The sequence below is a fragment of the Manis pentadactyla genome, chromosome 5, assembly GCF_030020395.1.
Source record: "Manis pentadactyla isolate mManPen7 chromosome 5, mManPen7.hap1, whole genome shotgun sequence".
NCBI classification, from domain to species: Eukaryota; Metazoa; Chordata; class Mammalia; order Pholidota; family Manidae; genus Manis; species Manis pentadactyla.
This window is the reverse complement of record NC_080023.1, coordinates 163,229,426-163,293,670: the sequence shown is the minus strand read 5'-3', so window position 1 is coordinate 163,293,670 and position 64,245 is coordinate 163,229,426. Positions and strand designations below refer to the sequence as shown.

The 64,245-nt window shown below is 46.8% G+C and overlaps 3 protein-coding genes and 1 long non-coding RNA gene across 5 annotated transcripts; 2 read left to right on the top strand and 2 right to left on the bottom strand.

Annotated features, from left to right (window-relative positions):
- Window positions 1-5,026: 5,026 nt before the first annotated feature.
- L3MBTL1 (L3MBTL histone methyl-lysine binding protein 1) lies at window positions 5,027-38,024 on the bottom strand. The gene is made up of 23 exons (XM_057503006.1): window positions 37,429-38,024; window positions 29,986-30,138; window positions 29,597-29,823; window positions 29,043-29,184; window positions 28,605-28,755; window positions 28,335-28,470; window positions 27,592-27,676; window positions 24,176-24,264; window positions 23,577-23,681; window positions 22,588-22,723; window positions 22,118-22,272; window positions 20,890-21,041; window positions 20,387-20,463; window positions 19,698-19,783; window positions 19,413-19,523; window positions 18,835-18,949; window positions 17,903-18,002; window positions 17,524-17,721; window positions 17,384-17,433; window positions 12,713-12,870; window positions 12,236-12,298; window positions 7,810-7,940; window positions 5,027-5,924 (listed from the first exon to the last, which is right to left on the bottom strand). Exons 1-23 carry the CDS (start codon window positions 37,610-37,612, stop codon window positions 5,897-5,899), a joined length of 2,832 nt encoding a protein of 943 aa, XP_057358989.1. The 5' UTR covers window positions 37,613-38,024; the 3' UTR covers window positions 5,027-5,896.
- On the top strand, window positions 29,722-36,694 carry LOC130683898 (uncharacterized). 2 transcript variants are annotated; one of them, XR_008997955.1, is made up of 3 exons: window positions 29,722-29,852; window positions 35,029-35,153; window positions 36,079-36,694. It is a non-coding gene; the product is annotated as an uncharacterized LOC130683898 (long non-coding RNA). The 2 variants fall into 2 exon arrangements; XR_008997957.1 differs by having other exon boundaries at window positions 29,820-29,945.
- Window positions 32,807-35,009, top strand: LOC118920320 (divergent paired-related homeobox-like). Its single transcript, XM_036900963.2, is given in 2 exon segments — window positions 32,807-33,596; window positions 33,718-35,009. Coding segments are annotated over 2 exon segments (666 nt in total). The 5' UTR covers window positions 32,807-33,316; the 3' UTR covers window positions 34,104-35,009.
- Window positions 38,025-48,206: 10,182 nt separating the features above from the next.
- SRSF6 (serine and arginine rich splicing factor 6) lies at window positions 48,207-51,994 on the bottom strand. Its single transcript, XM_036902242.2, has 6 exons — window positions 51,751-51,994; window positions 51,391-51,539; window positions 49,991-50,115; window positions 49,650-49,858; window positions 49,282-49,365; window positions 48,207-49,183 (listed from the first exon to the last, which is right to left on the bottom strand). Exons 1-6 carry the CDS (start codon window positions 51,855-51,857, stop codon window positions 48,820-48,822), a joined length of 1,038 nt encoding a protein of 345 aa, XP_036758137.1. The 5' UTR covers window positions 51,858-51,994; the 3' UTR covers window positions 48,207-48,819.
- Between the last annotated feature and the right edge of the window lie 12,251 nt (window positions 51,995-64,245).

Sequence of the window (64,245 nt, the reverse complement as noted above, 5' to 3'; positions counted from 1 at the left end):
TTTAAAAATTATCAAGTGGCTCCCTTTCCACTACAGAACATGAATATTAAAATCTTGCCCATCTAAACACGCTCTTCTGCTTTTCCTAAAGTTAATTAATAATTACCTCATTTGATGGTTTGAAATATCAGTAAACTCTGATCAAGATGAAAATATCCTCTTACAAAAATCATATATTGGTTTTGGTTTATTTGTTTTCGTCTTTCCTGGAGCCTTTCATCCTTCTGTTCTCACCTGGGCATTTGCTCAGCTGTCAACCTGGCCCTTCCTGTCCCAGCACTCTGGAGATTCCCTTTTTCTCTCTTTTTGTTGAATATCCTGTTTTCTGGATTTAGTGTTTTCCTCTTCCTACAAGAATATTTTTTAAAATTGTGGTTAAATCTATGTAACATAAAATGTGTCAGTTTATCCATTTTTAAGGGGACATTCAGAGGCATTAAGTACATTCACAATTTTGAACAACCATCATCATTGTCTATTTCCAAAACTTTTCATCTTCCCAAAGAGAAACTCCACAGCCATTAAGCAATAACTCCTCATTCTCCCTTCACCCCAGCCACTGGTAACCTCTAATCTACTTTCTTTCTCTGAATTTGCCTATGAGATGTTTCATGTAAGTGGAATCATATAATAGTTGTCCTTTTGTGTCTGGAATATTCTTACTCAGTGTAATGTTTTCAAAGTTCATTCATGTTGTTTATTTCTTTTTATGATTAAATAATATTCTGTTGTATGGAGATTCCACATTCTGTCTCCATGTTCATCTATCCATGGACACCTGAATTGTTTCCACCCTTTGGATATTAGGAACACTGCTGCCATGAACACTGGCATACAAGAATTTGTTTCCAATCTTTCAGGTATTTATGTGGGAGGGAATTGCTGAGTAATATGATAATTCTATATTTAGCTTTTTGAGGAACTGTTCCTCAAACAGTCAAATTGTTTTCCACGGTGGATGCACCATTTTACATTCCAACTAGCAATTTGTCCACATCCTTGACAACAATTATTATTTTCCATTTTTAAAATTATGTCCACTCTATTTGGTATGAAGTGGTGTGTTTCACTGTGGTTTTGATTTGCTTTTCTCTAATGACTAATGATGTCAAACATCTTTTCATGTTTTTATTATCTTCTTTAGAGAGATGTCTAATCAAGTCCTCTGTCTATTTTTTATTTGGGTTGTTTGTCTTTTGTTGTTTAGTTTCAGGGGTTCTTTATATATTCTGCATATTAAATCCTTGCCAGATATGTAATTTGACAGTATTTTCTCCCATTCTGTAGGTTGTCTTCACTTTCTTGATAATGTCCTTTGATGCACAGAAGTTGTTAATTTTGATGAAATTCATCTATTTTTTCTTTTGTTGCTTGTGCTTTTGGTGTCACATCTGGAGTCCAGTTGTCAATTCTAAGCTCATATTTACCTCTATGTTTTCTTCTAGGGGTTTTATGACTTTCGCTCTTATATTAAGGTCATTGATCATTCTGAGTTCATTTTTTAAAATTAAAATATTGATACACAATCTTATGTTGGTTTCAAATATACAATACAGTGGTTCAACAGTTACCCATATTATTAAATCCTCACCCCCTCTAGTGTAGTTACTATCTATCAATCTAGTAAGATGTTACAGAATCATTAACTGCATTCTCCATGCTGTACTACTGTCCCCATGACCAACTTATATTGTGATTGTGAATTACTGTGCCCCCTTATCCCCTTCACCCTCCCCCAACTCCCATGCCAACCCTTCACCCTTGGTAACCACTAGTCCCTTCTCAGTGTCTGAGTCTACTGCTATTTTGTTCCTTCTGTTTTGCTTTATTTTTATACTCCACAAATAAGTGAAATCATGGTATTTGTCTTTCTCCACCTGGCTTATTTCACTGAGCATAATACCCTCTAGATCCACCCATGTTGTTGCAAAATGGCAGGATTTATTTTATTTTTATGGCTGCATAATATTCCATTGTGTATATGTACCACATCATCTTTATCCATTCATTTATCAATGGACACTTAGGTTGCTTCTATTATCTTGGCTATTGCAAATAGTGCAGCAATAAACATAGGGGGGCATATGTCTTTTCAAATCAGGGATTTTGTTTTCTTCAGGTAAATTCCTAGGAGTGGAATTACTGGGTCAAATGATATTTCTATTTTTATTTTTTTGAGGAACCTCCATATTGCTTTCCACAGAGGTTGCACCAATTTACATTCCCACCCACAGTGTAGGAGGATTCCCAATTCTCTGCATCCTTGCCAGCATTTGTTATTTCTTTTCTTTTGGATGGTGGCTATCCTAACTACCGTGAGGTGATAATCTCTTTGTGGTTTTAATTTGCATTTCCCTCATGATTAGTGATGTGGAGCATCTTTTCATGTGTTGAGTTCATTTTGTAAGGTGGGCATCCAGTGTAATTTTTTTTCACATGTGGAAATCCAGCTGTCCCAGCAGCATTTGTGGGAAGAAACTGTTCTTTCCCCATTTTTGGATTTGACCCTTAGCAATAATCAATTGGCCATAAACATATGGGTTTATTTCTGGACTCTCAATTCTACTCAGTTGGTCTTTATGTCTGTCCTTATGCCAGTATCATACTGTTTTGATTACTGTAATTTGTAGTAAGTTATGCCAATATCATACTTTTTTTGATTAAATTTGTAGTAAGTTTTGAGATCAGAAGTCTGAGTCCTCCAACTTTATTATTTTTCAAGAAGTTTTTAGCTTTCTGGGGCCCCATGCAACTCCATATGAGTAAGAATCAGCCTTTCCATCCCTGCAAAAAGAAGACCAATGGAATTTTGGTAGGGTTGGCATTGAATCTGCAAATCACTTGGAGTAGTATCGACATCTTAAAAATATTAAGTCTTCCTACCCATGAATGTGGGTGTCTTTCCATTTACTTAGGTTTTCCTTAATTTCTTTCAGCAATGTTTTGTAGTTTTCAATATGTAAGTCTTTCTCCTTGTTAAAATTTATTCCTAGGTATTTTGTAGATGCTATTGTGAATGGGATTGTTCTCTTAATTTCATTTGTGGATTGTTTATTGAGGTATATAGAAACACAAGTGGTTTTGTGTGTTTATCTTATATCCTGCAACTTTGCTTACTTTATTAGCTCTAGCAACTCCTTTGTGGAGTTATTATATACAAGATCATGTAATCTAAGAAGAGAGGTAGTTTTATTTCTTCTTTCCCAATTTGGGTGTCTTTTATTTCTTTTTCTTAGCTAATTGCTCTGGCTAGAACTTCCAGTACAACACTGAACAGCAGTGGTGAAAGTGGGCTTCCTTGTCCTGTTCCTGATTTTAGGGAGAAAGCTTTCAATATTTTACCATTGAGCATAATGTTAGCTATGGATTGTCTTTGTAGATGCCCTTTATCATGTTGAAGAAGTTCCCTCTATTCTTAGTTTCCTTTTTTATTGTGAAAAGGTGTTGGGTTTTGTCAAATGCTTTTCTGCATGAAGATAATGTGTTTTTTCCCCTCATTCTAGTAATGCAGTATATTATATAGGTTGATTTTCTTATGTTGAACTACCCAAGCATTCCTAGGATCTTCCTCTTTTTGATTTATTCTCATTTTGATAGCACACATCCTCCAGTAGATTCTTAAGGAAAAGTGTACAGGAGGTAAAAGTTTGAAACCTTGTATATTTGACAATGTTCTGCCTTCAAATTTGATTGACAATGTGACTGGGTACAGAATTCTAGGGTGGAAATAATTTCCTTTAGAATTGCGAAGATATTGCTGCATTCTCTTGCTTCCAGCATTGTTATTGAGAAGTTCAATATTCATGTTCATTCAATTCATGTTCCTTAGGATGACACCTGTTTTATTCTCTCTGGAAGCTTTTAGATCTTCTTCATTCTCATTATTCTAACATCTCACAATAATGTGGCTTGGTGTTATTTCTTTTATGTCCAGTGTGCTGGAAATTCAGTGTGACCTTTCAATTTGGAGACTGGTGTCTCTGAAGTCTGTAATTTCCTTTTTTTTTTTAAAGTTTGTTTTTGCTTTATATGTAAAATTTCTCTGTTCTTTCTTATTGGCATTCCTATTAGATGTATATTGGACCTCCAGCTAGTCCTCTTGATTTTCTTATTCTTCCTCATTTTTCATCTTTTTATTCTACTTTCTAGGCAATATCCTCAACTTTATCTTCCAATCCTTGAGTCGATTGTCTGTGCAGTGAAAATTTAAATCTTCAGAAGTCCTTTCTTGTCTTTTAATGTTTCTTTTCCTTTTATAGCAGCCATACCCAGTAGAGGGTTAGCTTCTGACAAGAGGATCAACTCTTCCACTGTGATAGGCAGGAAAGAAGGAAGGACGGATGTAGCAGGAAGATGCTGGCAGATGAAGTGGCAGGAAGATAAGTGTACTCATAACTTCTATTTTCTCTGTGACATACATGGTGAAGAAAGGTAATAGGGTAGGAGGTTTGAGGAGCATGAAATGAGAAGTCAAAGCTAACACCCCAAAAAACCCAGATGCTTCTTGGGCAGCCCTGAGTATTCACGCTGTAGCAAGAGCCCATTAGTCAACCCTGGCACCAATCTGTTCAGCCAGATAAGTACTGGGTCAAGGTGTGGATAAGATGGGATCTTAGCTCCATTGCTGGTATTCTTCTAGGCAAGTGGTCTGAAAGAGCACCAGAGCAAGGGAATTAAGGATTTGACAAGAGGGGGGTTAATGTGATCAAACATGGCATTTCTGCCACTTGCCCTTCTGCTGACTCAGTCTTTGGGAAACTTAAATTCTAGCTGTTCAGCTTGTCATTTCCCCACCTGAAAGTTTGATGTTATTTTAAAAACTGGAGGTTTCTTTGAATTTTCTGCCCTTAGCCATTTATAAACTGTCAAGGATCAGACCCTTTCCACACTGTTCTCTGGGGGTTCCCACTGCTTATATTTCTCAATATAGACAAATCACCCATTTACCTTTATCCTTTGTTTATCTTTAAAATACAAGAAAAACCAGATTTGTTAGGACCCCCATTATAGCAAAGAGAACGCTTTTTTCTCCTCAGCAAAGGCACTACTGATATTTGTGTTTTGGGGATGTTTTATCATGAAAATAGAAATGGACTCTGACTGCATATTATCCAGTAGTTCAAGTTTATTTGTGTTGTTTCAATACACTGACAAGACACACCACATTTTATCTTTTTCTCCCTCAAGAGTCAAGAATCACTTTATCTTAAACCAGAGGATTCTCTTAAAGAACACACACACGTGTGCATGTGCACACACACACACACATACACACACACACAAGGCAAGTACAAAAAAAGGAACTCCACCAAAGTGCATGTGAATGAAAGTGCAAACAGGCTTCATTTTCATACTCTGGGATCATTCTCTCTGCTTCAGAAATTAAACAGAAAGGTCCTCAATGCCCTAGGCCAGGGCTGGGCAAGGGCTGGGTGAGGCTGTGGGGGCCAAAGGGTAAGCGGTGTCTGCTGCTAGAGAGCAGGGCAGAGGGCACATGGCACGGGCACATGGCACAGACACCGGTGCCAACACCCTCCCAGCACTGCGCTCCTAGGCCACGGTGTGAGGATCTCATTTGGGAACAGGATGGGGGTGAAGAGGCAGTGGGGTGAACAAAAAAACAGATCTCCTTCCCCTTTTATGATTTGGTTTCTTTCCAAAGTGTTTGATGTTGGTGCAGAAAGTACTAAGGCCTCAAAGTTCGGAGTCTGGGAGGCGCTTTCCTCCAGGGCCCTCAGTTCATCCTGTCTTTCCGGTAGACGCGCATCAGGAGTGTGGCTGGCAGAACCACACGGCAAAACGGTCCCAGCCCTGCTCCTCAGCAGCGGTGAGCTCAGCACTGCTGTGCGTACTCGCTGCCTTTCCACACCACAAAGCCAGCGAGACTCTCTCAGTTTCACAGAGGGGTGGACAAGACCAAGGACCTGCTGATTTTGCCACAAACCAAGCAACCAAGACAGGGAGGCTAGGCTTGCTCCTCCGTACTCTTGGCTAAGAGGCACCGATGTAACTTCCGTAAACCCAACCCTCTGCCCGAGGCAGGGACTCCCAAGGTTTGCTCAGAGTGCCTCTAAAGGCTGGAAGGGCAGGAACATCTGGAACCCTGTGGGAGTTCAGCTGGGGGTGGGGGAGACTGAACGGCTGCCCTGACAAGGTTGTCTGGGCCCATGTGACAGAGAGTCCCCAACTAGGCCGGGGCAGGACATCAACACAGCTTTGGGTTTCCCGTTTCTATGGGAAAGATAAAGTTTCATATTGCAACAATAGCCCTTGATAGCTTCCCAACACCGGGCCTCACATCTCCACCCTGTCAAACAGTTCTGAGAGTGCTCTACACACGCACATGAGAGAAGTGGGCTAGGGAGGGTGCCCCTACTCTACACTCTGCAGGCCTGTCTCATCATCTGGGGCCACAGGAGCTTGGCAGCTGCCCCTCACCTTCATGTGGGGTCGGCTCCTGCTGGGGCCTCTGTCCCCACCCACCCACCCCAGGCTAGGAGGAAGGTTTGGTAGTGGCTCAGTGGAGACTAGACCCCCACTTGGACAGAAAAGCCAAAGGCCCAGAGCTCCAGCAGACACCTGACTGGCAGTGCAAGACAGATGGAGAGTGGTAAGAAAGGCTTAAGGGACATGGAAAATTCAAAGAATTCACCTTTCCAACTCCTCACTTCAGTTGTCTTTGAAAGACTGCTCAAGAGTAAGACATTTAAGGGACGGTCGAAGGTGGTTTTGTGGGATATGTGTGCTACACAAAGTACTACACTCCCACGGCATGAGGCCTGGCAGGCACGGGGCCCTCACCCTATGCGCAACACTTGGCAGAGGTCCATGGCTGCTGAGAAGGATCCATGTCCAGTTTTGGGAGCCACCATGCCTGCTGGAGCTGCCCCTCTGGCCCAGTACCCGAGATTGTCTGATGCACCCCTTGGACTAGCCTTGGCTACCTAGCTGGCCGGGCTGCCTTCCCCCTACACCCAACACAGGAAAGGTGTCTGGGGAACATACGTGGACTCTTAACCTCTGCTGCAAAGGTAAGACATCTTCCAGCCACCTCATCTGCTGGAAAGAGGACTTGGCACAGGATGCTAAAATGCCAAGTAGGCCAGAACTGGGCATGTTTAGAAGGCATCTTGGCTTAGAACCCCCCACTTCTGGGCAGAAGGAGAGAGGCAGCCAGAGACTCCTAAAGGATCCTATGAAAACAATTTTCTGAGGCTCACCCATCAGAGGGAGAAGAGCTGGTGGAGTCTGGCTGGGCTGGAGGCTCTGCCCAGGAAACCAGGTAGCAAAACCAGCAGACAGAAGGGAGGAAGGGGTCTTTTTGAGTAATGTTTGTGGTTGGATCATTTCTTGGTACCAGGTATGGAAAAAAGGAAAGAAAAGCTCAAAGAGATGCTGAAGAGAAAAGGGCCTCAAGTTGGAGGACTCGTGTTCTACAGACTGCTCCTAACTGCTAAGAAGAACCTTTGGTGATAAAACAAGCAGGCTGGAGATGGGGCTGCCACAGGCAGGGAACTTCCAACCTGCTATATCGGTGATGCTCCCCAACCCAGTCACACCCTCGCCAGCGGCCTGGTGGCAGATCAGCTCCAGGACTTGGGGCATAGGACTCCATCTTCCCCAGGGCTCCTCTGCTCCCATGTACCTTGTAGTAAGCAGCCCCAGAGAAAAGAAGGTCCACCCCAGTAAAGTACGGATTATGGTGGGGGGCACAGGTGGGACATGAGGAACTCAAGTTGAAAAGGAAGCATCAGCTGCAGTGGGAGGCCCAGCTCGGGCTGGAGGAGGGCCGAGCCCTGAGCCACTCACTTTAAGGTGTCATCCGCGTTTTTGAACATGAGAATGGCATTATAGATCTTCAAGGCGGGGCCCAGCTTGACGCTCATGATCTTCACAATGTCTGCCTGTGTCAGCAAAAGGAAGGCCTCGCCGTCAATCATCTGAGGGGCCGGGGGAGTGGGGGGGGGGAGTGGGGAGGGTGGACGGGGTCAGGGGAAGGAGTGAAGGAAGAAGGGGACATGCATGGGGAGTGGGGAAGGAAGGAAGAAAATGGAGTAAAGGGTAAATGGGGGAAGGGAAGGAGGAGGGGGAGGAGAAGAGGAAGGAAGAGGAGAAAGGAGAAGGGAGGGAGAAAGGAAAAAAGGAAGACAGCCATGGGGACAGAGAAGGACAGAGAGACACCCACTGGTTTCCCCATGTTCACACACATACTCTTTTTCTTTCTTCTGACTGCCCTGGATTTCAGAGCGTAATATACAATAACATACTGTCTTCTGAGTCCTCACGACAGTGGCTTCAAACACCCTGCTGTTGCTGTCCCCACAGAAACCTACCGGTCAATCTCAGTGCTGCTAACAGAGAGGGAGGAAGGGGGGAAGGAAGGAGGGAGGGAGGAAGGAAGGACAGTCTGTTGGGCCAATACCCAAACCTCCAGATGAGATCACGGGTATTCTGCTGCCTTTCAAATACCCTACTGTGACCTGTCAGGTGAAAATGGGCCTCCCAGGTCTCACGCTCTGGGTCTGGTGAATACAGGCATGTCCTCCGTCCTATCCATGCAGCCGGCACCTCAGACAGAGATCAAAGCGGGAGCAGTTCTCACAGGGTTTGTCATTCCTCTGTCCCCCCAGTGTTTCCTTGAGGGGAGAAGTGCCCCAGATAGTGACAGCAGTGGCGCGACCTGCTAGCCAAGTGGCCGTTGCAGGAGGCAACACCCTTGGACCTATGGAGCCCTCTTTGCTGATCCCAGGCAAATGTGTTTGTGCAGAAACACCCAGTTCTGGACCCCCTGTGCTGCTTAGGCTCTGGGGTTCCTCTTGGTGGTTCCCCTGACTCCCAGAGCCTAGTCCTGAAAGAGCTGGGGCCACCCCACAGAAGAGGTCTTGGCATTTTAAAGTTCAGAATATAAAGGAAGGAAACCCCAGACATAGTGAAATATGTAGCATGGTTTTATGGGAGCTCACTTATTCTCATTCAGAGCACCCACTGGTATGGTTCCTGTACATTATCCAGAGATTGCTCACCACTTTAACTGACAAAGCCCAGATTCTAGGTTCTCCAAATAAAGACTAGAGTTTGTGGTCTTGCAGTTTGGAACCATGTAAGGGAACAGTGGGATCATTTCAGAACATACAAGACATCATATGCATGCTGGTGTGTATAGGGAGTTTTGAGCCATAAGATCAGCATAAAGGTAATATTTTGACCAGGAAGGTAGAGAAAATAAACAGGAAAATTGAAAAAAATAAGCCAAATGCACGAATCCACTCTAAGCAATAGCTTGAAGTGTGAGGACAGGACCAGGGCATTTCTCAAGGTGAGGTCACCTGGATAAATCCTCAGAAAGCAGCACAGCCAAGCTCAAATCCAATTAGCCCTGTCCAATCTGAGTGAGGAAATGTCTGTGCTATCACAACAGAAAGGCAGGGTCCACAAGGAGCCTGAGAAAAAGGGACTTTCAGGGAGCAGAAATTTGCCAGTGATCAGCTGGCTGCCCCGTCAGCAGAGCCTGCGGCCTGTCCTCCCCTCCTCGGAGCTCCCACTAAACTAGCACACAATGACTCCAAGCCCTTACCACACTCCACCAGAAGCAGCAGCCTACAATTCTGTCTCAGGGAGCGTTCAAAGCAGGGACTTCTCTTACTTCTGTATCCTTGTCCCCTTACGCTGGGCCAGGCATAGAGCAGACATCAGTAATGACCTGCTGAATGAATTAAACACCTACACAAAGGCTGCAAAATGGGGACAGAGAGAAGACACAGCCGACTTCCCTTAGGTCCATCAGTGCCGACTACCAGGCTGGACACACTGCCCAGGAGACCATCTCGCCGCTCTGCTCTCATTTCTCACACATGAGCATCCCTGTAATGACTGGTCTGTGTCCCAGCTGCAGAGAGTCTTGACCCGTGTCCCTGAATGCATCTGTTCAGCCAGAGACATGCATCCCATCCCCTGGAGCATGGGCTTCCCTGGGGAAACTAGTGATGGGGACTGGACCCTGCAGAAGGTAATCTGCAGTCCCCACAAAGGTCTTGCTCCACACTGAGACTCTATTCAATGCTGGCACTATATACCAGGGTACCACTGCCCCCCCCACCCCATCTGGCTACTGCTTTTCTGTATCACAGACCATGCTGAACTGATATGCAGCAGACAGCCCTTCTCCCAACAAGGGGGAATCCTACAGGACCAAACTCTTGGGTGGCTCTGGAGCTGGCTGAGTGACTGCACTCAGAAAGCACTTATTTATGACCTGCTGTCACCTAAAGGAAGATCTCCAGTGGGGGCCACATGGTTCTGCTCTGTCTCATTAAATGTGTGTGGGGAAGACTTGGCTTAATTAAAACACAGAAGGCTTAGTTTTCAAATGTACAAGTTGTATGAGGCTAAAAAGGCTTATTAATATCCAAGATGACAGAATCAAGATTTAAAGCAATGAGACGATGAAACCAACAAGGTAACATTTAATAGGGATAAATGTAAAGCTTTATGTTAGGTTAATTAAAAAGAAAAAAAGCCCCATGGTACAAGAAATACAGTGGAAATTTTGGTTAAACTATAACTGATAATGAATATAACAGACACTCGGGGACTTTCACGAACATCACACTGGTGATGTGGCTATAATAAAGCTAGTGCAATCTTAACTTTCATTAACAAAGATACAGCATTCAAATCTAGGTGAAGAGAAAACCACCCAAATGGCCATTAACAGGAGAACGGTGGGATATTCAGAAAATGGAGCGTTACTCAGCAATCAAAATGAACAAACTTCTGGCATACAGAATAACATGCATGAACCTTGAAAACCTTACATCGAGTGAAAAGAGACAGACACGAAAGAGTACATGCTGTACAATTCTATTTATATGAAGTTCAAGAACAGGCAAAACTAATCTGTGGTGCTGGAGGGATGTCGATTATGGGGGAGGCTGTGTGTGGTGGGGGAGGGGGTATACAGGAAATCTCTGTACCTTCCTCTCAATTTTGTTGTGAACCTAAAACTGCTCTTACAAAATTAGGCCTTTTAAAAAACAAAACAAAAAACATCGAGGGGAGCAGCAGCCCAGTGTGTTCTGTGAGGGTCAGAGGGCACTGGATACAGAGTGTAGCTCTGGACACACATAACCCTAAGGAGATCTAGGTGAAGAGAAAACTACCCAAATGTCCATTAGCAGGAGAATGGTGGGATATTCAGAATATGGAGCGTTTAGGTTAGCATCCAGAATGGGGTGGAGTTTGGGAGCTCCACTGCACAAAGATCCCGAGAAGAAACTGGCTGCTGGGCCTGGGTAAAGAGACTCTTCCAGGAAAAGCAGAGTAGACTTCTTTCTATGGGCACCTGACCTGGTGTGGGCATCTATGGGGAGCTGAGACTGTATTTTCCTGCGTGAAGGAGGGTGCACAGGAGGGTTCTGTGTATTCTTTGGAAGGGAGGCCTACACAAACTCAAATGTCCCTTCCAGTTTCAAAGGCTACAAATTAGGACAGTCATGACAAAGTTCTTTATTGAAGGACAACTACACATTAAAAGTCAGAACTACCATTGACTGAGCCCCTGTTATCAGGCATTCTGGTATTGTGATATGATTTATATATTACTCTATAGCATTGTATTCACAATACTATATATATGAGTGACACAATTATACCAGGCATTCTGGTACAATGATCCATTCATCATTTTCACTGTTCACAACGGCCCTGAAAGGTTGTCATCGTTACACCCATTTTATCTCCATTTGACAGATACAAAGATACAGAGTCACAGACTATAAAGAGCTCAAACTGGCAGAACTGGGACTCAGACCTAAACTGCCTGCAAAGCTGGTACTCTTATCTGCAACTCACTGCTTCTTATCTTTGGCTAGCTTTTGGGTCTTGATTTTAAGTGTATGTTAGGATCTTTGCAGTAAACGGAAATACCTTTGCCATTCAAAATAAACTCTTATTTACTGACTGTCATAGGTGAGCCTATGTTTGGAAAATGGAGACTGGGTGGAGAGCAGAGGGGTAAATGGAATCCAGTCTCTGGGATGCCTGTTGCTTCCTAGGACCGTCTGAACACAGAGGTTCTCAAGCTGGGCCATGGTTCGTATCAGATTTTTCCAAGACCCGTGTGACCCAGACGGAACAAGAGAGAGCCCTCCCTGGCTGGGGACGGTGATGGAGAGGGCATTCACTTACTGCCGTCTCAGTGAGTGGCCTCTGGCCCCACTCTGCACTCGCACCTTACCTCATCTTTGAAGAGTCGGGCTTGGTCCTCACATCCTGTCAGGGTCTGAACGAAGCCGAAGACCTTGGAAACCAAAGAAGACATGTTGCCAAAGGGATGCAGGCTGGGAAGCATGGGGGAAGGTGGGCCTGTGGGCACTTGGTGCCTTCTGGGCTGTGCCAATGCTGCTTTGTCTTATCAGCCAAAAAGGACCCTTTTCTCTGTGCTGCTGCGTGGGCAGGGGAGGCCCAGGGCTAAGGCCTGTCTCTCCCGCTGCACTTCCAGCTGGACTGGCAGCACACTCCTCTCCACCCACCAGGATGGGCCTGTGGAAGAGTCTCAGTCGGCCTTGCGGGCAGTGAGGAGGGGTTGTGGCCCAGAGATGAGTGTCAGGAGCAGCATCTGGCTCTGCTTGAAGGCCTCTCCCGAGCTTTCCTTTCAGGGTTTGGGCAGAGGGCAAAGTAGGGGAGGAGAGAGGGAGGGGCCGTTGCTCCTCACCTCATCGATGGTCCACTTGGCAACTGCCGAGGCCGAGATGCCCGCCACTCCCGGCAGGAGCTTGCAGTGCTGTTCCCAGCACACGGAGAGGGAACGGTCGGGGTGCGCCGACAGGGCTGACAGGAAGAGGGACTGGGGCATGGCATCGGCAGTCAGTGCTGGAAGGCGGAGGCAGAGGCAGAGGCTGGCAGGCCCATGCCAAGGATGAACCTGGTCCCTGAAGCCTGTCCAAACCCACACCACCCAGGAGGACGTCCTGGTCACCTTGCGAGCCACAACGGTGACTGGATCTGACTCCTCACCTGGTGACTGCCCCTCACAGTGAAGTGGGTTCCTCTTTACAGACCCAGGTTGGTGGTTAGGAATGACCCAGCCCTATCTCTCTGAGGCTGCCTCACCCCAGGCCCTACAGGATGCCCCCTGGAGCTGCTGCAGCACCCCTAAGCCATCCCCTAGATACCCTGCATCAAAATGGCCTGGGATATCCAAGCATGCCCAGCCCTAACAGCAGATGCCCATTCTGTTTTTACTCCTCTCATAAAACCTTTTAGGCTCTGACCAACTCTTGCACAGCAAGGTGATTTTGCCTGAGATCAGACTTACCCTGCCCAGTCTGAAGCCCACCCCTCCAGCCAGTGACCCTGCCTCAAGCCCCACTCCTCTGCCTTGCCCCCCCAGCCCGGGGCATGCTCCGTCTCCTGGCACCTAGTGGGTGATCCCTGACCCACTCACCAACTCAATGCTGCCTACCACTCTCATTCCTGGTCTGCTCCTGGAATCTCTGGCCCCTGACCTCCAGCCTCAAAGCTGCTCCACGCTCTGCTGACTGACGCTGCTCTGCCTGGCGTCCTTCTCGGCCAGGCCTGGTGCTTGCCCACGTGGACTTCACCTACCTCTGGCAGGGCTGACAAATTGGCCCCGAAGCCCTCACCAGCCTCAGCTGGGCTTGGGCCATGTGGCCACTGTCCCAAGGGGCTTGCCCTGCCTCTGCCCACAGTGCAGGACAGCCAACTCGTTCCTGCCCACTGGGTGCCAGTTCTAGACACCTGTGACCGCAGCACCCCACTGCCCCTTCTCACAGGCCATCCCTGCTCATTAGAGACCATCTCTCCCTGCTCCCCTTAGGCTGGGCTGTCACCCCGGCTCCTCAGCACCTCCCCTTTGTCCTGAGCCTCTGCGACCCCACGATCAGCCCCACTGACTGTTCCCTACAACGCTGCCTCCCTGCTGCCCTCTCTGCACATCAGCCCAAACCCGAGCTCCTGCCCACAGCCCGAACAGCAACACCTTGGCACCACCGAGGAGCCTGCTGCCAAAGCGTAGCTCAGCCAGCTCTCTCAGGACCTGCTTGGGGTGCAGCCGGATCTCTCCTGACAGCTGCCACACTGGCACTCCATCTATCTGGGCACAGGTTTGGCCTCCTGTCCACTCAGGCGCTCCTCTCTGAAGCCCTGTATCTTGTTCTCCGTCTACCCAGGTGAGGGGCTAAGGGACAAGGGCAAGTCTGTAGGGGATTTCCTTCTTATCTTTCTGTCCCAAGATGGGACGGGAATTCTCAGGCAGTCATGGTGTCTTATCTAACTGCAAGCCATCGAGGTGCAGGTCAGAAATAGTCTTCTACTTCTTCCTTTTTTTTTGGCTTATAAACAACAGAAATTTATTCCTCACAGTTTTGGAGGCTGGGAAGTCCCGGTTGGACGGGCCAGTAGGCCTGGTGAGGGCCCATGTCCTGGTGCACAGATGGCCATCTCTTCCCCGTGTCCTCACACGGTGGAAGGGGCGGGGGAGCTAGTCCTCGCGGAGCCTCTTTGATAAGGGCACGGATCCCTTTCAAGAGGGCTCCACCCTTACGACCTGCTCACCTCCCAAGGGCCCCATTTCCTATTATCACCACATTGGAGATTAGATCTCAACATATGACTTTTGGGGGGGCATCAAATGTTCAGTACATAACACTAAGTTAATAAACATCTGCTTCACAACCACAGTATAAGTTGATCAAGGGAACTGTTGAACCAATGTGATGCACATTTGAAACCAGTGTAAGATTATATATTAATGACACTTTAATTAAAAAAAAAAGAAGTTAATAAACACCTGCCAAACTGGCACTGTGGCAAGGCATGGGGAACCACAGAGGAAAACGCAGTGTCCTGGAAAACACACTGGGCTCAGAACTGGGAGGCAGGGTCAGTTCCTTAGTAACTTGCTGTTTAATCCTGGCAAGTCACTTAATATGGGCCTCATTTTCTCCACCTGAAAATGAAGGGAATGGGTAAGGAAATCTCTGTGCTTTCCTCTTTTTGGCTCACGGGCACGGTGAGCAAGCTGAGTCTTGTCCTCTCCAGGCAGCCTTCCCCAGGGAGCTGTTCACCAGCAAGCCCCGGGGCCCACACTGAGGAGGTCTGCCCATGGATGTGGGAGAAGCCTCCTCCAGAACAAAACCAGGAGCGACCAGTGTCCCCTCTGTGCGAGAGCCAGCTGGTAGAACAGGGGAGCCCTGCACAGAGGTCAGAGACTTGGGTTCTGTTCCCAACTTTGTTCCTGAGGTGCCTGAAGGCCTGGGGTGACTCCTTCCTCACCTTCTCTGGGCCACAGCCTCAGTTTCTGGAAAGACAACTTCCTAGGCTCTCAGGATAATTCTGGAGTGATCACAGCACATATGCTCCCTCTGATGATGAGAACCTGGCCCTGCAACAGGAGCTGACCAGGTGGACCATGGGCAGGTAGAAGAGGTACCCAATGTAGTCCCATCCCGCCCTCACTTGGGGGGCATGGAGGCTGCCCAGACCCTCCTTACTCAAGCCTGAGATGCAGGAACTGCCTTCTGTTTCCACCGAGAGGAAACAGGATGGAACGGCAGCAAGGGAGACTCAGGCTAGAGAAAGGACTAGTAGTAATACCAGCAGGTAGTTGTGCTAAGCACTTTACATGACCATCTCCCACCACCTTTTGAGGTGGGCACCATTATCGGCATTTTACAGATGAGAAAAACGAGGCTCTGCGAGACAGTGTCACCTGCCCAAGGTCTCAGCCGGCAAAAGACAGTCTGATTTCAGGGCTGTGCTTTAAATCACTACATATTACCCAGGTTACAGAGACTGCTCCTGAAGAACTGGAACAGCTTGACTCCTTCCTAGAAATTGCAATGAGCCAGACGATTTCTCATGGTCTTTTCTAGCTTTAAAATGATGTGCATTCAACTCAACTGAGGCAAGATCCCCAGCGTTGCTGAGATGAACTCATCACCCAGTAGAGGTCTCAGTCACCCTGTCCCTCCGAGCATGCTCCAGGCTGAACTGCATTCCCCCAAAATTCATGTTGAAGCCCTAGTCTTCTGTAGCTCTGACTGTGACTGTATTTGGAGGCAGAGCCTTAAAGAAGTGATTAAGTTAAATTGAGGCCTCTAGGGTGGGACCTAATCCAGTCTGGTATCCTTGTAAGAAAAGGAATTTGGACACACAGAGAGATCCCAGGGGCACACACGCACAGAGGAAAGAGTGTGTGAGGACACAATGAGGAGAGAGGCCTCAGGAGAAGCCAGCACTGCCAATTCCTTGGTCCTGGACTTTTACCCTCCAGAAGTGTGAGAAAATAGTTTTTTGTTGTTTAAGCCCCCTAGTCTGTGGTACTTGGTTATGGCAGCCATTAAGCTAAAGGAAACTGAGAAGGGAACTGATATTTGGGTTCAGAGCTACGTGTCTATTTTACCAGCAGCACAGAGCAGAAGCTAGACCCGAGGCTGAATCCCAGCTCTGCTCTTCACAAGGACAATGGCCTTGGGCAAATGACCTCACCCCCCAAGCTTCCCATTCCTCTTCTCTCAGGTAGAGAGAACGATATCCACAATACAGGATGCTTCTGAGAGTCCGTAACGATAGAGCTGACCCTTGAACGATGTGGGGGCACTGAACCCCCCCACAGTCAAAACCCATGTAAAAACTTTACAAAAAGCCTATTGACCAGAATTACTGATTACAGAAACAGGCAATTAACACACTATTTTCTATGTTATGTGTGTTATATAGTGTGTTCTTTCAATAAAGTAAGCTAGAGAATAGAAAATGTTTTTGCTGCCAAATCTCCAAAAAATCTTCCAACATATCTATTAAAAGAAGTCTGCATATAAGTGGACCTACCCCATTCAAATCCATGCTGTTCAAGGGTCAACTGTATATATAAAGCACCTGAAACAGTGTTTGGCTCATAGTAGGTGCTCAGTGAATGGTAGCAGTAACCTTAAAATTTCAGGTAGTTGACATCTGGAGGTAGGTGTTATTCATGTTTTTAAATTGAGGCTCAGAGATGTTAAGTGACACAACTAGAAAGTGACAGCCACAGCCTCCCTCCTAGGAAGCCTAGAATCAAGAAGAGCAGAGCCAGGGGTACCATCCTGCCTCCCAATGGAGAACCGGAGGCCCAAAGTGTCTCTGTGCCTTTCCTGCACACCCACAGCAAGGCCACGGGTGAAATGGGACCGGACACTGAGGTCACCCAAGGCCCCATCCTGAGCTCTTGCCACTGCTCTACACCCCCCAAGCGTCTCAAACGAAGAGGTGGCCTCCCCTCCAGCTTCCTCCCATTGGGCCCCCCTGGTGACTCATCCCCATTATTAAGCATTCACTGCAAACACTTTGTGGAGGGCATGGCAGTCGATGACCTGGGACTTACTCGGGAAATCTTCTTGCGGGCTCTTCCGATACTTTGGAGGACGTCCAATCCTGGAGAGAGAGGGACCAGGTCCGTGGCAAGGAATCGGAGCCTGGCCTGGCCCAAGAGGACACGAGGCCCTGCACCCTTGCCCTCCGCACCGGCCATGATGGCGAGGCTTCTTCCTTAGGGAGAAGCCTGGGAGGTTCCTCTTACGGGCCGAGGCCTCCGTATCGGACAGCTCCGCCTTTAGCCGGCTCTGGTTCCTCTCAGCCAGTGGGCAGCCCGAGAGGCAATGGTGAGCTGTGAACTTGCCTGTGACGTGACCAGAGCCATCACAGCCAGGAGTGGGGCACTTCCTGGGGAAGGAGAGAAGGCTTAAGTTGGGCTGAAGCCACTTGTTCAGTGGGAACTTAGCTCTTCCCACCTCTGGCCCCACTGAAGTGTCTTGGTGAACCCTGACAGGCCATGCATAGTAGGTGTAGAACAAGCCCTCTCTTACAAAGCCTAAGGGTCTCTTAGCAGAAGTCCTTCACTCACCGGTGGTGAAAGCTGTACTTGGAGGTCCTAGAGTGCGGCAGGCTCCGATAGCTAAGAGGGGGATAGCCCCCGGGGGAGGTGGAACTGGGCTCTCTGGATCCTAGAGGAGCATGACGGAAACAGTTAACCCAGGGTTCTGGGGGTGGTGGTGGATGGAGGGCAGGAAGGAAGTGTCCACGGGGAAGGTTGGCACTGGGAACTAGTTCTCCAGCTACAGGGGCCCTGAGCTAGGCTGCAGCACCACTGCTGGCTACTGGGTATCTGCCCTCTTAGGCAATGAGGGCTTGGCTCTCATACACTTTGTTGAAACTTGTAGGCCATGCCTGTCATGGAGACAAGGAGAACTTTGGGGAAAAGATCAACTCAGAGCTGTGTGGGCACAGCTATACCTTAAAAGCCACATCAGGCAGATTCATGGTCTTCTATTTGTTTCCCTGTTTCATCCCCAAGATTGTTGTAACTTTTTTAGGCTTTGCCCATGCTTGGTGAATAACCATTTGAGACTTGAGGCTGAGAGGTCCAATGACCTGACCTCTAACCCTGCTTGTGGGGACCAGGATTTTATTTAAAGGAGCCAGCATTTCTTTAACAAACAGAATGCATGCTCTGCATGGCTCTCCTAGATGCTGCAAGAACTCCCCAGGTACGTAACTACCTCTTAAGTATATGCCACTCACATCTCAGTACTCCAAACCCAACAACTGGGGTTGCAAGAAGTGCTGTTTAGTGCAGCAGAGACCCTGTGGCAGGGAGCATGGGGGAGCGCAGGGTTCACTGTGGGCACCAGAGCCCTCTGAGTCAGACCTTGGTATGGTGGTCAGAATCCCCTGGGCCAGCTATAGGAGCAGGGTTGTCAGAACTCACAGGGCAGGGTTGGGGGGTGCGGTTTGGACACCAGTAGGAAAGGGTCAGAGTGCCCTAGGGGTACACACGGAGAGGAGGCTGCAGGGGATGCCCTGTCTTGGAACACCAGCCCGCAGGGTGGATGTCTGGGTGGTCGGCGTCGATCCAGAAGTCATAGGCATGACTCCAGCCATCAAAGTGGAGCTGCGGAGGAAACGCCCTTGCAGGTCAGGCACTCCTTGTGGAGCCCAGCTCAGCTGGGAGGCCCTCTAAGCCCCCGGAGGTTCTCCCCATCCCTGGGGCCTGTGACGAGCAAGATCCTGGATGGGAAGAACCAAGGGCCAACCCCACGATAATCCATCTTGACCACTACATTTTCTAAGGGCTTTGCTCAGAAAGTTCCTGGCATCTCCCATCAGTCTGTGGATAGGATGAGGATTGTTGGGCCAGTTTTATGGGCTCAGAGAGGAGAAGACTTCCCAAGCCTACAGTGGGAAGTCACAGATGAGGCCAGGGGGAGACCCAAGATCTTTGGTCTCAAGTTTAGAGCTCTCTTCCCACAATGTGCTGCCTTAGTCTGGCTCATGTCATGCTCTTGACCCCCACCAGTCTACAGAGTTCCTGCCCAACTGGCCTGTCCACACCCCAGCCTGAAGGGCGTGGCTACCTTTATCCGATGGTCCTCCACATCCTCCACGCTGGCCACACGAATCAGAGCTGGGTTCCGTCGGTCCACAGCCTCCAGCTTCATGTTGACCAGGAAGCTGTGTGGGGGTCGCTGCAGGGGGGACAGTGGCCTTCAGCCAAGGTCCAGCTTGGCAGAGCTGAGGCCCCAAGAAGGGAGCCCAAGTGCTGTGCCTGGGAAAGTGTGGCCTGCCAAAGTGGGGAGGCCAGGACTCCATTCTGGCTGGCCAAGTGCTCCCCACCTTCCTGAATTTAGCTTCCAACATACCACCTTGAAGGCCCAGGCAGGCACAGCAGAGGTCCCAGTTTCTTCCAGATAGTTCTCCCAACAGAAGCTGTCAGGATCTGGATAGTCTGGAGGAGAGCATGGAAGCAAAGTCTAGGCACACTGGCATACTGAGGGAGCTCTCTGTCCCCAAGCAGGACCAGGAGCATGGAAGGGACAGAGGCCCTTGGAGTGTAATCTCCCCCCACGTTAGCATAGCCAATTCCTTGCAGGGGGCTCCGGAAGCAGAGGGGTGCGAGTCAGAAGCAAGCACATCATCGCCTCACAGTTCACAGGGCTGTCTGGGAACCCTGACTCCCATCCCCTTCCTTGGCTCTGTCCCAGCCCCAGCCCCAGCCCCATCCGAACCTCTACTGTGCGTGGGCCAGCAGAGTACTCCAAAAGGCAAGGATACACTTCCTTGGCTCTGAGCTCCTGCTCCCTTACTGAGGGCGGTCATCTAACTTTCTTTCTTTAAACCTTAACAGAGGCAAGGGTTGACAGGCCTCTCCTAAAATCAAAGGGCTGTCAACTCCTGGGCAAAGAAATTGAACGTCCAGGACACATCTATTCCCTTACCCCGACCCTGAAGGCCCAGCTGATGAGGTATTGGTAAGGGAAGGGATCAGGGGTGAGTGTGTGCGTGTGGGGCCGGGTCTAGGAAAGGGTGTTTGCTCAGGTTGCAGGGTTACCTTGTGGAGGGGTGAGGGGCTTTCCTTGCTTCTGGCACCAGCCCACTGGGTGAATGTAGGGGCTGCTGGGGTCACACCTAGAACCCAAAAACACGTCACTGTCCCAAATGAAACTTGGGAGGCCCTGAGCCTGCCACCTTGTGACAGCACGGCTTCAGGGCACACCCTCATTCTACTTCTCAGTGAATTGCACAGGGGCTGACAAGAGAGTCACAAAACCGCAGCATTTGCTAAAAACTCTACCACCACCATGACATCTAAGGAAAAACCATGAATTGCAGGGGTATGCTCATCATCACTTTGGCATTTTTCAATGAAACGTTTCACATTGCATTGTATTTCTCAAGATCAGATTAAATCCACAGGCCAGTCAATTATGCCCCAGAGCAAATATGAATGTCAGGACTGGGTAGGGGCCTACATGGTGCCTGAGGTTTGCAAGTATTGTCTCCTGCCTCTGCCATCCCCTCATCCCCCAGGCCAAGTCTGGGCCCTTCCACTACCAGTAGTCGTAAGTATCATCCCAGTTGTCAAAGTGCACAAGGAAGCGGCTGTCTACCACGTCGGTCACACTGGCCACACAGATGAGGGATGGGTTCATGCGATCAACAGCCTCCAGCTTCATGCCCACCTGGAAGCCCAGGGGTGGGGGACCCTGGAGGCAAGAAGAGGGGCTGCCACAAAGATGCCCAGGCCACCTAGTGCTAGCTTAGAACCCACTGGCAAAGGAGGAGTAAGTCCCCTAAGAGTCATGCCTGGGGGGTGGGCAGCAGAGAGGGTGGGAGAAACAGGCTTGGAAAGAGGGTCCCTCTAGGGCAGAACACAAGCCCTGGCCAGAGCCACTCAGGAACTTCTGGCCTCCAAGATGCATTCAGAGGAACCTCACTGTGGTGGAAGGTAAATCATGGATGGCAGGAGGCTGTGTGTCCATCCAGCCTGCCAGGTTGAACACAAGTCTCCTCTACCCAGCAAGCCTGGCCTAGCCTGGGCTCAGCGCTTGGGTGGGGTGGTGGGGAAGAAGGACTGACACAAGGGGCAGGGATAGGGAGGGCAGGGAGGCACCTGCCATGTGGTCGGCATAAGCTTCAAAAGCCATCACCTCCCTTGATCTTTACAGCAACCCTATGGAGACACGTACCATCATGCCCGTTTTATAAATTAAATAACACACCGGGACCACAGTGCTAGTTAATGGTGGGGGAACACTGCCCCTGAATGGCAGTGGGGAGTCCCTGGCCCACAGGGACTGGACTTTGAATATGGTAACATTTTTAATGGGGGTTCCCTATTATCTCTCAGACCTTTTGGATTAGGAGATACTTTAACTGCTGGATAAAGCTGCCAGCTCTCCTCAACAGAGTAAGAGATGGGGGGTGGGGGAAGAATGTTGGGACTAGATAGGAGATTCTCAGTTTTGGTCAAAAGGAGGAAAAATCCAGCTCCCAGAACAGAGGCTTGGGCCTTCCACCAAGAGGTGTAGAGCAACCCAAAGCAGGAGATAAGAACAATGACATCTCAGTGCTCAGGTGGAGACGGTGCCAGGGGCTCAGAGAGGACATTGGGGGATGCCTGGAGAGGATTTCTGCAGCAGGGAAGAGAGAGGACCTACGGCCAGCTCCCCCCACCTCCCCCCCGCCCCCGGCCCGCCCAGCGTGCCCCTCCCATCTGGTAGGAGAGACCAGAACAAAGCTGAGAGCCCGTAAGTGAGCTCTCTTCTGGTGAGTCAGATACCCTGGCCGGCTGCAGTGACTCTGTCGCCGGGGCAGGTGTCCGTTCTTGCTCAGGGGCACTCACGTGGCTCTGGCTCACAAAGAGGTGCTTGGGGGCAGCCTGAGCTCTCGTGCTGCGCAGGTACTGGCTCCAGCTGAACTCCTCCTCCTTGTAACCTAGGCCCCTCAGGGGGGACGGACAGAGCGCTGTGCAGACAGAGGCTGGGCCGTGATGAGGGCACCCCACACCGAAGCAGCAGCAGAATCAGGCAGGCCTGAGGACCCCACAACCCTCAAGAAGCTGCCCAGGGACCCCCTGCTGAAGCAGGACACGGCCTGGGTGGACGGTCAAAAGGCAAGGGCGAAGTGGACGCACCGGGGCTGAGTGGTGGTTCTGACGGAGAGAGGCCGGCCGTGGGCTGCGGTCAGGGAAGGGGGCCACGGGGAAGAAGGGCTCTCGGCCTCACGGAGACCAATCCGGCCAGGCCTTACCTTTAGGGGGCTGTAGCTTGTGCCCCGTCTTCTCGAACCAGCCAGCAGGGTGAATGTCAGGGGAGTTGGCATTGATCCAGAAGTCATGGCACTCGGAATACCCATCAAAGTGCAGACGTAGGCGGTAGCCACACACCTGGCCGCGTGAGGAGAACCACAGGGACTCTGATGCCAGGAGAGGCCCCTTCCTTTCCCTCACCTCTCCTGGCCCAGCCTGGTGGTCTCAGGGTCTCTAATGCTAGCAGGTTTCTGCCCCCACTGTGAACTCTGCCTCACACTCTCCCATCCTGCAAAAGGACAGTTCATGCACTGATGAGCCCCGAGTTCTGGGTGCAAGACAGGCAGACGCTATAACATCCTCTTGCTCTTTTGAGCCCTGGACAGAACCCTCAGGGCCCCTGATAGTCTTACGTTGTGCCGCCTTTCCTCACTGCTCCCCACTCGCACACTGCTCTGACCTCCCTGAGCTCATGGCACTGCCCTGTCCCTTGCTCCGGCGCTTTCACTCACCCTGCCTCTTCTAACGGCAACACCCGCTCATTCACAACTCATCCCTCGAGACGCAGCCAAGGGGGCCTTTCCTCTCTGAAGCTTCTTCCGCCCCCGCAGTGCCTCCCTGCTGGTGTCTGCTGGCACCCTAGTGGTATGGCACGCATGTTTATCTGGCTGATTCCCATGCCACTGTGAGCCCCGGGAGGACAAGAGCCTTGCTGGACTCATGCCAGCACCCTCGTCCCAGGGGTGGGGGGCTGCCCAGCACTGAGGAATACACCCATTCAGTAACATCACCACCCCCTCACTTGTCTGTTTTCTGTTTGTGTTTGAGCTTTCTTTGTAGTCCACCTTGATCCCCTACTAGATTGTGTGCTTTCTGAGGGCAGGGCAGCATCTCCCTCATCTGAGGCCAAGTCCTCCATGCCCCGACAAGCCCATCAATCTATTCATCAAGACAAGACATCATTGGAAGGGTGGTGCAGGCCTCAGCTCACCTCTGCCACAGTGAGGATGAAGTACATGGATGGATGCTGAGGGTCGATGCCTTCCAACTTCATGCCCAGTCTGAAGCCATTCTTGTTATGAGTGGCCGCTTGGTACTGTCAATGCACAGATTGGAGAGGACCCAGCTTCCATCCAGCCTTATCCTTGCCTAGTGGGCTTGGGGTGAAGGAGCTGCCTTTAGGCCCCACCTGCCTGGTACTACCAAAGGGATAACTTATTTGGGGATCCTTGTGCAGGGATCCACAGTGGGAGAGACTAGTGCCTAGATCCCTGAGTCAGGGCTGGACTTAAGCTCCCTCTCATCCAAGTCATGGAATGATCAGTGGACAGAATTGAGTAGAGGGTACCAGAATTCAAAAGTCTGCAGGCCCAGTGATATTTGAGCCTGGGTCCCATCTCCCCATTTCTTCCTACCCTGGAAGCCTCTTCACAGCGCTTTTCTATTCTGGACCCAGTTAGTCTCTTCCCCTCCATTCTGCCTGTCTTTTGAGGGATGTCAGACACAGAAAACATCTGAAGGCCCAAGTTTGATGGTAAGTCCATGGATGGGGAATACAAACTTGACCTAGGTGGAAATTGTCCCACTCACGTCCTGAAAGAGGCTGACAGGGGCAGTGATGGCCTTCTGCTCCTCAAGGTAGGACTCCCATGTCCAGCCTTTCTTTTTCTCTCCTGATGCTGTAGACAGGACACAGACAGTTTGTCCCCTGGGCTGCTCCTATTGCACTACTTTCCTCAGTTTCCCCAGACCCAGCTGTACCTTAACCTCCAAAACGAACCTTTGTGATCATATGCTGCCCTCTGGGCACACCCAGTCATGATGGTGTCAGACGCAGTGGGCTCAGACCTCAGGTGAGACTCAGTCTCAGGTGAGGCTACACCAAATTCTGTCCACCTCATCTCACCCCCAGGCTGCTGTCAGCCAAAGTGCTTTGGATTATATAGTGACTAACTGCCGTTACAGTCACAGCCACAGAGAAAGCTGAGAAAGCTGAGTGACAAGTCTCAAGTGAGTAGACTTAGGGTGGCTATAATAAAAAGACAGATAATCACAAGCATTGGTGAGGGTGTGGATAAAGCGGAACTCCCATATACTGCTGGTAGGAATATAAAATGGTATGACCACTCTGGAAAACAGTCCAGCAGTTCCTTAAAAGGCTAAAGACAGAATTACTCTATGACCCAGCAAGTCTACTCCTAGGTATATAACCAAGAAAATGAAAACTTATGTCCACACAAAAACTTGTACACAGATGTCCATATCGGCATTATTCATAATAACTCCCAAGTGGAAACAACCCATATATCCACCAATTGATAAACAGTGTGATATATCCATATAATGGAATATTATTCAGCAATAAAAAAGGAAGGAAGTACTGATGCATGTGACAATATGGATAAACCTTTAAAGCCCCGTGTTAAGTGAAAGAAGCCAGTCACAAAGGACCATGTATTATATGATTATGTTTATGTGAAATGTCCAGAATAGGCAAATCTGTACATATAGGAAGTCAATTGGTGGTTGGCTGGGCTGGAAGGTGACTGGTGGTTTGAGAGGATGATAGGTAATGGGTACAGGGTTTCTTCCTGGAGTGATAAAAATGTTTTAAGATTGACTGTGGTGAAGGATGCATAACTCTGTGACCAGACTAAAAACCATTGAATTGTATGTTTCAAGGGGGTGAACTGTATGGTATGTGAATTACTTTACCTCAATAAAGCTGTTTAAAAAACTGTATCTTATAAAAATATGTATAAAGCACTAACAGTAAAAAATGGATAAATTGGACATCATTGAAATGAAAACTTTCTGCTCCTTGAAAGACATCATTTAGAAAAGAAAAAGCAAGCCACAGACTAGGAGAATATATTTGTAATATATACATCTGACAAAGGGCTTGTACACAGAATATATATAAGGAATTAACAGTAAGAAGAAAAACAACCCAATTAAAGATGGACAAAATGTATGTCTAAAGTAACTATGAGGATGCCTGTAGGATGGCTCTGAATCCGAAAGGCTGTAACAAGTTGATTGTGAAGAGTGCCACCGCAGATGCTTGATCTCGATGTGGGCAGAATGAGAGATGACATGGGACTATCAGAGCTATACAATGATCAAAACAGCTATTAATGACTAAATAAATTGTAAAGACTTTTGTTTTTCTATTTATTTCTGGTTTTGGTATTTTTGCATTTTGATTTCTTTTTCTCTTGCTTTTCTTATTTAAAAAATTTTCCCATTTGTTTAATTAATCTTTTTTGTAAAGAGTTTTGCTATGTTGTGTTAGAAAATGATCCTTCACAGTATAGCATAGAGAAGACAAGTAGTGACTCTATAGCATCTTACTACACTGATGGGCAGTGACTGTAATAAATAAGGTATGTGCGGGGAACTTGATAATATGGGTGAATGTAGTAACCACAATGTTGCTCATGGGAAACCTTCATAAGACTGTATATCAATGATACCTTAATAAAAAAAAAAGAACACTACAGTAAAAAAAGATCCTTCACACAAAGCAGCTGTTGAAGAGAGTTAGGAGATACGTAAGAAGGCCTGAGTATGTGCATGAGTTACATAGTTCTAACTGTTAAACTACTAGAACATTCCAGCAGGTCTAGATACATCAGGTCTATAGAACATGAATCCAATAGCTGGCCATCAAACTAACAAACAGAGTATAGATACAACATAGATTTTCCACACACACAGGACACTCAAGCAACCCTGCCACCTCCACACCAACCCTTAAGATTCCTTTACCAAAAGACCCAAAAAAGAGTGGAAAAAATTTTAGCCATAAATGCAAACTTCTGTCTACTGATAAGAGTTTCTTCCCTTGAAAAAAGTAAAAAGAGGCAGAAGGGGGAAAATATCCAGAGACTACTACCACACTAATGTTCACAGAAGACAACTTTGAATCAGAAGATAACTTTGTACTAGTCAACAGGACCCAACTAAAAGAATGCTGATTCTTGCATCTATTTTCTTAAGTTAAGACAGAACAGTTGAGCCAACAGTAGGTAGGCACTGGCTGCTTCCTTTAAGACTTAGAAAGCCATAAACCCAAGAAAGCTAAGCCTGTGGCTTTTGATATGACAGCCTTGGGTGTGAGACAGCAGTCACCATCTGGTTCAGCTGTGATGTGCAGAACTGGAATAGGCACCACAGAGTTCTGAGCCCCAGACACAGATCAGGCTCCGGGCTGGCACTGGATCCACCAAAGCAGAATGAAGTCCTAAGAACTGACCTCACTCTCTGGCTCTCTCTGGGACAAGAAAGACAGTGACTCATGCAGCTGAGCCATGGTCCAGGAGGAACCACCATCCTACAACTCATCCACTCACCTACTGAACGAACATTTTATAAAAGTCTACTCCATACCAGTCTCTGGGCTAAGCATCAGGAATAAACAATTAATAAAACAGATTCAATTTTTAGGGAGGAAGACAGACATTAAGTGAATTGCTACATAGTATCTAGGTGGTTACAAGTGTGATAAATGCTACTTAGCTCCAGTTGACTGTTGTCACATGGGAATGTGGAGATAGTAATGGAGAAGGCCTGAGGGCCAGAGATGACCATGAATGACCATGAATTACCTTTGTTCTATTTTTTAAAATTAGAACAAAAGGGTCAGAATGGGGCCCAAATAGCTAAGTCAGACTAGTGCTCACACTACCAAAGGGAAGCAATGCCATTGTGGTGCCATTAAAGGCTGCCCAAGTCTTTGGATACTGGGCCCAGCAGAGAAGCCTACTCACAACTGGATAACAGAAGATAAACAAACACATGATACAACCACCAAGAACACACATATACTAATACATAAACCAGAAATACTGGTTCTCTCATTCTCTCTCTCACACACACAAACTCATGCTTATCTATATATGCATTAACACACCATCACAACTATAACCCATGCTCCCAGCCTCACACCTCCAAAGGTGTTATACACATCACACCAATATATACATATGCACAGGTCACCCTACCAGGCAGGCTGCTGCTCCACTCCTCACTTTCTGGAGTGCTACCAGCAGGGTGTCCCTCTGGATCCTTTCCTTCTTCTTGCTTCTCCTGTGGGAGGCAAGCTTGATCCCAGCTTCCTGTCCTCATGGGTTGGGGTGAAGCCCCAGCCTCTACTGCTGACCCCTGGCTGGCTCTTTGGCCACGTGGTGTTCTGTCCCAACCAGGTGGAACTTCTTCTAGGCCACCAGCAGGAACACAGCTCCAGCAGACAATCCCCTACCACTTGGGCACAGACACACATGAGCACACATCCCTAGTTATGCAGCCTGACTACAGTTTGCCTCATTCCCAGGTGGGGAAACTGAGGACACAAATACATGTCCTAGGCTGACTGTACCTGCCCTCCAGAGATTTCACGCTGTCTCTTCCGGCTTCTCTGCAACTAGAGCCCTGTGCTGCCTGGCCTCTGGCCCAGTGCCTGGGCTCCAGCAACGGAGCTTCCCATCTGCCTGCACACCTACTTGGGTGAGTGTGCGTGTGCATGTGACTCAGCCCCGACACTAGACTAAGATGGGCTCTTCAGAAAAGCAGGAGAGTGATTTATTCATTTCCCTCCAACCAAGTACAGGACCTGATTCAGGATGGGACCCCAAAAAGAGTGAGTCTTCTCTGGCCTGGCCTCATAACCTGGATTAATGGAGGCGATAGTGGGAATTGAGGTATAGCCTCTCGGTTCCCTCCTTCCTCCCCGCTGCCCTCTTCCTACCACGGCCTCTGGCTCTGACTCCTCCTCTGATGGGCTCTGGTACTCCCGGCGCTTCCTCTTCTTCATGGGTTTGAGAAGCTCCGAAGAGCTGATGCAAGAGGAGCTCTGGCCTGAGGAGTTCTCCACTATGACTGACCTGAGGGAGGGGCAGCCTGAGGAAAAACACCACCCACCCTGCACCACCCAGCCCCTCTCCTAAGCCCTGAACAGGACTGGGGCTTTGGGGCCCGGAAGGCAGGGCAAGTAGGGTTGCAATCCGCTGCCCCTTACCGCTCCTGGAACAGCTGGGGGCAGCCATCATTGGAGGAGCCAGGTTCTGGACCAGCACCTTGCTGAGGACCACACTCCTGGCACTGACAGGTACCATCGTTCTCTGCGGGGTTCTGAGGGGGATCTTCTAGAGGGTCCTGGGGGAGGTCCGCTGTGCGGGCAAAAGGGGCTCAGGCCTGCCGCAGCCACACAGGCTCCGCCCACCTCAGAGCCCACGCCCCCTGAGGCCTGGCCTCTACCTTGGTCCCACCTGCTCAGTTTCCACAGGACAGTCCCTCCACAGCCTTCTCCACCTCAGGACCAACCCCCGGCGCACCTGCCGGAACCCAGGCCACGCCCCCTGTGGCCACGCCCCCTCGAGGCTCCTCAGGATGCTCAGGCCTCGCCCAACCTGCGTAGGGGCCCAGCTAGAGGCCTGGGTGTGGGGATGGGTCCTACCGGGCTGTTGGGGGCCCACATCTCCACCTCCCGCCGGGGCCTCGCCGTCTCCATATTCGGCCACGCCTTCCGGTCGCAGCTCGGGACTCGGAGGCTGCTCCGCTCCCACCATGGTCAGTGGCGCGTACTCGCTTATCCGGAACTGGAACGCCAGAGGTGGGAGGACAGCGACTCCAGCACCCGCCCCCGATCCCCCCCAAGTGGGCACGGCCCCAGACCCCGCCGCTCACTCCAAGCCCCGCCCCCAGCAGTCCGCAGGACTCTGCCCGCAGGTGCCTCACTCCAAGCCAAGCCCCCAGAACCCGTTCCCCATAAACCACGCCCCCAGGGCCTCTCGTGGCTCGTCCTCAGAGCCCCTCTCGCCAAGCCACGCCTCTAGATCCCTAGGGCTTCGGGTGCTTCAGTCCCAGCCACGCCGCTGAAGTCCCCAGCTCAAGGCCCCACCCCTAGCATCCTTCCTGTCGGCCGGCCTTCCCCCACCTTCCGCCTCCGGCCCACCGGCCCCGCCCCGCAGATGGGCTCGCTGGGCCCGGCCAATCCTCACAGACACTGACCCGCAGGCCGCTCCCAGGAGGTGGGGCCGCAGCCTCAGTCCACTCCAGGAGCCGCACTGTGCTGGCGCTAGAGCTGGCCGCCGGCCCGGTGCTTAACTGCGGCAGGACAGTGGCGGTGACTGGTACGCTGCCGGCCACTCTCTCCGGGGCGCCCCCGTGGATTGGCTCCCGCGGAAAACAGGACACATCCAGGGCACTGCTGGGTAGGCCGAGGGTGGCCGAGCTGGCTGCGAACACATACACAGATATGACACAGGTGAGCCTGGAGGCCCTGCCTTGATCCTGCCATGGCACGCGTGTAGGCAGGTGGGAAGAATCTCCTCCCCAGGATCCATTCCTGCTTGGGCAGGTATGTGAATGCTCCTCCCCAGACCTCTGGCTTTGCTCACCTGGGATGATGAAGGCCGTAGCCGGCAGGTGAGCGCTGGAACCTGGGCTGTCTCTGGCCACCAGGTGCACGCTGACCTCTCCTGTGGGGGGCCCCTTCAGTGTCCTCAGCATCTCCATTTCAGCATGCCCGTCCATCCTGGTAGGCCTACAAGCTGAACATCGCCCCCAGGGCCATCAGGGAGGGAGAGGCTATTTTGAGGAGCAGCTGGCCACTCTCAGGATGGGAAGCTGCAGTGAAATACCTCTACCCTGAAGAGAGCTGGGTGTCTTAGGGGGACCAACCTCAAGTCTGGCTCCTGGCTCTGGTCACACAGGTGAGAGCTCTGGCCAAGCCCCGCATCTCCCCCAGTTGTCTGTAAGACGGGTATGTGTAAGGATTCTTTGTGGACTGTGACAACCGATTCTGGGGAGATGTCTCAGGCGAAGTTCTGTCTGGCCATCTGTCCTCATGACGTTGCCCAGGCCATGTCCAAACTCCCCTTGTTCTCCATCCCACCTCCATCCTCACTAGAATCACTCCCTTCTCCGTCTGGGGACTCAGAGCCCTCAAATAATCAGGTTCTCCTTCTCTGGTACAAGTCCACTTTCCCAAGGGGATCTTTCCTGATCACTTTCTTCTATGCCCCTGCCCACCACTCCCTCCAACTGCAAGCACAGAGTGGGCCCTCAAACATCTGTTGAGCAAATGCATGTACCTGAAGAGCAGAGAGGTGGTTTATGAGAACCCAGGCAGTGCATGACTTAGCTTAAATAAAGCAAGGGCAGTAGGAGCATTTGATAAGAGGTAGTTAAACAGGTAAATATATGGGGGGGAAAAAAAAGACCTAGTGACCTAACAAATATACTTAATATCTATCATTTACTTAGCTCCTAAAATGTGTCAGCTGATGTTCTAGTGCTCAACAGCACTGTTCAGAATTTTCTGTGACGATGGAAATGTCCTATACCTACTCTGTCCAACACAGTCCACCAGCCATCTGTGGCTACTGAGCACTTTAAATATGACTAGTGAGTGAGGAACTGAATTTTTATCTTAAATTAAATTTAAATAGCTATACATGGAGAAGACAAATAGTGACTCTATAGCATCTTACTACGCTGACGGACAGTGACTGTGATGGAGTTGGGGGGGCGACTTGATAATATGGGTGAATGTTGAAATCACAATGTTGTTCATGAGAAACCTTCATAAAATTGTATATCAATAATACCTTAATTAAAAATAATTTAAATAGCTATACTGATTGTATTGGGCAGCCCAACTTTACATATAATTACAATTGGCCTGTTGGCTCAACCTCCAGAACACATCTCAAAGTCTGACCAGTTCTCTCCATCTCCATTGCCACCATGCTAGTCCCAACCACCATCAGCTCTCCTTGGACTTGACAGATTGCCTCCTAACCCATCTCCCTTCTTATTCTTCTGCCCTATACAACCTATGCTCCAGTGAGAGAAAGCTTTAAAAATGTAAATCAAAGCACACATTTTCCCTATCTAAAATTCTTCAGTGGCTCTCCATGGCCCTTAGAATAAATTCAAAGTGCTTTACTTTCTAGAATCTGGATGCCTGTCTTCCTCTCTGATTTCATCTCCTCCACTTCAAATCTTCCCCTTGTCCTTCACCCTCCACAAACTCTAGTTTCCTTCAATTGTTTGACAAATGTTCCTACTGCAGACTCTTGGATGCTTGCTGTTCCCTGTGCCTGGAGTGCTCTTCCTCATGTGCTCTGCTTGGCTGCTTCCTTCCCGTCCTCCAGGGTCAGCTCAGTGCTCACTTCCTCAGAAGGGGTCTTTCCTGGCGACTCAGTTTAAAGCAGCACACCCCTCACTCCATCCCCTCCTGCTTATCTCATTACTGTGTTTATTTCCTTCACATCCTTTATTATCGTAGATAATGATACTCATTTACTTATTTGTGTTTGAATAGTAATCCCCACATAAATATAAGTTCCAAAAAAGGCAAAAAAGACTTTATCTTTTTTACTGCTAGTGCCTGGCACACATTCAGTAAGTATTTGTGTCAGATTTCAGTAATTTCAACTTGTTAATAGAAAGCACTGTATGAGTGCTTAGTACTTGGTTGCTTTAAGGTGTCAGCAGTCCTTGACAACGGCTTCTGGTATACAGGCCAAAGAAAAATATGGGCCCAGGCTTAAGATTCTCAATTTGAATCTCAGGTCCACCGTTTAATACCTGTGACTCTGAGTAAGCAGCTTACCTTACCCTCTTTGACCTCAGCTGCCTTGTGTATAAAGTAAACGTGGTAATGGTACCTACCTCAAAGGACTTTGGTGAAGATTAAATGGAAAAAAATGTAAAGTCTTGATACAAGAAGGCCTTCAATAAATACCATTCCACTCCCTTTTAACAGCAACTCCAGGGAGCATGGTAGCTGGTCAGTAACCTGTAAGCTGCTTGCTCGCAAAAATCAGCATGCAATGGTTGCTGTCTCTCCCACCCACCTTCCCTCCTGCTGTTCTTGTGCATTCATTCATTTTCTAGCTTTTCCTCCCTAAATACAGAGTCTGTCCTCTATATCATAGACTGTTTAATCAGGTAGATGAGGCTAGACATATAACTTGATTAATTAAGGCAACATTCAAACCAAGGTTTGTTTTCCCTGTTTTTTAATTGTAAAATAGAATTTCCTGAATTTCAATTCTAATTATTTTGCTTTGCACAGCTGATGTACGATTTTAAGTTCTTCTAAACAGAGTCAATGTTTTTATTCAAAATATTGGCAGTCATTAAGTGTGAATGTGGTTACTCTTGAAAGAATTCCATTCTGTTTCAAAATCTATCACGTTTCATGTCTATCAAGGAGAAGGGGCAGAGAGGATTGCCGTTCTGTCTAGGTTTGTTGACCTTTTTCAGCAAATACAGGAGGGCCAACCAGGTGTCAGCACTGTTCTGTGCTCTGGGAACACAGTCTCAAGACAGTGATCTCATGAAGCTTATATTGTAGAAATAAGGGATAGGGTTAGGGCTGGACATATAAATTTGAAAACCGTCATATGTATAGGTGGCATTGAAAATCATAGAACTGTGTGTGAAGAAAAAGGTGGGAGCTTTGGAGCTCACTTTATAGGTTGGGAAGAGGAAGAAGATCTAGTGGAAGAGCCTTCAGTGAGGTGAGAGGGAATCCGGAGGAGCCTGGGCTTCATGAGGACATGTGAGAAAAATTTTCAGGAAAGTGGGACTGCTCATCGGTGTTAAATGCCACTGATAGATCATGTCAGATGATGGCTGAGAGTTGATCATTTTAGCAATAAAGAGATCATCAGAGGGTCACTACAACAGAGCACAGGAACACTGCTAGATCACAGGATGTCAGACCCAGGGAGCCTCCCTAAAGACCAGCTCAGGTGCTGTGGTGGATGGAGGTATGCAGAGGTGCTACCATCCGGTGAGCATCATGATGGCAGCACACCTTGGAGGATGGCATGCTCAGGAAAGCAGAAGCATCCACACAGGAAATGAACCATGTTCACTGAGAAACAACTGGCGGATCTCAGGGTTCAGTTCAGTAAGAACCCATACCCCACCTCCAGCCTTCAGAAAGAAATGGCCTCCAGAATGGGCATACACCCCACCAGCCTGCTGGTTGGTAAGCAATGTGCCATCTTGCCAAGCCACCTCCCTGGACAGGCTCAACCCAGATGCCGTAGGATAATTCCTGAAGCAGACCCTACTCAACTAGACCCCAAAGACCAGGTGCCTACCCACAGTCTGGTTCAAGAACCACAGAGCAAAACTCAAGAAGGCCAAATATAAGCATATTCAGCAATATCGAGATGCTGAACAACAGCAATTAGCTGAGGCAGGAGTCACAACCAGCTCTTTCAAGAGCGACATGGACGTGCCTCCCAGATCCCCTACGAGCACCTCCCCTGCACCTCTGGTCTACACAGATCATCCAACACCTTCATCCCAACTGCGCATCTGCCCCAACATTAAGGCTCCCACAGACCATTCTGTTGGCCACAAAATAGTCCATTTTGGCTGCTGCCAAGATCCTAACATATACTGCCTCCATCACATCCTGGAACCCCAAGTATTTCCCACAAGCTTCAATTCTGATTCTTGTGGCTATTCATCTCCACAAATAATTTAGCAAAAAGCTAGACACAAGGCCACCTCCAGCAATGATTTGTAATGATTCCCACAGAAGGGACACTTGTCAGCTACACACAGGAAGAAAACACAAGATGTACACATGGATGCATTTCCACAACATGCTCAGTCAAAGGAGAAAAAAGACACAAAAGACTATACTATATACTATATTAGTCCAGTTTATATGACTTTCCAGAGCAGGAAGAGCTAATCTATAATGGCAGAAAGCAGACCGGTGGTCTGAGAGGAGAGGCAGTAAGCCAGTCATTGGAATGTTGCATAGGGCTCACATCCTAACTCAGATGGCTGTTACCTGGGTATAGAAATTCATTAGGACACACAGGACTGTAGTACCATGTCATGTACACTGCCAAGAATATCAATTTCATGGAGGGATGGATTAGCCATGGAGGTAATCATCTTGTAATGCATAAATGTATCAGATCAACATGTTGTATACCCTAAATTTACACAATGGTCTATGTCACTTCTGTCTCAATAAAGCTGGAGAAAAGGTGTAAAGGATAATAATAAGAAGAAAAAGAGGTCATCAGAGACCTTGACAGGAGCCATTTCTGATCAGAGGAGCTTGGGACGAAAAACTGATAGGAGTGGGTTCTAGAGGAAATCACTGATTAGTTCAGTATTTATCGAGCACCTATGATGTGCCTGGCACTGTTCTAGGCAATGCAAATTTGTCAGTGAACAAAACAGACAAAACCCACCTAGAGTCTACATCCTAGTGGGGCAAACTGACAATAAAGATTGGTCCGCCTAGGAGAACAGGAGAAAAGGAAATGGAAACAATGGAACTAACAACTCTTTCAAGGGGTTGTGATGTAAAGGAGAGCATGGAAACAGGGAAGGTATTTGGAGAATGAAGTGGTCTCAAGGAAGGGGTGTTGTTTTTATTTTTTAAATAGGTCTTATGGCATGTTTGCACCTGATGAAAATAAACCTGTAGAGAGGAAGAAACTGACAATGTTGGAGGAAAAGAATCATTCCAGGAGACAAGTCCTTGAATATGAGAGGATCCAGTGCACCTGTGGTATGGGGACCAGTCGCATGTGGTTGTGGGCTCCTGGCATCTGTTCCTGTGTTCCTTCTCCCCAGCTTGACCATTAGCTTTTCTGAGGCCTGGAACTGCTTTCTCAGTAACTTGCATTCACCCTTCCTCTACACACACCCTTACCTGCAGGATATTTGCAGTTCACATAGTGTTTTCCTGAGTATTGTTCTACTAGGTGCCCATAGCGGCACAACCAATCTGAAATGGCTCCCAGGCCTGAGCCAGGTGCAAGGAATCAATCCACTCCTACCCCAGCAGCCTGGTCACACCCTCAGAACCCCACTTCTGTGGCCTCTGCACATGCTGTTCCTTCTGCTTGGTACCTTTCCATATCTCATATGCCTGGATTTTCCTAATCATCCTTCAAGATCCAGCTTGAGTGACATTTCTGAAGCCTCCCCAGAATCAACCCGCAAAACAAAGTTAATCACTTGCTCTATTGCGCTCCACTCCACCACAGTCTAACCAGGCATTAACTTGTCTGTCTCTCCCAGAGTCACTGTCTGAATCAGGTAGCTCGGAGTAAAGCCTGGTCAATAACATAAGAAGAAATAATGGTACCGAAATTCATAAATGGCTTAGCTATTCTTACCTTCGGGACTAGAAACACTGTTTCCTCCCATGCTGCTCAGAGGCTGGAGGAGGACGGGATAAAATGGCAGGTCCCAGCAATTGTGAAGGTTGTCACTAGCAGCCTTCGGCAGTGAGCTTCCCCAGCCAAGGGAGCTGCTTCGCCCAAGTGCCCTGTGACTAGCTGATAAGGGGTATAAAGGACCTGCCCCTTTGCCTCAATTAGGGACATCTCTGCAGGCTTCCCTTGCAACAGGCTGAGGCCTCTGTTGAGACTACATGGGCAATTCAACTTTTTCTGCCCAGCCACCTTGCTGTCTTCTCTCCATTACAGGTGGTATTCCCAAGAGCATTCCAGTAAGCATTCCACTCACATCTCCCTCTCATGAGTCTGTTTCCAGGGAACACGATCTAAAACAAGGGATTGGATCCCCAGTTGCCGTGTCTGGCACGTAGAAGATGCTCAATAAATATTAATTGAATGAATGTGTCCGTGTTTGTTTTCTCTTGGGCTCTCTGCCAAGGTTCAAGGTCTCGTATACAACGGACGCTCAATGAATGACCGAGCTCTAGGTGCTGGGGGTGGGGAGCTACCGCCCCAGACAGTTACCCCGCCATCCCCAACACACACACCCAGCGAGACTGAGCGCCCCAAACTTGGGGCCTCGGCCCCGCCCCCCGCCGCAGCTGCGGCCAGGAAGCGGGAGAGGGTGCAAGCGGGTTCCAGGGTGGGGAAGCCGCTCGCCTTCCGAATCCTCGGGGGGACCAGTACAGACAGCGGCGGCAGGGCGGTCACCGATCCGTCAGCTCCGCAGAACGGTTACTTTTAAAAAGCCAAAATGGCGGAATTCTTTTTATTCTTTCCCTTTACTGCAAATAATGATGATAATAATCCCATTTTCCGTTGTAAAAATCAGAAATTGGCGATAGGGAAACTAAGTTTGCCAAATGACCCATTTCCTAAAAAAAAGCAAAACCCGCCCTCTACACGCTCCCATTAATGAAAAACTCTTAATTGATTGCATTTCTTTGAAAACGAAGCCTCCTCCCTACCCTCTCCCGTGATCGCGGCCAACAGCGCGGCGGAAGCGCTCGCCTGGCCCAGGAGCCGGCACCCGCCGGCCCTCAGCACTCCGCCCAGACCCCCTTAAGCCCGGCTCTCCCCGCCTCCTGCCCAGCCTGTGCGCCCCGCCGGAGGCGCTCTGAGGGAGCGGGCACCCGGGCCGGAACCCTAGCCCCCTCCGTGCTGGGCCGGCCGGGCTGGCGCGGCGTCCCAGCGCCCCGGCGTCCGAGCCCGTTCGCGCGCGGGATGCCTACCTGCAAGGCCCGCTTGCGGCCGCCCGGCGCCGGGCTGCGGTCCGAGCCCCGCGCGCCTGCGCGCACAGGGGGGCGGGGCCGCCTCCCTGCAGGACGCGGGGTGCAGACCGCGAGCGGAGCAGGTGCTGGGGGCGCGGGCCCTCTTGCCTCGCTGCGAGGCCCGGCCGCGAGGGCCGAATGTCCACTCTCTCTGGCGCCGGACTGCGGCGCGGGCGAGGCGGGTCGAGATTCTTCCTTCCCCCCACTCCCTGCATCGCAGCCTGCAGCGCTCAGGGGGCGCGGGCACCACGGAGCCCGAAGAGGGCCTGGTGAGTCCCCCGAGCTGAGTGGTCAGTGACAAAGGACGAGGCTGCACTCCCGCACTCACCCTGGCCCGGTCGCGGCGCTGTCCAAATTCTTCCCGCCTCGCCTGTCCCCCACTTCAAGAGCGGAAGCCAAGTAACGTCAGAAAACGGCTTCAGAAGGTGCTGGAGGGCTGTAGGACCAGAGGAAAGGAGGCCCCACGCGAACTGGGTTCCAACCCTGGCCCTGCCTGGCAGAAAGGGCGGCATTAGGCGCGCCTCCGTTTGGATGACCCCATTGCGGTTGGCTGATGGTTTGACCTGGGACACATGGCTTTGCCTTCCTGGTTGTTTTCAGTAATGGTTCCTGTTGTGGTGCTGCCTTGTACAAGTCATTGCTTCTGTTTCAATCCTTTGTTTATCTAACTAGTGTTAAAACAGAGGCCCAGCATGAAGTCACTTCTCCTGGACCAAGTCACCAAGCTAGGGCTTAACGTTTTACCTAAATGTAGTTTCAGCCTTACCCCCCGGTGGAATTTTAAGCCAGTTAGTCTGGAATTTCCTGATCGCTAGTGAGGTGATCTTCATAAGACCCCCTGCTCCTGCCAAGGAAGGGTGACTCTACCTGAAACAATCCCTAATCTCTTCTTTTGCTGACAACTTTTTGCCTCGCTCTTGTCTGTAAAAACCTTCCATTTGGTACAATTCCTCGGAGCATTTCTCTACCTGCTAGATGAGATGCTACCCAATTCATGAATCACTTAATAAAACCAATTAGATCTTCAAATTTACATGGTTGAATTTTGTTTAACACTCGTCAAATCTCCGTTACTAGTCCTTGTAGCACAAAACCTTTCTTGCACACCTCACAACAGGAACTTCTCATAGATTCGTCTAATTGAAGAGGTTAAGAGACTGCAAGCTCCAAGAGGGTAGGCAACATTAGTTTTTGTATCCCTACCACCTAGTACAGAGCTGGACACTGAATGGGTGCTCAATAAATGTTAACTGACTCGTGATATACTGCATGCAGATGAAAACAGAGAGACGTTAGGTACAGACCAGAGCCCTAGCCCCTCTCCCACACTCATGATTTAACCTAATCCCTTATTTTACAGAAAAACACATTGAGTTCATTTGGCCTAAGGTTGTGGCCATAGATCAAATTTGTCTCTTGACTTCAGTCTAGATGAGAAAAGGGTTCCTAATTAATTGTAGGCAAATTCCTCAAATTATCATCAGGTTCAAATTTATGCAGACTTTATTCTGGTTGCCACACCAACACATTACATGTGTTCTTCCTTGCCGCAATGTCAATTTTTAATCCCATCTCATATTATTGGGAACAGGATTGCATCAGTTGAGGATGCTGGTTGCCATAACAATGAAAGTCTCTGTACACACCAATACACACACAACCATCCACACACTTTTCTTCTCATTGCTACCCAGACTGTGCTTGTTCTAGATTCTAAAAGGTTTATTTTAGGTATTCAGATGATTAAAAGAAAGTGGTGAAACTACACAAACACATGGCTTCTCAATAACAAATATATCTTTTGATAGCGATTAGCCAAGCTGAATCTGAGCTAGTGGGATGCGGGAACAAATGCCAATGTGAGTTGCTGAGACATTTTTCTGCTCATTCACAGTATTTTGACGGTCTTGACACCTTTTGTGGGCTTCATCACACACTTCAGATGGAGAGCCCCTCCCAAATTGATGATTTAAGAAGATTCTATTACATAGCCAGTTTGCTCTGCTCGTCCAGTCTGCCCTCAGGAGCAAGGGACAGCCCCCTCTTTTACAAGTCAATAGCCCCCAGTGTCTTCCCCAAGTTAAAGCCCTAAGGAAGGGTGGATCCAAGTTTTTTGAAGTTGGTAATAGAGACACGGAGAAAACCGTTGTTTGTAAGCAGCCCACACCTTTCTGTTCCTACAGATTTTAATACAACACTGGGGGAGCCCAGGCATTTCAGGAAAATCATCAGGATATGCCCTTTAAACGTGAAAACACTTTTGGTTCCAGCAACATGGCAGACTTTGCTAATAGGGAGCCCTCTCTACCACAAACACCCCAAAATCTTGGATTAAATATCACAAGAAAGGAAGCAAGCAGGTGAAGAAGGAAGCAGAGTACATTCATGCCTGAACTTGCAAGGGGAAATCAGCAGGAGCTGTAAACAGTGGGAAACAGAGCAACGAGGTGGTGGCCTGATGTCTCTTGTCCTCGAAGTTACTGGATAGAGACAAGAACCAGCTGCTAGGGATTAGGTGTCGTCATACACGGAAAGACAGGAGATGGGATTAGGTCCATGGGTCCATGTGATATTGGGAATTGGAACTGAAACTACTGTATAAAGACTGGACACCCCCCACTCCCAGACAATACTGGTGGGGAAAAAAGCATCCAAATATGATTAGCTTCAGGTCCCATTTTGCCCCTGGGGGAAAGGAAGGCAACAGTAAAGAACCTCTTGATCAAGCTGTATTCGTTTTCTATCACTGCTGAACAAATTACCACAAAGTTAGTGGATTAAAACACAAAATTATTATCTTGTAATTCTGGAGGTCAGAAGTCCAAAATGGGTCTCACTGGATACCAAATGATTTCCCCCCCCAAAGAATTGTCAAGTGGAGACAAATTACTTAGGAAAGGTGACCCAAGAGCCCCAAGTCTCCGTAGAAGCCATTATTTCTTGCTTTGCTCTGACTGTGCTCTCCGGGCACTCTTCTGATTTCATTTATCAGGTACCTTTCTATCAGTACTTTTGGGCTGCTATGACATAATATGGTAAGCTGGTGGGTTGTAACAAGTTACGTCACTATTCTGGAGGCTGAGAAGTCCATGGTCAACGCAGATCTGGGGTCCAATGAGGGTCTGCCTCTTGGCTTACTGACTGCCATCTCCTCGCTGTGTTCATCATCCCACAGAAGGGGCAAGGGAGCTCCCTGGGTTTTTTTATATGGGTACTAATCCCACTCATGAGGGCTCCACCCTCATGACTTAATCACCTCCCAAAGGCTCTGGCTCCAAATATAACACGGGGGATTAGGTTTCAATGGATTAATTTTGGGGAGACAAACGTTCGGTCTATAGCACTTCATATGCTCTAACCAGTTGTTTGGAATGAGTTTGCTAGAATGTTATCTTCTAATCTCCCTTTTCCCCACTTAAGGAACACATTGGCTTTCTGGTACAGGTCAGGTGCCTGGACTGTACAACCAGGTATGGAAGCTGGGAGTGGGTGGTATCTCCCTTAGAAAAGCTAAGCTATTAAGGGCAACAATCAATTTTCTTGGTGCACTTCATTCAGGAACCTCTTCCTGACTTTCAACAGCAATGAAGTAAGCTTTTATAACTTTACTTAATATACATCAGTAAATGTAATGTTTTAAACTCCATTAAAATATGAAATACTGCCTCATTTACTTATCTGTTGGGAAACAGATGGCATACTCCAACTGAGTAAATTTGAAGAGAATAAAAGTCTAAAAAGGCATGTGAAGGGTGTCAGAAAATCAGTTAACATTAGACCATGGGGCTAGGACAAGAGGTGGCAGTGGTTACCAGGTCCTGGAACAAGAGTGAGCTGTGTAGAGCAGAGAGTATTTCCTTCAGTTGAGGGCCACCACCGGCCTTAACTACGCAGGGGTCAGGGAGCCGTGAGAACACTCCAACCTCCGTCTCCTCCCTCCTGTGTGCTACTTCTGCTCCCTAATAGCAGAACCTGACTGGAAACCAGAAGGCAAAGGGGTATGTGAATGGAGTCAACAGAGGTAAGGTTAGCTTCCTGGGGCTCAGGACAGGCAGAGAATGAGGGAATGGAAGGCCAAAGGGAAGGTATCTATCCTGTTTTAGACAAAATTAAGTAACTGGACTTTAAATCTTTGACTTTGGTACCATGGACAAATCCCGTTTCATTATCTATAAAATGCTGAATAACAATTTCTGCGTCATTGTAAAGACAAGTAGAACTGCCTGGCACCGTGTATCAGTTAGCTATTACTGCTCACCCCCCAACTGAGCAGCACACAATCCTGTTTTACTGTCATGTCTGCTGGTTTAGGTTGACTGATTTAGGCTGGGCTGCTTCAATCTGTAGGTGGCTGGGGGAGCAGGCAGCTTGACTGCTGTCTCTTATCTCCTAAGACCAGTGGGCTGATGGGTACATTACTCTCATGGCAATGGCACATGCAAAAGACCAAACCCAGTTGTGCAAGTACTTCCTAAGCCTATAGTTGTTTCCTGTAGTGCAGTAACAAATCACCACAAATTTGGTGGCATAAACAACATAAATTTATTATCTTATAGTTCTGGAGGTCAGAAGTCCAAGATGGGTTTCACTTTCAAAGTCCAAATGGGTTGAGGGGGTTTTTAGCCTGGAGGAGAGGACCTTCGCAAGATGAAGGTGTGGACAGGGCTGTGCTGTCTTGAGGCTCTGGAGGAATCAGTGGACCCTTCTGCCTTCAAAGCTACTAGTGTTGCATCTTCCAACCTGTGACTTTGTTTTCACATGGACTTTTTCTGATTTTTGACTTTCCAGCCTCCCTACGGTGATTATACTGGACCTACCAGGATAATCCCCCATTCCTAGATATTAATTTAATCCTATCTATAAGGCTTATTTTACCTTGTAAGGCAACATATTCCCAGGTGACAAGAATTAGAAGGTAGGCATCTTTGGTGGAGGGGAAGGCATTATCTAGCCTACCAAACATGTCATGCTTGCCAAAATTCCATTGGCTGAAATCAACTGACAGGAAGTACTCTGCTCATGTATGATGGGCGCAGATGGGGATAATAGGAACACACAGATGCATATAAAATTTCTGAGTTATCTAATCTACCACACATCCAGTGAAGCCTCTAGTAAGTGCTTACTGAATATGAGTTTGGTCTTTGGTGACTCAGAGTGTTACACTCTTCGAAGGCTTCCTGAAAATACCTATGAGCATCAATAATTTTTATTACAATCATAGCCACAGCTATGTGGGCTGAGCTATGCTGGGTGTGCAGGGATAGTTATCTAAAGCCAAAGCAGATGAAAATTTGAGATCTGCTCATGTCTAATTACAATGCTGTTGTGTCCTCTCAAATTACATTGAAATCTAGGCTGAGTTTCCTTCTTCCTCTACTGTTTACCTTGAGCAAGATGACACATCCACTTTAAACCCTCTGAAGGTGTAGAATAGACTCTGCAGGGGTATTTGTTTCTTCACCCCTTTGTCAGAACTGGTTGAGCATCTGTCAGGGAAGCAAGGAAACATATTTGCTTTGCTCCGAGCAGGTCAGCCAATCTGCAGTGCTATGTCTACTGGTGGGCCCTACTCTCTGTAAGGGAAACTCACCAATCAGGGTACATGAAGACAACTGAGATGGTCAGGGAATTCAGAACTGCTGCACTGCAACAGGGGGGGAAGGGATGTTTAACCTGGAGAAGAGGACCTTTACAACAGTACCAGAGGGAGACCAAACTAGCAGTAGTAGTGAACACTGTTAAGGGCCCAGACTGTGGTTGCTAAATACCATTTTCAAATAAAAATAACCAGTGCTCCTTGGAGAAATGGCTGATTCCTGATGAGTAACTGCAGATGAGCCTGGAAATCTTACCACACCAGAAAGCAAGCTGGCAAAATTAGGATTGTTTCTAAAGAACTCAGAAAGTAACTTCAGTTGACTCCCTCTGATCAAAGACAGAACATCAACGAGAAATACAGTGGCCCCAATTCAAGTATTTCACACATCATGGTTTACTTCATCTACAGAAAGATCATCAATGGCTACCAATATGATCAAGAAACTGCATTTCTAACAAGTTCCCAGATGATGCTGATGCTACTGGTCCAGGAGCCACACTGAGAACCATTACTCTAGGTCTACGACACTACTATGAAGATACAATCAGTAAAACCAAGAGTAGTAAACTCTACTCACCAGTGACCTTCAACAAATATATAGCCAGGAAGGAAAAGAAGGGGACCCTATAGATTAAGGAGACTTAGTGTCTTTTCAGAGGTATATATTGAACCACAGTCAGCTGAAATGTTCAGGATTTCCTTTTAAATTATCGGACAAGTGTACAGGCCTAATAGACACTGTCAAAGCTGTATGAGTACATGGCTGGTTATTGTACTGTTCTCTAGCTGGTGTTTGAAAATTCTTTTTATAAAAGTAAAAGCAATGTACTTAAAACTCATGGCTGTTCACAAATGACTAGAAAGAACAAGTGGGGCACCATGTTCAGCAACTCTGCTTTGTCTTTTTCTCAATTGGCCTCAATAGTTATTTGGTTTGACCATTTGTTTTAATAAAGGCAGCTAGTACTTAGAAGTTACTGCGCCAAGTATTTTGACAACAGGTTTTACTCCCCTCACCAAGAAGGCAGTTTTAGAGAAGAGTACACATCTTATCTTCTCTGCACACTCCCCTCTTCTAAGTTGCCTCCTGCTTCCTTTTTGGCCCTGGACTAGTGGAGTCATTCTCAAGTGGTAATATCATCTGATGCCAAAGCTCTCCCTTCAGCACCTCTCAAAACTTCAAAATGATCCGCTCCCTCCCCTTTTAAAAACAAAAAACCTTTCTTTTGACCTTACATTTGAAAGTCTATCCCTAACACAAAGCACTTCCTTAAAGTAGAATACTAATGAACAGGACTTCAGAAGTCAACAATAAACACTAACAGTGGGTGACAGTTTGATAAGGAACTGGCTATTCAATAGATTCCAGTCACTGCAATGCCCTACAAATTATCATAAGAGGGAAAAAGTGACTTTACAAGCAAACCAGGATATTGTTACAATGTGCCACTAGATATGTTATTGAGGAGTTATTCTTATTCCTGCAAAATATGCAATCATGAGGAGACCTCAAGACAAACCCAAATGTGAAGGCAGTTCCACAAAGTAACTATCCTTTAATCTTCAAAAAATGACAAAGTTCAAGAAAAACGCTGAGGACCTGCTCCTGATTAAAGGAGACTGAAGGGCCATGACAACAAAGTGCAGCAAACGATCCTGGACCAATGGAGAAAAATATAAAGGACATAGTGGCAACTGATCCAACACAAATATGGACTGTGGATTAAATGTTATTACATCAATGCCAATGTCCGGTTTTTGCTAATTAGATACGAGTTATATGGAAAAATGTTGTTCCTAGGAAATACACAAGTTTTTAGGGATAAAGCAAGATGTCTTACTTTTCGATGGTTCAGGATAAAAAAACGAAGTGAAACTTAAACTAGTAAATGGGAAAATGGTGTATCTTTTTGTACTATACTTGCAAGTTTCCCAAGTCTGATATCTTACCAAAATTATAGGAAGTCTCACTCTTCAATCTCTGAGCCTTAACATAATTTCTTGAGTGCTTTTCACTAAGAGGAACTGAATATCTGAAATAGGCTTTATGTTTTAACACTAGGGGCTGTTAGAACTGAACCAGGATTTAAATACTAATACCATGACTTCTTTAGATGTGATCTGGAAAATGGGTAAAAAGAGGTGAATGTTAACAGTGAATAATGTGATTACAACAAAATTTTCCTAAACTATAATGCCACTTACTTTTATAAAATTGAAGGTATCATGAAACTACCTAGGGAATGTGAATTTCTCTATAGATTTGCATCTCCAGGACTTAAACTAGAATCCTGGCTTCCTGGGGGTGGTGAGTGGGTTATGTGACCAAAGGTACAATTTACTGTATTACCTTTTTATATCTTCTCCTTTTTGAATACTGATTCCTTTCCATTGTAAGTGTAAAAAATTAACCCCTTTATTAAGTACTATACTGGAGGGTCCATTTGTTGAGGTGGCTATATAGCCAAATCCAAACAAGCTATGTATTTGGGATCTTGAAGACCAATCACACAATTCTATCAACTCATTCTTTTATGGAAAGGAGGCATACATGGTGTTAGGATACAAGATACGTTTTATTCAAGATCCACTGGCTGCCTCAAAAAGCTCAAAATCTAGTGTGTGAATTACTAGGTGCTAAACTGTGTAAGAGTTCTAAAATTTAATTTTCATTGTATATTGAATATTTTTTTCATTCATGTCTTTACAGAAGCCAAAGGATTACATCCATTTAATAGCATACCAGTCAGACATTTGAAGTAGGAGATCTGTGTTCGCATGTTAAGTAAAAAAAAAAAAAAAATTGTAGACTATTGCTACCAACAGCTTATTGAAGGGCACAGGCATTATGACAGAAGTCTGGGCAAATACAGATACTGTTAACAGCAGCTCCCTTAGTAAGTGGGCACAAAGGAAGATTTTGTATTTCAAGCACATATTACTTTTGTAATTAAAACATTCAACTGCCACAGGACTGAAACTGGGTGCAACCACAGAAACTGAGTAAAGTCAGAAAATGCTTCTTGAAAGCAAGGTTAAAAAAGTGATGGCTCCTAACCATAAATTACTAAAGTTTAGAGTAGTCCAGGTCTAAATTAGGGAAATTAGTAACTTGAGAAAAGATTAAAACCTCCTAGTTTATGGAAGTAACTGCCATGGAAAATGTTCAAACTGCTACAAAATACAAATAGTAAATTTTGTGTGAAAATAAAGGACAATACAAAAAAGATGTTTAATCCTTCATTATAGCAGGTTGCATTGTTCCAAGTACTTCTCATATATTAATCTTTAATCTTCATGACCTAGCGGCTTTATCTGTACAATTTCATGGATGATAATGAAGCACAAGAGTCAATAGCTTGCCCCAAGAAAAACCACCCATGTTGATCCTAAACTCATGTCTGAGGACTGAAAATAAGACCCTTTTTTCTCATGCTCAAGTCAGGAATGGCTTGCCAAAAGCAACTCCAATTCAAGAAACCCTTTGCCAAATACTTGGTGTTAAATGGGAATATACAATGAATTCAAAACAAGCCTTTCCCTCAGCATTTTATTGAGACAAAGCATAAAATAGGTTAACAAACTGGGAGAAAGATACCAAGATGAAAAGATGGTAAAAACAGAGAAGTGGAACTAACTCACAGGAGCCAGTGGAATTCAGACTAGCCATAAAGGCATTATGGTAGATCAACAAACTATCAGGCAAAAGGGAAATCCTGAAGTTGCTCACTTGTTTTTGCTGTTAGCTTAATACTCAATCTAGCCACAGATCAACACATGGTGCACTGTATAGAGACTGTGGGACTCTATTAAGTTAGTTAAGGAACTAAACATTGTACCAGCCAACTCTGCTCTCAAGTGGGCCAGTGTTATAAACACAGTGGCCTACCATGTTTAATCATGTAGGCTGACAGGTATGGAATAGAAATATCTTTTACTAAGTTGCTATCTGCTATTACTTCCTATGGTGCAGGAGAACTTTTATGGGTGCAGGCATTTACCTATGTAATTACCCACCGAAGAAGGGGACAGCTAAGAATGGAGCCAAGTCAATTAAATGTAACATTAGCGCATTAAAATCCACTTGAAGGATGCTGCATATTTTCGAAAGTCAAATCTTATGTTGCAATATTACTACCTCCCCACCCCCTCAACTCTTCCTTTTAATAGGCTGGGGTTTTAACTTTCCTTCTTTCCCAAAAACAAGACAAGCACAGTGAGAGCCAATTCTTCAGCTTGTCCTTAAGTAGCAAATTTTGAAAGGCAGCGGAGGTTTGCCTCTTCCTAAGTCATAACTTCTGTTCTTTCAAATAGGCAAAATAATGAATTTTAATCACAGAAACTGGTTTCTTCTCTCAAATCCTTCAGTTTATATCAGGGGAAAAAACCCACTCATTTCTTGTAACATCTAAATAAAGAAGGTATCAAAGAAAGTAAGGTCATGGAGGCAGCATCAACCTTTTGGGGAACTAATATTCCCAAGTTTAGTCTCCAAGTTTTATAACAGGAAGCGCAGAAATTTCTTAAGAACAAGTCCCTCTACTCATTATCAAGTATTCCTAAACTATCTGTGATTTCGACACCTAGGTTTTTGATTTAGTTTGTTTATAGACTCATTTCATTAGGTATGCCTCTGGACTACTTGAACCTGACCCACACACCAAAACTCGTTCTGCTTTCTCGTCACACCTGTGGCACAATGAGAAGTGTGCCAAGAGCCCAGCCCTTGATACTTTACACATAGTGACAGCTCCTAGGAAAAAACTAAAGTTGAGCTCAGTGACCTACACCTTATCTCAGACTAAGGTTAATGAGTGTTTTAAATGAAATTCAAGTTTCTAAACAAGATAGAATTCTTTTTTCAAACTGCAATTCCAACTAATTAGGCTTATGGATGTGTAGACTAATTGGTAACCCAGTAAGTCCTACAGATTTGCAGTGTTGTAATTATCTTCCCATTATTCATTACACTGCATTCACAGCAAAGTACAAGTTTAGGGTCTACCCACTTAAAAACTTTTTAAACAAACCACATACTGGAAAGTTTACAAGGATGACCTTTTTACCATGTAACCCCAACTACAAAGGGGACTTCGGGTAGAACTTTTAACTGGCAACTGATTTTACTAAGCAATCTGTTAAATGCCTGTTACACATATAACCACCTTCCAGCAGAAAATGCAACATCTGCCTTTTCACTCTGAACAGTATGTTAAATTCCTCATCAAAAAGGGCGACTTCCGTTTTTACACAAAAAACTCAAGGACCATGGAACCACACTCTTAACAAAATACTAATTATACACTTCCAGAATAAACAAGACCCCATGTATTAGGAGCTGTTTCTTGGAGACTTCAATCAAATTTAAGTTTAAAGGTTTCATTATTTTACATCTATTAATTTAGGCAAAATTGTATTAACAGATTGACTACAAAATATCTTTTATTCTGAACTTGTGAAGGGGCAAATATGACTCTGGCAAATCTGATTAACAGCACAAAATGTTATCCAAATTGAATAATTTATTGCTGGTCTGAGGCTTGCCTTCTTCCACACTTCCACACTTTAAGTATAATTTACACTGTTCCACAAATAGTAATTAATGTTTAAAGGAATTTAGTAGTGACCTGTTCAATAAGGCAAATCATCTTGGTAGCAAACTTTTATTTAAATCTTACATAACTCAAGCTTTATAAAAAGCCAACATAATTGAAAATTGGGTTCTCCCTCTAAAGCCTTAAGTATTCAAAGCTTGAAATGGTTAATTTAAAAGTAAGCAAACAAAACAACAAAACCCCTGCAGCAAATCCTGCTGAAATACTTAAAAAAAAATCTAAACGAGCTTAATCTTTACAAAAGTTATTTTAGCTCAAAAGCTATAAAATCAAAGTTTTCTTAATTCTACAAAGAAGGGAGAGAGGGTCTTTGACTTCATGCCACCATTTCCTTAGAACCTCATTTTTTTCATCAAATTTGGCCACAAATCAAATTTCTGTGTGCCCCAGTTTTCAGTAGATTCCTCTTGCAGAAGAGGCCAAGTACAAACATGGAAGAATAACTGCCTAAGCAAGTAGGAAAGTGTTCTGTAATAGTGTGCAAAGAACACAGAGTTCTGGGTTAATCCCTGGAACTTGATCTGGACCGTGACCTTGACTTTGAACGAGATCTAGAACGGGATCTTGAAGCTCTTTTTGGTGGAGGGGATACAGAACGAGCCTTTGAGGGTGGAGCAGGTACAGGCGAATTGGAATGAGACTGGCTCCTTGATCTAGATTTTGACTTTATATCACCTTTCCCATTTTCTTTGGGGGAACGAGATCGAGAACGAGATCTGCTTCGAGATTTCTCATATGCATCCTTAGATCTGCTTCGAGATCGCGAGCGGGAGCCCCGATCAGACTTGGGCTTGGATTTGCTTTTTGATCTAGATTTCCTGCCTTTTGATCGAGAACGTGATCGACCTTTGCTCCGAGACCTGGATCTGGACAAGAAAAGCCATATTTGTTTTTTTTTTAGTATCTTGTCAGAACACCCAAGTACAGTAACATTCAGAAAAAGACCCAACAGTTCATTATTTACCGGGAGCGACTTTTAGAGATACTTCGAGATCTACTGCGGCTGCTCCTGCGACTCCTACTTCGGGACCTTCTTCTAGATCGCGACCTTTTAATACAAGAAACACAATAAAACTTTAATTTCAATACATCTTAACGTGAATGTTTGTACTATTTACAAAAAAACAAAAAAAACAACCAACAAAAAATGGTTACTTACTACAAACTAAACGCACAATCAAAACATCCAAAAGAACACAATGATGTTCCCTCCAAAAGAAACTACAAACTGAACTACTTCAATTAAGCATTGACTGAAATACTGCAGTTTTTAATTTCTTTTGTTCTTTACAATTACTGTTCCTTCCCTCTCCATAATTTTCAACAAGTTACCTTGATCTGCTTCCAGAGTAAGACCGCCTATGACTTGTTCGTGGTTTATCTTCAATGAGCCTAATATTCCTGCCATTGATTTCTGTACCATCCAGTTTATCCAAAGCACGCTTCATGTCAGAGTAGGAGCGAAACTCAATCACACCTTCGTTTGTGCGCTCTTTGTGAGCATCCGCATAGGTTACTTCACCTGCTTGTCTCATGAAATCCTGAGAGCAACAAGACTAGTCAGACACGTGTATCTAGATTCTCCTCATATTGTACTTGATTCTCAGAAGCAATGCAACAAGAGCCGAACTTTAAAAAATATTCTTATTTTTATCTCAAATTGTAGCACGTACCTTTAAATCTTGCCAACTACAACGACTAGAAAGATTTTCTACAATAAGCCTGAACTCTGTACGAACAGGTGGTCCATATTTGTCTCTGCCAGAGGTTCTCCGACTGCTGTATCCACCTCCACCACCTTTATCACATGAAGAGAACAGTTAGATGCTTTGTAATGACAGGAATGCATGTTTTTGAAAGTTAGTACAAACATATTAACTTTTATTTACTGGAGTAGGACTTTGCTATTATACTGCTAAACCTTCGATACAGTTGTGATTTGCCATAAATTAAATTAAGGGCAAGTCAAACAGACTAAATCCAACTGAACTTCTCCTACAATCTGTTAGAGAGTGACTGCTCCTTTATCAATTTACCTCGCTAAGTTTTATTTTACAGAACATTGTAAAATATAAAACTTAACTGATTACATGCATTTCTACATTTTACAAAAATGTTTACTAGTTACACTAAGTACTTACATCACAGTGTGAGGTTTTTGGTGGTGGTTTGGCCACAAAACACGCAAGGTAACAGTCACCTAGTTCAGATTAACCAGTTTTGTCTAACCCTCGGAATCCTCACCATCACCCTGCGTCTAATGGCAAAAGGCTGCTGTCGTCATGGCTTCCGGTAAGGTCAGCCAAAGGGTCATAGGGCAAGGGTCACACAATGTATGGAAAAGCCAAGGCCAATCAGGAAAGGCAGTCATCTTAGCCTCAGTGGACACAGCCTCAGCCCCATTGGTCACTTTCAAATTGAAACATCAAGGACTTGTTAAAAGTTTGAATTCAACATGCAACAATTTCAACATCAAACAACCAAAATCCCCCCACCTCCTCCCACAACATGCCCCAACTAAATACCGCATAAAGCGTTATAGCGTTATTTATATTGACTCTGTGGTACCATACCACGTTAGTTCAAAATAATATTTTCTTTGGCCCCCGCCAATATTAATAACTTTAAGTAAGACCTAAACTCAAAACTCCTCCCGTTTCTCTCTACCCACCCCACCTCCAACCCAGCCAACCGCCAAACTTCTACGCTGACTTTCACATTTCTAGCTAATGCACTGACAGGTAAGCGGGGGGGGATACAACTACAGCCACCCCTCACTTCCTCAGCGGGCAGAGCTCACGACAGTGCTGACGGGGGCCCAGCACAAGCCACCCCCAACCCCATCCCAAATTAGCATAAAAAAAAATCCCCAAACCCTTGCTAAGCAAAACCCACAACCCAATCCCCGCGCTCCGGCGTCCCGTGGCTGCCCCGGGCAGGCGTGAAGGCAGCAGGGCCCGGAGACAGAGGAGTCAATCGACCCCGGCCACCGCGCCTGCCCGGGCTGGGAGGCCCCCTCCCCGCCCGCCCCGCAGGGTCCCAAGGACGCGGAGCGCGCGGGGTTGTGACTCACTGCGGCTTCCGTAGCTGTAGCCGTCACGATCGCGGCGCGGACCGCGGGCGTGCTCCACGATCACGCGCTCGCCGCAAAGCTCCTTGCCGTTCAACTCGTAAACGGCGTCGTCGGCGTCGCGGGAGTCCTCGAACTCCACGAAGCCGTACCTGGGGGCGGTGCGAAGGCCGGCGGACGTCGTTAGGGGACGCGCACGTGCGCGCGGCCGCCGCCCCTGCACGCTCCCGCGGACCCGCGCCGCCGCCATCTTGGAGGCCCTGCCACGCGGCGCCGTGGCCTTGGCCGGTTGTTTTTTGGGGGACCCTGCCGCCACCAGGCCCGAAGCGCAGCATGAAGAAGCGGTGCTCAGGTCCGACTCACCCATTTTTGAGGTCTATTTCGAGGAGGCGACCATAGCCACTGAAAAAGCGCTGGATGTCCTTCTCCCGGACGTTGTAGCTAAGGCGTCCTATGTAGACGCGCGGCATGTTCGTGGCGGGCGGAGGGCCCGAAGGCTGGCTGTCGAACGGCGGACCGCAAGACAGAAGCCGCGGTGCGTGTGCAGGGACAGCGGGAGCCCGAACACACGACTAACACCACAGCGGCGGCCGAATCCAGCCACACAATGGTGCGGGCGCGCGCCAGAGCAACGCCTTAAGGCGGGCGTCCGCGGGGCGGGGCCAGGCGCGTGACGTCAGCGCGCAGCACGTCTCCCGCTCGGGAGCTTTGGGTAGAAGGGTGACTTGCATGTCCGCCGCCCGCTAGGTTTCTGGGAAGCGCCGTTCCGCTTGCTCACGAAATCTTCTGCACCTAACTCTGTAGACGTAGAATTCCGTTGACCAGCGCGGACTTGTCTTCTAATTTATACTTTATAAAAAACTTTTCTGCCTGGTCTTTCCGGGACTGGCGTTTGGGAGGCGGGCTTGGAGAATTCCCGTTTTTTATTGGTTCTCGAGGTTGTCATAAAATGTGTCTGTGGTCTCTGATTGGTCCACTAAAACGAGGGTGCAATTTCCTCCATCCAGAGGTTCAGACTGTTTTCTTGGTGGATAGCGCGCTCTCATATAGTTGGTTGTCCCATTTCACGTAATCCGGGTTTTGCGCGCTGAGGTTGTGGTAGCGCAGCCGGGATTACGTTGCTAGCGCACAGCCCTGCTGGCTTCTTTTGCCTTCATGGTCTCAGCCTTCACCGCCACCCTTCACGTTCCCTCTCCCTTTAGGGGTTTTTCTTGGAGCTGGCAGCCGGAGTCACCTGTAGATCGGTGGGTACATGGCAATCCCACGCTCGCTGTATGTGCTCGCACACGAAGCACGGCCAAAAACTCAGGCCCAAGAAAGTTGGCCAAGACCTAGCAGCCCTCCTACAGGGGGGCGCTCTTTTTCTCCCCCACATGGGTAGTCCATTGTCCCAACGCCATGCCTTCCTCCCATTAATTTGTAAGGCACCTTTTCTGTGTGGCAGAAAAAAAACATTTTTGAGTGTATCACTAAGATGTCGTTTAAAGCTGTAGAACTTGATGAAAATCACAAAGGAGTAAGTTTAGGTAGAGAGCAGAAGACGCTGGGGTTCTCTGAGACTTAAGTGCGCAGGAGGAGACTGGGAAGGAGTGGCTGAAGAAGTGGAGAAAAGGGTATCGCTGAGGTAATCCTGGCTCTTTAGGATTTCCGCACATTCCGGCTCTTCCTCAGCGGTGCAGCCTTGATAGCCTTCAACTTCTGGTTGAAAGGAGACGATTTTGCCCCCCAGTGGACATTCGACAAAATCTGGAGGCCTATTGATTGTCACGGCTCGGGGTGGGGAAGTGTTAATATTGGCATCTAGTGGTAGAGGTTATACTGTCTGCCCGAATTTAGGTACGATAAATTGCTAGATCTTTTTAAAAATTTCATGGAATATAGTAATTAGGTGTAAGTCCGGGGAGAGAAAGTCCTGGGGCAAAATACCTCTAAAAACCGAAATCAGTCAAAGGGAGAACTAAAGTTTAAAACCTGTTTATTGCTACAGACTGCAGTCCAGGGCTGTCTTTCTCCTCTGCTCTGGAAGAAGCCCTCCCCTTAACCTCTCAGGTTCAGACATGCCCTTGGTTGCCCAGGTAATTACCTATTGATATGTAGATGTACTAAAGCCAGGCTAGATATTCTGGAAATATTACAATTTTGCCCACATTAGAAAAAGGAGAATCCAACAATGTGATAAGACTTTTTCACTTACCAAATTGTCAGTATATTAAAATTTGTTCAGATTTATTATTGGCAGGAGGTAAACCAGGACATGGCACTCATATAGTAGGGGTTCGTTTGAACATTCCTTTTGGGAAGGTAATGGGGTAGTACTTACTAAAAGATGACTATGGGGAGTGGGTGTTGCCTCCTTTCTCCTTAGAGTTCATTTACCTGAAGACAAAGATGCAGCTGACATCATCCTTCACCTTCTCATTTCTCTTTACCCAGAACCCACTGGCTGCTCTTAAAGAAAAACCCAAATAGCAGCTACTACAGAAGAGGAAACAGTCTCATGTCATGATATGAAGGGAGCGTTGGACCATCAGCATTCTGTGGAGTCTTGCTGATGTATGGAAAAGCCAACGCCCATCTATTGATATTTTGGAAGAACAACTTAAAGGAGAAATGATGTATGTGTAGAATGGGAGCTCATTTCTTTAGACACCTACAATTGTGGCAAATAAAGATCACTCCACTGCTAATTCTAAATTGTGGAGGTAACTGCAGGGGTCTGTCAGCATGAGAGGGAGGGTTTCCTCAATCTGATCCAGAAGAAAGTGAATAACTTCAAATCCATAACTACCTAGATTATTAAAACTGGTCTAGAATGCACAATTGTAGCTTTTTCAATCCAATGGATATTCTTACATATGTTAGCTTGAAACCAAAAGAATTTCCCAAGCATGTGATTGGAAGGAGGTGTAAACTGGATTCTGATAGGTTTTGCTGTCTTATATCTGAAAACTTTAGCATTCCAGAAGCTCATCTTGAATGGATTTTGGGAGAAAATGGCAACTCAAGTATGTTTACATGGAGTGGAGTGAATGCAGCAGGGGTCACTCCAGAAATGGAATTCAGAAATGGAAATTATCAGGGCTGACAGTTTGAAAGAAATGTGAACCATATGATTGAAAGAGCATTTGAGGTGATCAAACTAAAAGTGTGTTCCAACTGGGATACTGAATCAAATGTTGCTAAGCCAATTCAAACCCTTTTTGAAAGACGTCTGCTCAGGTTTCATCTTCACAGGGTTTCCCAATCTCAGCAATGCTGACATTTAGGGCCAGATAATTCTCTGTTGTGGGGGCATCCTGTGCATGTAGGATGTTTAGCAATGTCCCTGGCTGGCATTTACCCACTCATTGCCAGTAGCTCTTCCCCTCTCCCAGCATGACAACCAAAATGTCTTCAGATGTTGAGAAATGTCTGCCAAGGCACATAATTGCCCCTTGATTGTTTCTGACAGTGAGGGCTTCCTTTGTGTTCTAAAAGATTAACCAGAGTCTTCAACCAAAGTAGAAGGATAATGAAGTTTTACCACTCAAAAGAGTGGGGATAGATGAAACAACTTAAGAAAATATCTGGTACTGTCTGAACAATATGATGAGTAAATGTGGTTATGGAGCCACCAGAATCCTCATACATCATCAGTGAGAGTGTAAATAGGTGCAGTCACTTTGGAAAACAGTACAGTAGTGTCTCCAAGAGCTATCTACTGGAGATGAAAGCTAGTGTCTGCCCCTATGACCTTGCAATTCCATAAGGACGTGTGTACATATGCTCCCCATAAGGAATGTTCCGGAAATTCATAGCGTTATGTGTAGTGGCCCTCAAACTGGGAACCACTTAGATGCATATCAGCGAGAGAGTGGACAATTTAATTGTGGTTTATTCATACCGCACATTACTATACAGCAATGAAAACAATCTACAATAATACACAGCAAAATCAATGGATCTCACAATGTTGTAACCATCTAAGCAAGACAGAGAGATCCATACTGTATGATTACCTGTGTGTAAAACTGACAAACAACTAGTCTATGGTGTTAGAAGTCAGTATTGGGAGGGGTGGTGACCAGAAGGGGGCTTCTGGGGTTCTGGTCATGTTTTGTGTCTTGAGCTTAGTGCTGGTTATGCATGTGTACTGTGTGAGAATTCACTGAACTGTACATTTATGATTTAGGCACTTGCTGTATATATGTTGTACTTCAATGGGAAATTTAAAAAAAATTATAACCTACTTGACCTGGAGTCCTCTGGGTCACGCTGGGGACTAAAGCTGTACTGAGACTTGATTGATAGTCTTTGCCCATAAATGTCAGTTTGTTTGAATCAGTTGTTTGTGTTTTGTTTGTTTTTATTTTGTTCTTCGATTAGGTTTCTGTAGTCTTAAGAATTGCTCTTTGGGTGGGAAGATGGCTCTGTCGCCACCTGGTGGCTATTAGTGTGATTACAGTGGTAGATAGATAACACCAGCTGCCTCATCCAGACTTCGGTGAATTTACAGATTCAAAGTCTTTGCAGGTCCCTGAATCCAAATCTTCTAACTGTCAAGCTCTTATTCACCAGGAGATTTTCTGGTCCTTACCTGAACACCTCCTCTGATGGAGAGTTCACCGCCCAACCTGACAGCCAAGTCCATTCTTGGACATCTCTCACTGTGAATAAATTCTTTATAGAATGTAAAGAATTGTTGCTTTGAATTATACTTGTGCTAGTTGTGCCCCAAGGCTGTTCAAGTAAACACATGTTTCCCACCCACAGGTCTTTCAGATGTTTGAAGGCAGCACTCAGACCCTCTGTTCCTGTACTCTCTTCTGGCTTAATGTCTGTGGTCCCTCAAACATCCCTTCTGGGGCCTGCTTTCAAGTCTGTCTGTCACCCTGGCTGCTGGCCACTCATGCATTCAGGCTTATTTGGGGCCCTCTTCAGGTGTGGCCCTCAGAACTGACCTCTCCCCACTGGACTTGTCTGCATACACCCATTGCTGCTGCGGCCATATTGTTCCCTGACCAGTTAAGATGTGTGACCGTTGGTGACATAGGTGGCCGGCTGGTGTCTGCTTCCTCACTCAGCCCTACTGCTGTTGCATGACCAGACTGGGATCAAGAAGCTCCTGGGATAGACCACTGAGGCAAACAATGTCTTGAGAATGGAAGCAGCCTAGGCAACAGAATGGAAATCCAGGGCTTATTGGCAGGTGGGCTCAAAATCACTGGTCCAGTTCCTGGGGCAGCCAGGAGGCAGAAGTGCTGATAAGGAATACGCTAGTTGGCCATGTGGTGGAGAGCATGAGGCCATGGGGAAAATCCGCAGACAAATACTACAGAACCCATAGCACTTGTCAGCGTGTACTGTCGTCTCCAAGCCTGTCAGTCATGTGAGAGGCAATTCTGGGGCCTCCTCCCAGGTATTCCCTGAAGCTGGTGTGCGTAGGTTTCTGTTCTTGCACTTGGCACCAAGTTGTGGCTTACCTACATTCTACCCATCATTAGTTCCACATGTTATTTGGACTTATTTAAGCTGAAGCATATTCCCAAAGCCTCACGTGTGCTCATGCATGTTGCTACAGCCCTTATTCTGGCAGTAAAAGCTCTGTCAAATGATGGCGCTCTAATGTTATATGGCAGAGAAGCTGAGCACAACTGCAGTGTGCTGGAGAGCAGCCAGGGATGTTCCCTCTGGGCAGAACCCATCTCCTTGATGAGTGAGGGGAAAGAAGTCTTTTTTTTTTTTTTTAGGTGCCTTGCATAGCCCAGGCACTGTGCCAAGCTCAGGGGACATAACTAGAACAAGACAGATCCAGTCAGGTCCTCCAAAAATTGTAGTCCCAGTACAGTGGTCCTTGGACGTCGGTGAGCATCATTTAAACGTGAAGCTATGGTGGCTGCATCCTGCAGAGTTGGAGTCCCTGGGCGTGGGGCAGGGCCTGGGAATCTGCCTGGTCAGCATCCTCCTGTGCAACTATGAAGGACAGGGTCAGGTGACCAGGCTTTGCGAAATACCTGCCTGGGGCCTCACTTCCCAAAATGTGGTCTGCAGACTCCTCCACCCCTTGTCAGCATTTCTTGGGAGCATTTTAGACATGGCAGAATCTCAAGCTCCACCGCAGACCTGCTGATTATAATGGACATTTTAAAACACAAATCCAGGGATGATTCATGTGCTCCTTGAAGTCTGAGAAGCAGTGCTGTTGCAAGGTGCCAGGAACGCTTGCTGCTTACCTTCTGTATTTTGAGAAGAGAAAGAATATATTTGTGTATGGCTTGGTAATTTAAAATATATTAATGAAAAACTGCATAAGCCAACCCCCCAAAAAAACTGGTACGTGAATGCTCAAAGCGGCTCTGTCCATAATTGCCCCAAACTGGAAACATCTGGAATTAGCTAGCAACAGGCCAAAGGATAAACAAAAGGTATACTCACCAAACGGAATACTGCTTAGCAATAAAAAGGACCGACTCGCAGTGTGGATGAATCTCAAAATGGTTTTACTAAGTGGGAGGAGCCCAACCCGGAAAGCTACCGGCTGTGTGAGTCTGTGTATGTGATGGTCTAGAAAAGGCAGATCTAAAGGGCCAGAAAATGGATTAGTGGCTGCAGGTGCTGGTGTTACAGGTGACAGTGGACTGCAAAGAAACAGGAAGTAACTTTTGGGAGTGAGGGAAACGAAACGTTCCATATCATGATTGTGGCATTTACCAAAACTCACTGAACTGGATACTTAACATGGGTGAATTTTACTGTATGTAAATTATACATTAATAAAAATGATTTAAAAAACCCAACGAAACCAAGACCATCCAGTACTTGGGGTCTTTTTTTTTTAATAGGCACAGATTATAAAAATAATAAATTCTACAGCATTGTACACACATTCCTGTGTACCAGGAATATTCTGTTATCCAGAGGTAGCCACTAGGTTTTGTGTGTTTTTTTGGTAATTACCTCTGTGTGTTGAAATGCTATGCTTCCATTGCCGTTTCTGTGTTTATCAACTTCAAACATTCTTTTCTCCCCTCTGGAATGTCTTTAATTAATCAATTTTTATTGAAGTTCAGTGTTAAGTAACTGTGATGGTACATCATTTTACAGATGAGGAATGAGGCTCAGAGGCATGAGATGACCTGTCACACTGCTGAAAGGTGTACAGCTGGATAATTCCAAAGCCCTCCATCCTTCCTTCAACATGCCCCTGCACTGCCCTGCACTACATCTAAAATGTTGGTGGCCAAAGTTTTGAAACATTGACATTCACAGTTGAAACGGGCCACAAGCCATTACTGAGCTGATGACAATGGTAAGCAACTGGAGCTTAATTCCCCTGGGGACTCTGGGAGCCAGTGCAGAGCTCTGGGGACCTCAGAAGCAGTGGAGAGAATGGTCTTTCCCCTCGCCGAGGAGGGGTGAGGGAGCTGGGGTATCTGAACATCAGCTGGCTAGCTGTGTCGGTTGGGGGCAGCTTCCAGGAGCATTCACTCTGGCACTTAGGGTTTGCCTGAGTGGCTGAGTGTCTCCCACACCAGAAACTAAGCCCTGGGGCAAGAGCGCTGCAGGGGTTCCCAGCAAGCCCACTTCGGCTTGTGGAAGTGAGTGTTGAGACAGCAGCGCAGCAAGCATCTGCCACAGGCATGTCAACCCGTCTTAGCTTACAATTCTGTTTTCATGACATCTTCCCCTGATCAGAATGTGTTGGTGGATGGCTTCCTGTGCACTGACCCGGGCCACACTCCAGCTGGCACCGCCTGGCATCTTCCCCTCCTTCACCACCACCTCCGTGACATGCCAACCCAAGGGGTTGTGGCTCTGCCCTTCTGGCATATAATGCCAAAGGAAAGTAATGACCCCTCCTCAGACTGCAGCTGAGCACATGAATGCCTGATTACCACATGAAAGATCTTTTGATACTGGACAAAAACACCCAATAGGGGCTGGGGACCAGACTGGCAGATGTCTGGTGGCCCAGTGGCCCTCTCCCCAGCGGGCTTATGGGCTGTTTCAACTGTGAGTGTCAATGTTTCAAAACTTTGGCCACCAACATTTTAGGTGTGGTATAGGAGCAGTGCAGGGGCATCTTGAAGGCAAGGGTGGAGGGCTTTGGAATTATCCAACTGACCATCTTTTCAGAGTCATCTCATACCTCTGAGCCTCATTCCTCATCCGTAAAATATATATAATAACAGGATGAACCTCATAGTGTTCACAGTCATTTCATGCCTCTAAGCCTCATCTCTCATCCGTAAAATATATATAATAATAGGATGAACCTTATAGTGTTAAGTAACTAAGATGGTACATCTTTAGTGCCTGATGTTGTATAGACCGGAGATTGACAAACTTGTTCTGTAAAGGGCCAGGTAGTTAATACTTTGGCTTTGTGGACTGGATGGCCCCTGTGAACCAACTCAAATCTGCCTCTGTAGCATTTGAGGCCCCATGGCTAAATGTAAATACCATAAAAACAGGTGCTGACATCTGGGGAAGATTTTATTTCTTTCTCTTAGAGGGAAAAAATGTTTTGTGCTCACCTTTGTGTCCTCTTTGGGCTCAGCATAGTGCCTGGAATGTAGTGGGTGCTCAAGAAATGTTTACTGAGGGAAGGAAAAAACAATATATGACGCCGAGAAGAGAATGGTCTTTGGAGTAAAAAAGACCTGTGTCCAAATCGACTTACCCTATGTGACCCGTGTTAAACAAATTTATTCACAACACTGGTTAAAAAACAGTAAGGCAGACAATTCAAGGGGACTGTTGAAGTAGGTATAGGGACTGCTGTGTCTCACTTGAGGGTTTCAGCCCTGGGCAAGTTCACTATGGATCCAGTGAGACTGAAAAATGACAACAGAACTGTGAGGAAAATAGAACTTTCTGACCAGAATTCCAACCTGGTCTTAATAATGCCCATTGTGTATATAATTGTCTTGCCAATGGGTTTCAGTCCCAAGCAAGTTCACTATAGATTCAATGAGTCTGAAAAAATGACAACGGAACATTCTTGAGGCAAAAGAAAAAAATCACTAACACTGATCTTGTTCATTATGGATTCTTTTTGCATTCATTTTGAGTTTAAAAACTATCGAATTAAAACATTATTTGTCTTAATTACTGAGGTTTTTTAGCACTTCCTGTTTGGTGCCTGAGGCAAGTAACTCACTAGTCTCACCTTAGTTCTGATCCCACCCCTCCCTCCCCTGCCTCCCCCAAGTTGGTAGATTACACTTAGTTCACTCAGCTGCTCAAGCCAGGGTTCCAGCCCTGGGCAAGTTCACTATGGATTCGGTGAGACCAAGAGATGACAATGGAAAAAGTGTTTATACCCAGCTTTATTCTCATGGTTATAGGTTGAGCACTAGAATCACATCTGCATCCAGCAGTCTGCAGGTCTGCAATCCACCTCTGTCTCTGCCTCATCCCAGAGTACTGTGCAGAGCTCTTTGCATAGTGACTCAGTCAATAATAGCTCATTGCTTACAGGTGTGGAAGCAGTAGCCTAGAAACAGGCCAGTTACATCATCAAGTAGTTTAGGTACTGGTGAGGATCCTGGCCATAGGAACTTCCATTTTCCCCACACCTGGGGTCCCCTACATTTTCCTCTTACCCTCTGTAACTCTGGGAAAAGGAAATCCTGGGGCAAAATACCTCTAAAACTGAAATCAGTCAGAAGGAGAAATAAAGTTTAAAACCTGTTTATTGCTTACAAACTGTGGTCTGGGGCCATTTCTCTTTCCTGCTCCAGCAGAAGCAAGTAAACTCCATCCAACCTCTCAGGTTCAGATAAGCCCTTGGTCACCCAGCTAATTACCTTTTAATATGGAGATGAACCCCTTAGGAACACCTGTTGATATGCAGATGCACTAAAGCCAGGTGAGATATTCTGGAAATATTACAATTCTACTTATACCCTCCCCAGCTGTAGCATTACTCACCTTTTTGGCCCACCTTCAAGCATCTCTGTCAAATCTGACCTCTTTTTGCCATCTCCATTGCCACCACTCCTACACAAATGAGGTCCCCATTTGTGGTCTTCCTTTGGCAGACAGGAATGGCTTCTTGGATTTTCCTGCAAGCACTAATGTGCCTGTTAGGCAGGAAAATAGATATAAGTAGGGTAGAAAGAGAATAAGGTCAGTAAAGCCCACTATAAAAGACTCAGAAAGTTAACCAGTTAAAACTAGAAGGCCAGAAAAGACTCAGAGTTAGAGTTAATTAAAGCTCAAAAGGTCAGGAGAAACTTGGCCTTGAATGTTTCAATATTTCCAGAAAAGAAAAATATCTGGGCACAGCCCATGTCTTCATTGTGTCAATTAGATCATGCCATTGTAAGATTTACTCTGGTCTGCTAAAAGGCCCACCTATAAACAGCATTAGTAAAACAGGAAAATTCCATCTTAAAGCTTAAATTGCATTAAAAAAACCCAAGAAGTTAAGAAATAATATTCTTATGTGGGTAAAATTGTAACATTTCCAGAATATCTTGCCTGGTTTTAGTACATCTGCATTTCAATAGGCATTCAGAGGTGGAAAGAAGTATGGCTTTAGTGCATTTGCATCATTCCTCACAGGTGGAGAGAAGTTCACCTCCATACTAGTGGGTAATTACCTGGGCAAGAAGGGCTTATCTGTACCGGAGAGGTGAGGGGAGGGCTGTTTTTGCTTCTGCTGGAGCAGGAAAGAGGGAAGGGCCCGCACTGCAGTTTGTAAGCTATAAACAGATTTTAAACTTTATTTCTCTCTTCGACTGATTTCAGTTTTAGAGGTATTTTGTTCTGGGATTTCCTCTCCCTGGACTTACATCTGGCAGTAGTTGACAGGATTCATCTGAACCCGAAATCTGTCATAATGGGTGCGACCTTTGGGAGGACTGCCCCTAGAAATGATGGGGAGAAATGGCACTCATGTCAAGGGAAGTGTTTCTACACTCGTGTGGTTGTGGAGGCACCACCACCGCTGCTGGCTTCACCAATCCCAGCCTGTGGCCCAAGTCTAAGGCTACTGCTTCCGCCACTGCTGCTGCTCCTGATGCCGTCTCAAGCCTGGTCACAACTATGGAAAGGAGCAGAGGTCTTGGTCACCTTGATAGAGAAGCAACCGGCTGCTGTATACCACACCTTGCTGGCTATGGAGCCCATCGCTGGAACAGCTCTGACCAAGGTAATAACCACCTATCCCATTGCAGGGTGGTCAAGAGACTGGACCCAAAGGCCATGGAGTGGTGTGGCACAGACACCTACCATATATCATATGACCGGCCATTTGCCTTTGGCATCCCCAGGGAATAATGAAGCAGATGCATTGACCCAGGTGCCCTGACTAGAAGGAAAGCCTGCCTCTGATGTGGCCCAATGGCTACATCAACATTTGTTGCACATGGGGCAAAAGACAATGTGGGTTGTAGCCTGTCGGTGGGGCTTGCCATGGACCTTAGAAGAAGTCAGCCATGCCCAGAAGGAGTGCCCTGCACATTGTGCAGACCAGCACACCACCAAGAGGGGACTAGAGCATCTCTTTGCAGTCTATGGCTGGTCACTGGTGATTGAGAGCGATGAAGGCACCCACTTTACTGGACATGTGTTGCAAGGATGGGTGCAGCAATTAGGAATAAAATGGATGTGGCCCTGGACATTTCAACACATGGACTGGCAATGGCTGGCTCTTCTGGCACCGTGGGGAAAAGGCCTGGAAGCTGGCCTCATGTGTAGGCCTGGAATAACAGCAAAGTGGCCCCGCAAAATCACGGTTATTTGCTTCTACAGTCCTTGTGTCCTGGAAGCGCCCCCTGGCTGCAGCTGCCACGTGATGGCTGGAACGGATGAGCTTTGGACTTAATCTGCATGGGACTGTGAACCTAGATGAATCCTCTGGCTTGAGATTTATCATGATTGTGTTGCTGTTGTCAAGAAAAAAATGCTTAAAGAGAGGCTTCACTTTGTCTAATGTTTGGTAAAAGTTTTGTGAGCAATCTAGCATGGTTGTTAGGAATGAGTAAACAAGTGTAGAAACATATTTTGTGCTTAGTGAGAGATTGTGCTGTAAAGTACATTTACTTAATCTGCATAGGCTGAATCTTCTGGCTTGAGGATTATCAAAATTTTATTGCTGTTGCTATTGTATGTTATTAGATTGGTCGAAGAGGGGGAGTAAGTAAATTGTAAGGTGAGATTTCTGGAGGGGTGGCTTGTGGGTAAAATTGTAACATTTCCAGAATATCTCACCTGGCTTTAGTACATCTGCATATCAATAGGTGTTTAGAGGTAGAAAGAACTTTGGCTTTAGTGCATTTGCATCATGCCTCACAGGAGAGAAGTTCATCTCCATATCAATGGGTAATTACCTGGCAAAGAAGGCTTATCTGTACCCCAGATGTGAGGGGAAGGCCAGTTTTGCTTCTGCTGGAGCAGGAAAGACAGAAGGGCCTGGACTGCAGTTTGTAAGCAATAAACAGATTTTAAACTTTATTTCTCCCTTTGACTGATTTCGGTTTTAGAGGTATTTTGCCCAGGGATTTCCTCTCCCCGGACTTACACTTAACATCTCTTTAGCAAACAGACAATAACTCAGCCCACCTTGGAGGAAGGGCAGGCAGTCTTGATTAATATGCTCCCAGACCAGGAGGCTGCTATCCTGGGAGGGAACCAGAGCAGTACATTTCTTGTGTTAAGCTAATTTTGCAGAACTACTTAGAAGATTGATAAGAAGAGACTTAATGTCTCATCAAAGATAAACATCTTGAGACCACTTAACAAGTCCACACCCCTAGCCCTCTGTCACATTCCTGAAAAATCCTTAAAAGGGGGAACCCCCAACCTTTCAAGTGTGCACTTTGTAAGTGCATAACTTTGACATTTTCCCATCTTTCAGTGTTCCTCTCT

Excerpts from the sequence above, each read along its gene's own strand:
- L3MBTL1 (XM_057503006.1), bottom strand. The coding sequence starts at position 37,612 with ATGCCGCCCTTTCTGCCAGGCAGGGCCAGGGTTGGAACCCAGTTCGCG. Across the intron at positions 22,724-23,576 it reads TCATCCTCACTGTGGCAGAG|GTGTGTGGCTACCGCCTACG; the intron begins GTGAGCTGAGGC and ends TCACGCGGCCAG. Across the intron at positions 22,273-22,587 it reads CAAGCTACAGCCCCCTAAAG|GTTACAAGGAGGAGGAGTTC; the intron begins GTAAGGCCTGGC and ends TGAGGGGCCTAG.
- SRSF6 (XM_036902242.2), bottom strand. The coding sequence starts at position 51,857 with ATGCCGCGCGTCTACATAGGACGCCTTAGCTACAACGTCCGGGAGAAG. Across the intron at positions 51,540-51,750 it reads GAAATAGACCTCAAAAATGG|GTACGGCTTCGTGGAGTTCG; the intron begins GTGAGTCGGACC and ends CACCGCCCCCAG. Across the intron at positions 49,366-49,649 it reads TACTCTGGAAGCAGATCAAG|GTCGCGATCTAGAAGAAGGT; the intron begins GTAACTTGTTGA and ends TTGTATTAAAAG.